Raw genomic sequence first — 72089 nt, 5'->3', positions numbered from 1 at the left:
GAAATACCAACATTTCTCATCAGTCTTCTGGGTTGAAAAGACCATTTAATTTATGCTCCCTTAGCAGTCTGCCTAAAGTGTACTGTGCAAACCTTAGGTCCGTGTTGGACCTTATGTATTTCTTTAGCACCAACTGAGGTGCAAACCTGGTATTAAACCCATCAGGCATCATAATTACTTAGAGTGACAGAACATCACTGTTCCAGCACAGTGAAGCTGTGTTTACTTGCTCCTGCAAGCCATTTCCACTGTGGAAATGAAGTCAGTGCCTTGCTCTCTAGATGTGTTAGTATTTTACACCTGTCCTGATAGACAGCAGGGAAACATATTTGTTTCTATGATACCATTCCATCGAAATGTTTGGTTGGAGAGCAAAAGGAAAATGTCAGTTTAAGCCATAATTTTTGCCTGGTTTTTAAACTGTTCTTTCAATAATAACAATAATTTCTCAGTACATGTTGATTTCAGCAAGCACCAGCAGAGTAAGTCAGATTCTCTTTTCTTGTTCTGGCCTTTCACATATCACTAAGGAAAGGAAAGGTGAGGCTGTGTTATTCTCCACTAGATTTTAAATTCTTCCAAAGTCAAAACTGAATTCAAGTCAGGTTCATTAACACTGTAACTTACATACTTCTAAAATCTCGTACATTTGCCTGGAGATTTGAGTTCGTTTCTTGACAAGAAGAAAAGACTCTATATGGGACTAATCCTGTTTTTGCTATGAAACAATTTTCAACAGAGAAAGGGAAAAGGCCTTTGAGCACATCTTTACTTTCAAGAAAGGTGGCTGCTGATAAGTACTTACCAAGACAAAGAGGCACGGGCTGTCATTTCTTCTATTATTGTGTGTGCATGAAATGCTGTCATTAAGCCTCTGTTTTCAAGACTATAAAAACACACAGTACAATGTGAATCTCAATTTAATCTTTACAATGCAACTTATGCTGGATTCTAAGAGCTCTGTTTATTTACCTTAAACCTTTGATCATTCCTGTGAATGTTCAAAAGCCATTAACCATAGCATTCAGTCTCTGGCAGATATTTGGTCTTGAAGGAAAACATTTTCCTAAATTTTTTCCTATCTCTTTAAAACTCACTGGGTTTAGTTAATATCAAGAGCTAGAAAGCTAAAGCACGTGGGAAAGGGCTATTTATTATAGCAAATCCATATGTTGTCAGAAAATGTCCTTTAGAAAGAATTAGAATTTCCAAGGACTAAATCCTCTCCCCTTTTCCCTTTCCCTTTCCCCGTTCTCTTTTTTTAACTTTTTCCTTCCCCTCTCCTCTTTCCTCTTTCCCATTCCCTCTTCACTCCTATTGTCAGAGAGAGGTTATTTTCAGAGAGAGGTTTTTATAATCTGTCCCCCTCAAAGTGATTGTCTTGGCTTGAAAGAGAGGTATTTGCTAAAAGAGAAAGGGCCTCTTTTTGGAAAGGAGACTATAAACCCCCCTCCCTTCACTTTACTATAATTTTGAAATTAAGGGGCTCTCAGGTGAAGATCTGGGGGGTAGGAATAACAGTTCTTAACTTATATATATATATATATGCAATTAAGGAAACAATCCACAACAACAATAACTGCGAGATCAGCAGTAGCAGAGCAGCAAACCCAGTGAACAGTTCTCCCGGCTGTGGACACCCTTCCTGTGCGGTGCAGTCTCCGTTCTGGCGCTGCCTGCCAGCTCTCGCTGAGCAGGGAGGAGATGCGGTGATCCCACGGGGCTGGAGGGCGCTGCGGTGAATGGCGTCTGTGTCCCTGATGGGAAGGGCGGAGGGGAGACGCTGCTCACGGATCCCGATGATCCAAAATGATGTCTGAAGTCGGCAGGAGATGCAGGAGAGAGAGAGAGAGAGAGCGTCTGAGCAGGGAGGTTGCGGGATGCCACAGCCAAGGAAGGCAGCTCTGTCGCGATGGGATGGCAGAGTGGAGTTTCTAGCGACCGTCCTTCTCCGAGCCAGACAAGGAGAGAGCGCAGCTGCCCCCCTGATCTCGTGCTGTTCCTCCTCTTTCCCCCCACCGCCCCCATCACCAGCCACCTGTGCCAGGGTATAGCCCGCAAACCTCTCAACATTGCAATGGGGAAAATTCCACTGAGAGACCCAACCCCCAACAGTGATTTACTACCCCTTCATTAACTGTGCCAGATGTGAAGGTGTTCTCTCCGTTTTCTGAGAGGCTTCTCCACACCATCCTGCCCCTGCAGATACTCCAGCTTGGAGGCAGAGGCTGTCACAGCACTGCCAACAAAAGCTGTGAAGCTAGAGCTGCAGGACTTGTCATTGCTGGCCTGAAAGTGCTACTCCTGGACTGGAAATATCAGTAGGAGCTCATGCTTTGCCTCCCCATGCTGACAAATCCCTGGAATCCCTCTGTGATAAATGTGATTCGTGCTAATTAAATTGTAACTATATTAGCAAAATTGTATTTAGATCAATAGAAGACTATTGTTACTGAGTGAAAGGGGGGGAGATGGGTGAAACAGGATAAAAGACATCTTCCAGATGTTGGGAGTCGAAGAAGGAGGTTAGAAGAAAGTCAGATAAGAATAGTAGAAGGACGAAGGTCTGATAAGCAGCATCTAGAAATACAGCTTCAACCTTGAAGCTGTCAAAAATGGAATAATTCCAAGCATGGGACTTAATTAGAGTCATGTTATGGAAAACATCTGCTCAGTCACACAGGGCGCCTGCGCTACCTGCAGGTCACACCTCGGTCACTGATGAAGCTGATGAGCCTTCACTGGAAATAAGACCCTCAAAAGGAGGAGAGACCCCCTAACCCATTAGTAGAGCATGCGCCGTGCAGTATAGTTACGTAGATTTTAGGAATAGAAACTAGGAGGAGCTTTCTAGAAACTTCTGTAGCCTACAGTATATAAGTGGGATTGTTAGCCTGGATATTTTGATACGTGAGGAATGGCGAGCCACTCCCCGTATCCCCGGTCGGAGGGGGCCCCTCCCCGGTCGGTTTTGCTTATGCTTTATACGAACCTCAATTATACTAAATTACTTACTGCCAAATTATGTATATTCTTAAATATATGCACTTTGATTGTTTCATCTCCAATACTTTAATTGTCATCTCCAATACTTTGATTGTATTCATTTTGTTACTATTAAAAACTTACTATTAAATTTAATCTTGTTACTTGATAAATTGGGAAAAATAGAACATCATTCATAACAATTTGGTGCCGAAACCCGGGAACTCCAGTCCAAGTGAAGAGTGGCTAGTTTTGGGAAGGAGCTCCCCACCAATTGTTAAGGTGGTCCCAAGGCTAGACCAGGCTCTCTTGGAAAAGGAGTTCCAAATTAAAATAAAGCATAAGCAAAAGAAGCTAGCTACAAGGAGGCGCGCCAGAAGAAGAAGGCTCCCGTGAGAACGCCGGCAGAAAGGGAAAGGTGCCCGTAAAACGTCTTGTGCACAAGAACCCTGTGCGAAAATGGGCTGTGTGAGTACCATGGGGTTGGGTAAAGGGGGCGGCTGTGTGCTTGTGTGTGAGTGAGGAATGTCTGAAAGGGGAGAGCGAGTGAATACCCCGGGAGGGACTGGGAGGGAAAGTCCCAGCCCGAGAACTCACGAGAAAAGTCTTTGAGAAGGGAGCTGATGCTCGAAAGAAGTGATTTAAGAAGGGAGTGAATGAGTCAGGTTCAACTATCTGTTGGGAGGATAATAGATGGAAGTTTCAGTACGTGATTAAGAAGGATTGTGGAGAATGGCCAGAAAGAGAGGTTGGGGAGAGAATAAAAAGAAAAGAAGGAATTAGGTGGGAAACAAGTGTTTGGCAAAAAAAGTGAGATAGTGCATATTAAAGGAAAGAGTTGAACCGCAGAACAAGTGAAGGAGAGCCAGGAAGCTGTTGCCGCCAGAGATAGGCCAGAAAAAAAGTAAAATCTCTGACCCAGGGGTTGTGAGTTATGAGAATAGTTCACGAGAACCCGGTGTGCCTGGGAACCGAGAGGGGGTTTCCCAGAAGGGGAGCGAGATTCCTCAGGACAGCCCCCTGGGGATAGTGTTACAATACTAAAGTGCAAGGGAATCCCAAAGAGAAAAAGTAAGCAGAAAATTATACAGTACTGTATGTTTGAGTGGACAAAAGAAAAGATTTGTGCAAATAATTTGTACTGGCCAGAGTTTAAATCATTTGAGGATTAGATTTGTCAGGTTTTAAATCTATATATGAGTTCAAAACAACGTTTTAATTAGGAAAAAAGTGAATATGCTGCTTTGTGGCTTCCAAAAAGTGGGGGGGGGGGGGGGTAAATTTATAGTTCAAAGGCAAGAAAAAGAAGGTTATTCGTTATACCCTTTGCAAACTAAAGGACAGGCAGCAAGAAGGGACTGGCTAAAGCCATGGGACCCGTTAGATCACCTCCCACCCCCATACAGCCAGCCTGTCCAGCCTGTCCAGCCCTTGGTCCCCGATGCACCCCCTATTCAAGACGAGCCAGTAGCACACAGAACTAGAGGCAGAAGGGAACAAGAGAAAGAAAGTGACAAAGAGGGTGAAGAAGCAGGAAGGGAAGATAGATTATACCCTCTTAGAGAAGTTCCAATGGCAAATCTGGCCCCAGGACAGGGACCTATTGGTTACGTGAGTGTTCCCCTGAATACTAGGAACTTTAGGAAATTTAAGAAAAAAATGGACAGGATGCCAGAAGATCATATTGAGGTAGCAAAGAAATTAGATCAGTTATTGGGACTGAATATTTACACCTGAGTGGAATTACAGTCTATTTTAGGAATCTTGTTTACAGTGGAAGAGAAAAATGATTAGATAGTCAGGAATACAGGCTTAGAATAGAGATCATTAAAAGCCAAACCAAAGAGATCAAAAATGGCCTATGGCAGATCCAAATTGTAATAATCAGGAGGTAGAACATAGGCAAAATATGAGAAATTTCAGGTAAATTATTATCCAAGGTATTCAGGAAGCAATGCCCAGAGGACAAAATATAGGGAAATCTCTGAGTGAGCACCAAGGGAAAGATGAATGCCTGGCAGAATGGTTAAAGAGACTAAAAAAAGGATTTGCAGTTATACTCAAGCATAGACCCCGATACACCAGCAGGGCAGGTCCTTTTGAAAACACAATTTGTAGCTAAGTCTTGGGGGGGGACATCAGGAAAAAGTTAGAAAAATTGGAAGATTAGCAGGATAGGAGCTTCAGGAGTTGTTAAAGGAAGCACAAGAAGTGTATGTTCGGAGAGATGAGGAAAAGAAAATTAAAGCCAAGATTCTAATAACAGCAATCCAAGAAATACAAACAGCCACAAACACAAAGAATTTATCAGGAAAAAAATATTAATTCAAGAAAACTAAGGGGGGGCCAGGAGCTCATTTATTTAATATGAACCAAAATACCAGAAGACCCCTTAATAAAGCTGAAAGTAGATTCTCAAAATGAAGAAATCATATTTTTAGTAGACACAAGGACTTTGTTTTAGTTTAAGGTAAATTTAGAAAGAAACTTTTGAATAGAATTTTTCTGGGAAACAAATCTAAGCAATCTTTTTTTAATTAGTTAGAGAAAAAAAATATTTCCTCAGAGAGAAGTGGGAAAAATAACTATTTATTTAACAGGCAAAACACTTTTCAGTATAAAAATGAACAATATTAAACAACAAAACTTCTTATTGTTTCAAAAAGATGACAGATTCAAAAGAAGGTTTTTTTGTAAGTTGCAGCTTAACTTACTTAGTCTGGTATCAGCTCCTTCAGTGCTGGGAAATGCCTTGGCCCAGGCCAGGCTAGGTGAGCTACAGTGTGAGCTTCCAGTGCTTTCTTGGGTTTTCAGTCCAGAGCAAAATTGAATAATTCAAGAAAAAAAGAAGAAAAACAGACTCCAGGGAATTTTTTTACTTTAATTGGTTAAGAAGAAAAAAAAAAACCTAACCAAAAAGCAAAAGAGAGTTCTCTCCCGCTGTCCACTGCAGACAACTAGGTCTGTGAGCAGGAATGCGGGGGAGTCAGTGTAGTTTCTGATAACTAATTCTGCACTTTTTCTCTCCTCTTTCACTCCTGGAATCAGTCTTAAAGCTGCAGAATTCAATATTCAACACCAACTGAACAGACTATTTAGGGATACAAGCATCATAAAATAAAAAGAAACAATTTGGCTGATAATGAAGCAGGGGGGAGCCCTAGGAGAAAACGGCAGTGTGAGTGTGGCTTTTCGGGAAGCAAAAGCACAGGGTGGGGCACCATGCTTTTCCTTGGCAGAAATGGAAGCTGTGAAGAAGCTGGGGGTAACCCTAAAAAAAGCATAAATTCTTCTGCCCAATAATAAAAGAGCGGTGCCAGGACTTTTGGCCCAACAGATCCCAGACAGCTCACATGGGGGGATTCACTGGGGCACAAGAGCACTTTGTGACCATTTTGTAAAATTTTATTAAAAAACAAATTACTCAAATTGTAATAAATCGAATGAAGCTAAGGAGGGTACTGGGTGCCAAAAGCTACAGTCCATATAGAGTTAGCATAGAACCACTGTACTTTGGGACCAAGGGAGAATGTGATTTTTGTATGTGCAGTGAAAAAAAATATTATTTTACTGCTGTTTGAAATACCAGTTTAAAGTTGTTTTAAAAGGTGCATTATCAAAGTCTGGACATCCTGAATTAGCTGCCAGCTGCAACCTCATTGAACCTGAAGGCAGAACAGCGCTGATGGGAAAGAATCAGACACCTCGTTGATCAATAAAAACAGCCCAGGAGGATTGAAAAATTTCTCCAAGAGCCTCCAACAGTCAACATGAACTGATTTATTTGAAGAACTACAACTCCAGAAAAAAAGACTGGTAACACCTGTTATTAAGAGGGTCAAAAACATAATTAACACACTGGGAAATTACTAACCATGGCTTAAAGTGTTGTCCATAACTTTGTGTTATTTGTACCTATTGTTTTAATTTGTAGTAAAAAGTAACTAGAGTGGAAAGAAAAAAAAAAAAAGATAATTGGTTTGTTTAAGTTGTGTATGTAAACAGCTAACTTTAAAAAAAAAAATTTTTAGTAATTAGTTTGGAATGCTATTGGGACAAGTTATGTGAAAACAAATCTTGTAGTTGGCATATCTCCGAAGCTTTAGTGGATTAGGAGAAATAGCTGATCAATCTAAGAAGAAAGATAAGGCAGTGCTGCAGAACTACGAATACTTTGTGCCATCTTTGGAACAACAAAAAAAAAAAGGTTAAAATAGTTCATACGAACCTTATGAGGCCAAGGGTATCAAAAAGAAACAAATTCCAGGATAAAAACTTTGCTACCAAGAAGATGGACATCTCGGCCCTTGGCTGCAACCCAAGGGGCCTTGAGACAGGTAGAAAGTTAAAATTCCTGAGAATTATTTTCATTGTGCTTACTATAATACCCCTGGCAACTGGCTAAAACCATAAGACAGCATGGAGCAAAAAAGAACAGACCATACAGGAACAAATTACAAGAAGACAAGCAATGCAAGAGCCAGCAGTAAAGAAACAAACTATTCCTGATCCCTGTGGGTCAAGGATAAGATGGAATCAGTTTTTGTGGCACATTCACATGTTACTGCTGCCTGTTATGACTGTACCAGCTTTTTAGAAAATTGTGTGAAAAGTCCAAAATTCTATTGAGTAAGAAGAAATTTAGGATTCAATAGGTGAACTCCTTATCCTAACAATAATCAACTTTGTCCTAGATATAAAATTTTCTTTTGTTTTGAAAAATATAATAATGGAAGTTGAAAAACAAAAAGAAACAAACAAAAAAAATAGATAGGAAAAGATCAAAAGGAAAGAGTTAAGGAAATTGAATGAGCTGTATAAACAATTAAAACAGCACTATAGCGACTGGGATTTGCCAACTTCAAACAAAAATTTGTTTGTAGATCTAATGCAAGAAATTGCCACAGAATTGGGATTATCTAAATGTTTTGTTTGTGGAAGACTTAGAATGGCTAAAAGATGGCCAAGGAGAGGTGAGGGTTTGGCTCCAGAACAATTTTTAAAATGGAATCATACACAAATTTCTAAGACCCTAAAACGGCCTGAAGGCTGGGTCCTGAGTCATCAAGTCATTGGAACAGTTTGTATAACTCGGGAAGGGAGAAAATACACTGAAGTGGTAGGATATACTCCTTGCCTATCTACTTTAGTAGTAAATTCAGACAATAACACAAAGACCTGGCGACCCAAGAGTCCTACTGGATATTGGGGAATAGCAAAAGAAATGAATTGCAAGTGGAATAATCAAACTAATTTGTGCTGGCATAACAGTTCTGGAGCTAACCCCTACCAATCCATAAAAGACTTAAAATCTTATTGGGAACAACCAAAAAAAAAATACAAAAGAAAGATGGAAAGCCCCTGATGGAATATATTGGATTTGTAGGCAACAAGCATACAGTGAACTACCCCGAAAATGGGAGAGAACTTGTACCTTAGGAATTATACGACCCTCCTTCTTTGTCATACCAAGGTCTAAGGGCGATGTACTAGGAACACCACTTTATGCAACCTTAGAAAGAAAAAAAAAGAATTAAATCTCGACTTTCTGATGGCGGGAGGAAACCAAAAATGGAAAGATGAAGAATGGCCTGCAGAAAGAATTATAGCATACTATGAACCTGCTACTTGGGCTCAGGATGGGTCTTGAGGATATAGAACTCCAATTTACCTATTAAACCGGTTGATAAGGCTCCAGGCCGTAGTAGAAGTTGTCTCAAACCACACAGCAGACGCTTTAAAGTTGCTGGCCAAACAGCATTCACAAATGCGAGCATTTGTATATCAAAACAGAATTGCCCTAGACTATCTGTTGGCAGAAGAAAGAGAAGTTTGTGGGAGGTTTAATGAATCTGAGTGTTGTGTGGAAATAGATGACCACGGGGAAGCCATCACCAAACTTTCTGGCGAAAAAGTGGCACATGTACCAGTTCAAAAATGGAATTCTATCCTGAAAGCTGACTGGTGGAATAATCTTTTTGAGGGTATGTGGTGGAAAAAATTAGGATTCATGCTATTGTGTTCTGTTTTAAGTCTATTGTTTCTGCCTTGCATGATATCCTATCTAATCAAACTAATCCACTCAGTAATTCAAGGAATGCAACTTACTGCCATGCCCATGGATCTAAAATCAACAGCAAAAAAAAAAAAAAACTTAAATTCCTTGATGGTACTGAAAGCACAATCCACCTGCACTCGAAGGAGAAAAATCGAGAAAATAGTGACTGAATGCAAAGAGAATACCCTGGCATGAGAAATGTTAACCAAATTTGAGAAAAAGTGTGAAGAGCTAGATGCCACATGAAAAAAGTTAAAAAAATTAGAAGCTAGTATAAAGAAACATAAACAATACGAAGTAGCAACTTTTTAGAGCACGAATCAATATAATCGAAAAGAGAAATGGGGGAATTGTGACAAATGTGATTCGTGCTAATTAAATTGTAACTATATTAGCAAAATTGTATTTAGATCAATAGAAGACTATTGTTACTGAGTGAAAGGGGGGGAGATGGGTGAAACAGGATAAAAGACATCTTCCAGATGTTGGGAGTCGAAGAAGGAGGTTAGAAGAAAGTCAGATAAGAATAGTCGAAGGACGAAGGTCTGATAAGCAGCATCTAGAAATACAGCTTCAACCTTGAAGCTGTCAAAAATGGAATAATTCCAAGCATGGGACTTAATTAGAGTCATGTTATGGAAAACATCTGCTCAGTCACACAGGGCGCCTGCGCTACCTGCAGGTCACACCTCGGTCACTGACGAAGATGATGAGCCTTCACTGGAAATAAGACCCTCAAAAGGAGGAGAGACCCCCTAACCCATTAGTAGAGCATGCGCCGTGCAGTATAGTTACGTAGATTTTAGGAATAGAAACTAGGAGGAGCTTTCTAGAAACTTCTGTAGCCTACAGTATATAAGTGGGATTGTTAGCCTGGATACTTTGATACGTGAGGAATGGCGAGCCACTCCCCGTATCCCCGGTCGGAGGGGGGCCCCTCCCCGGTCGGTTTTGCTTATGCTTTATACGAACCTCAATTATACTAAATTACTTACTGCCAAATTTTGTATATTCTTAAATATATGCACTTTGATTGTTTCATCTCCAATACTTTAATTGTCATCTCCAATACTTTGATTGTGTTCATTTTGTTACTATTAAAAACTTACTACTAAATTTAATCTTGTTACTTGATAAATTGGGAAAAATAGAACATCATTCATAACACCTCCTACTGCGCTCTATGGCAGCACTGCTGTAGAAATTTAGGTATTTTGGTTTGATAATTTGAGATTCCTGCCCAATGCACCTATTAGGTAGTGGGTTTAGTGCTGGCCAGACACCAGTGCAGCCACTAGAAATTATTTACTCATTTCCTGCTATGAGATATGGATTTGGAGGAAGAGGGCAAAACATGCTCAAAACTTTAAAGGGTATAAGGAAAAATTATATTAGCAAAATTAAAAGAGAAATGATAGGAAAATCTGAATCAACTTTCAAAACACTTCTCCTCCCTACTCTCTTTTCTTTTCCACTGATAACATAAAGAGACAAAACCTGGAACTTTCAGTCAACTTTCACTCTAAAATAATCTTTCTTCAGTCTTTTAGGGAGAGGAGTCTCACTTGCCATACTATGGAGACTTCTCCACAAGAAACAGTTCTCTTGTGGCTTTAGTGTCCCAGCAAATCAGCCACCCGGGAAAGGAAAAATCTCTTCACAGTGTGAAAGTCTCTCCCATGGCTTGCAGCTTTTCCACAGCTACTTTCATGGGCCATGTCAGCTTATTGGGGTGCAATTTTAAAGGATGAGCTATTCTAGTATGGAAACAAAAGGCAGCACCATTGTACCAATGCACAATCAATGACATTTTTAAACTGAAACAGGTGTTGATTTGTGGTATTTGAAGCAATTAGCAGACATTCACATAAAGCTCTAGGAGCATTTGGATCAGGAGTGCTGATGGGGGCAGGGGGAAAACATGCCCCACAACTTGCCCAGTTCCATAATGGCACAGGAAGGAACTGTAGGCTTTGCAGAGAGAGCAGAGTCAAACATTTAGGGAGAACTCACTGCAAGGGCCTGCTAAGGAAAGCTACAGTTGCCACTGAGAAATTGGGAAAAGACAAAACCCCATCCAATACCTCTCAGTTCTTTCAGGACAGCCAACCAAAACGCTTTCAAGCTTCCAGGCATTTCTCATGTGCCATTTGTCATTTTTGAGCATGAAGAAATGACAGGCCCCTCAAGAACCACCCTTGGTTTTTAGCCTTGTGTGAGCACTGTGAATGCAGAGAATCTGCTGCCTAGGAAGGTCAGCTATGAGCTCTGCAGCAATGGAGGGCAGAGCACAACCCTGTCTGATGGACATGTCCCATTGGCACTCTGAAGAGATGTGACATCCCAATGAAAACTGGCACACCTTGAAGAGTCTTGAGTAGGACTTGGAGGAATCCAAAAAAGCAGCACTGTATGGATCATGCCTGCCAGTGATGTGGCTTTTCCCCCTGACTTGCTGAGGCCTTGGTGAGTGGTTGCATGGCAGCAAGCTGCAGGCCTGCAGCCCCTGTGCTGTCCTCTGCAGGTGCTGTGGCCATGCAGCAATGGAGGAAATGGGCTGAGTGTCCCCTCAGACAGCAGGCAGAGGGCAGCCAGCTCGGGGGAGGCTCATGGCTGGGAGGGTGCTACTGCTGCCAAGCAGAGAGACCTGGAGGGGCTGGAGAAAGGGCAGGCAGGGAGCTCCTGCAGGTGAAGGTGCAGGGAAAGAGGCGAGTCCTGCAATCAGGGAGGAGGAAGAATCCCTTTCAGCCGTAGAGTCTAAGGAAGAGGCAGCTGAGAAAGCAGCTCAAGGTGGGGCCCAGACCGAGCAATTTGGAGGCACCAAAGAGCCCCTGGGGGGCAAAGGCAGCTGACAGCATGCAGGGCTGCAGGAACAAAGCCTTGTCATCAGGTGGAGGGAGATGGGCCCTGGCTGGGTGTGTCCAGCTCTGGGCTCCCCAGTGCAAAGCCAGCATTGGCCGTCCTGGCAGGAAGTCCCATCCCAGGGCCCCGCTCCAGCCCCCACCCATGTCCAGTCTAGGGTCCATTGGGCTTGGACCTTTGGTCACTGGGACCTAGCATCCATGAGCAGCAGCAGCAGCAGCAGCAGCAGCAGCAGCAGCAGCAGCAGCAGCAGAGAGTTGTTGTCTTTGCTGATCAATAGCAAGAGAAGGAAGATTCTTAAAAAGCAATTTCAGCCCAGTCCTGACATCCCGCTACCAATCCTCGCTCTCTCAGTGCCTGGCCCACGCCCATGTGACAAGGCCAGGGTCCTCGTGGGCCAGGAAGGATGGGCCAGGCCTGGAGCTGCTTTGGTCCAGGTGGGCTCCCCCACAGTGGGGGGACACGTGGCCATGGCTGTGTGCGCAGCAGAAGGGGCCGCCTTGCTCACAGCCGCCGCTCTCTGCTCTGCAGGAAGGTTCTCAGTGACCATGAGGCGCTGCTGAGCGCAGCTGTGGCTCTGAGCTGTGGCCCAAAGAGGAGTGAGAGGCACCTTCTCCTCCTCCAGGAGAAACTGGTGCTTGCCAAACTGCAGTAAGAGCCTGAGACCCCAGTTGCCTTTGCCCCATCCCTGGCCCTGGGCCAGGCCCCAGACAGCCTGGCCTAAGCCCCAGGCCCCAGACTCATGCCTAGGGGAGCTGCAACAGAGGCTACACAGAGAGTAAAGGGGAATAAAATGGGTGTTTATTGAGAGGCCTACAAAAGGCCACAACCTAGCAGTATCAGTACCACAGTCGTGGAACCTGCCTAGATGGCTCCAAGATGGAAGCAAAGGAGAGCTTGGTCACAAAATCTCACATTTTTATAGGTTTTGGTTCATTTGCATGAACCCGCCCCCCTCTTTGCACGTTGTTTATGCTTAAGGCCTGAAGTTTCAAGAAAGTGTGCTTGAGTTCTTAACTGGAATAGGACTGTTTTGTCTCTACCACCCTAGCACATCAGAAAAGCACATCCAATCAGAATAGAAAAACTTCAAACTTAAGGCATCAAGACCATTGCTGCTGGATGCACCAGTGTGTGTGCCAAGGTTGGTGGGGGAAAAATGGGGGACATGCCAGGGTTCTGCCCTGGGAGATGCCAGGGAGGCCACCTGCCCCTCACTGCCTGCCTCTGCTCTCTGCACCTCTCTGTGCCCAGGCTCTGCCTGGCCCAGGACCAACTGTGGCTGCTGAGCGCCGGGAAGGAGGTGGCCTGCAGACACAACAAGAACAACAGCAGGAAGACAGCAATGAGGATGCCACCTCCATCATCCTCATCTGGCCCAGCAGCTCCTGCGTTGACACATTTGGGTGAGTGGTGATGTCACATGCTGTGGCAGGACAGGAAAGGTTCCCAGCCATGGGAAGCAGGAGAGCTTTGCCACCCTTGCAATGGCCTCAGGCCTTCATGCAGAGCCTGGTCAGGGAGTGTCCTGTGTCCCCTGGTAACTTTTGGGTTTTGAGAAAGTAAGTGCAACAGCCATTGGTCTGGCAGCACAGAGGGAACCAGGGCTTGGGCATCAACTATGTCCTGCCCTTGTGTCCCTAGCCATGGGGCAGGGCTGTGAGGGCGAATGTGTCTGCCCAAGGGGCTGGGGGTCAGCGCGGCCTGACGCTGGTTCTCCTCTGTGTCAAAAGCTCCCAGGCACTGAAGGAGGTGAAGGTGGGCACACTACAGGAATAAGCTGATGCTGCTGCATGGGGATGGATGCTTCCACAGCAGCCCCACGGGGCAGCACAGCTCCTCAGCTGGGGGGAGTTGACCCTGTGGCTGCGGGCAGCTGTTGGGCAAAGCTGCCTGACAAGAGAGCACAGGTGGCTTGGGGCTCACCCAGCTCTCTGCCCGTCCAATTTGTCACTGCACAGAACCCAGGGAGCCCGAGTGACCCATGTGCCATCCATCAAACCCCGGGAGAAAAAGCTGAGCCGCCGCTTTGCAGTGAGTGTCTCTCTGCTCTGGGCTCTGTGCCTGAGCCCTGCTCTTCCAGATGAGCCACAGAGGCATCGCTGCTCACCTTCTTGCCCTCCTTTCTTGCTCAGGGCAGGACCCTGGGCACCATGAGGCTGGAGAGGCTGATTGAGGGCCTGAAAAAGGTGAGCAGGACTGCCTTTCATCCCAAGCCTTCTGGCTGGGCTGGGGTGCCAGGGAAACACAGACAGTGGAGGGAACTTGTGAGGGAGGCCACAAGGGTTCCTGGTGCCACTGGGGAAACAGAGGCATTGGAGAGCCACTGGCAGCACTGGCACTTCCTTGCTGCTTCCACTAGCCAGAAAGAAGAGTCCAGCAGAGCGGGGGCTCCCAGCTCAGCCATGCTCAGGCTAGGGGGAAGGAAAGGCGACCTCTTCTTCTGGCCAGGCTCTGCTCTCTTGTTCCCCAGGTGTGTGCAGCCTTGGCAGCCTGGGGAAGGGTATCCCCTGGGCTGGCACCTGCTGAACCGTGGGCACTGGAAGAGGCTGTGTGGAGACAGAGAGCCTGTGCTGCTGCCACAGCTTGGAGAAGGGCAAGGCCTGGGCTGGGGCAGCTTCTCCCGAGTGACACGTTAGCTCAGTGGAGCCCCTGAGCAGCAGCCACACTTCCTCCTGCTGAGTACCTGCCTGCGGTTCGGTGTGGCTCCACATGGCACTGAGGGCAGGGCAGGGCAGGGCAGGGCAGGGCAGGGCAGGACAGGCCAGGACAGGCTGCAGCAGTGCTGGCCCTTTGTTCTCCACTGACAGCCTTTGGTTCTCTTTCCCTCTGCAGCAGCAGGGACCGGCGGCAGCACGAGGAGGTGACTGCCCTGGCCCTTTGTTCTCCGGTGGAGCCCAGCTGGGGCTGTCCAGGCACCAGAGCAGGAAGGCTCCGGCTGCAGCAGGGCGCTCTTCGGGCAGCTCTCCAGGAGAGCTGCTCTGCATGGGAGGAAAGAGACGGAGGGAGAGGCTTTGAAGATGGAGCAGCTGGGATCCCTCTGCTTAGAACTCTCTTTCAAGATACATGGACTTGCACATAGACAGCGATAATTATATGGATATTCACATATGTAGCTATTTATTTGTATAGGTATATTTTTCTACATATGTTATATTATTTATGAATGTACTATGAATGTATGTGCATAGAGATGTAAACATACAGGTATGCAGTTATATATTTGTGTATAAGTATCTAGTTCTTTATGTATATTCTAATATCTGTGTTTAGTTCTATTTCCGTATGTGTCACAGCACAAGCTGGCTTTTAGCTAGGCAATTACATTGGCCATAGATAAGAAATTCAGTTTGATTAGCCTGGTCTGATCAACAGGCCCCCAGGTGAACAATGATAGGATACATTCAAACCTAAACAGAGATTTCAATGACGTTCCATCCTAAGCTGCAGACACCTCCCTGATCACAGAGCAGGGCAGTCCAAACTCCCAACCGATCAGCTGCCATGAGCCGAGGAATTCCAGCTTCTGTTCAAGAAGGGTCTGGAACAATAAAGAAGCTTTTGTCACATGAATCACAGAGGGTCGTGTTGTCTGTCTCCAACCACAACCCCAGTTAATGCTATACATATGTATACAGTTGTATAGGTATTTATTTCTGCTGATGTCGTTTAGGGTATATGGCTCTTTAAACAGGTATTTGTATCTGTATATATGTCTATTTTTATCTCTTTCTATGTATATAGATCTATTTCTATATTTAATTATATTTACTTATATATCCAGATGTATAGCTGTATGTTTGTATGGATGCAGTTGAAAAGATATTTAGATTGGTAGTGATATTTGTCTATTTATAGATAGGTTTGTTTTATGAATGTATTTCTTGCATGCAATTTGTAATATTTAATCTATATTCACATCTGTATATTGTGCTGGTTATAGATGTATTCAGTTCTATTTAAATATGTATGGAGTTGTATAGTGGTACAATTCTATTTATTGAGTTTTTGGGTATTAGAGAGAATCATATAATCTAATTAGAGAGAATAATAGAATAGAATTATAGGATAGTATAATTATATAATATAATTAGAGACAATATTTGTAATTTTTAGATGGGCTATATGGTTGTTGTAATATGTAATACATTTTTTAAAAAGCACAAGTTCCCTTCATCTAACTCTAAGATCATCTTCAGCTCTGGCTACAGAGGTCCTCTTCTTCCCTGGAGGCAAAGGGTCTTCATTACTCTTCTCTCTCTGATCAAATTTCTCATGGGATCACATTTACTTCAACATCTGCTTACTTCAGCACTGATGCCTCTGTTCGTGCTATTATTAGAAGGCTTCATCCTCGCAAAATGCATTCCACAAGTTACAGGGGAAAAAAGTCAGATTTATCAATCATATCTTCTCCATAGTTTAGAAGAGAATTTCAGCTTAAGGCTTCTCCTCATCCCCTCCCATCTGGGACCTGACTCTTCCTTCTTGTCTGACCTCAATGCCTCCATGTTGTTTCTCTGCATCTCTCACTCTGTCACTTTTCTCTCACTTGAAGGAGAATTGAAGCTCTGCAAGTCTCATCTGTGCACTGAAAGAATGAATATTTTTCCCGAGGCCTGCAGAGGGCCATGTGATCCCTGCGGGTCCCGGCCGGAGCTGTTTACGATGGAGGATTCTTCACTGGGGGCAGGCGAGGATCTCAGCAGCCAGGCCAGCACACTGCGGCAGCATCCGCGGGTCGATGGCCGCCCCTGCCCCTGCCCGGCGGCTTCTGCTGAAACTCAACAGCAGCAGCAGCAGCAGCAGCAGCAGCAGCAGCAGCAGCAGCAGCAGCAGCATCAGCAGCATTCCAGCCGAGCCACGGGCCCGGTGTGGCCGTGCTGAGGGGAGGGGGAGCCGGCTCTGGCGGGACGGGGCCCGGCGAGCTTCCCGAGAAGGGGCCCGGCCCCGCGGCAGAGCCCGCCCGGCCTGGCCCGACCCAGGCCCGCAGAGGGGCAGAGCCCGCCCGGCCGGCCTGGGACCTGTGCTCAGGCCCCAAGGGAAAGAGAGCTTCCCGGCCTTTGTTCGTGTTAAAATGTGTGTCCACAAAAGTGTGTTCAACTTTCCCAGTGGTTTAACAGGTTGTCAGTTCCCAAAACCAATCACCCATTGGTCTTTGTCAGACACAGTGGAAGCTCTCAGCAGCTCCTCTCAGAAAAAATCATTTCTGTGGGTGTCTTCTTCCCTCTGCACTAGATGTCTTATATACAAAACCAGCATAGTTGTTAGTCTTCAGTTAATCTTTGTGTATAGTGAGTGGTTGTAGAGTTTTGCAACAAATTCATTTTTGTTAATGGAAGTCGATAACAGTATGTTTTTACATACTGTGCTTGTAGCATTGAGAGGAATGTTGAATTTGTCTTTACAAAAGAGCTGTGGATCTGCTTGTAGATAAGGCTAGCACTGAGAGATAAAAGAAACACTGGGATGGATTTCACTGATGGATGAACGGAAAAAGATATTTGTCTTTACAAACAAACTGTAGGGCTGCTGATAAATGAAATTGGATATCGAAAGATGAAAGAAGGAAGGGGGGGAAAATGATGAATTCTATAAGTATTAAAAATTAAAAAGGAAGGTTTTACATTAGAGAGCAATTTCAGGTGTCAGGCATTCCAGTAAGTCTGTGCCTCTCAAGTACCTCAGCCAACGGGGAAAGAGAGAAGGAAATGCGGCCAGGAAAATAGGATAAAAAGGAGGGTGTGTCCTCCAAAAATTAGAGAGATCCCAGGGGAATGTCCCATGGCTTCTCCCTTTGTTTGAATAAAGGAAAAAGGACTCCTCTGTCTCCTTTTTGGACATAAACCTCTGGTGTTTCTGAATTAATTTTCCTGACATGATCATCAAACAAATAACTTTTTTAAAACTTTGATTGAGATCTGTATACTTATATGTTGTCAGAGCGGGTGTAGCAATTGGTAATAAATGGCATTTGTCAGCTGAGATGGGTGTTGTGTGATTTGTGCTATCCAGACCAATGAGCCGATGTACAGGTGATGATGCTGGAGGATTTTGGCCATGAAAATCTCCAGCCATGCCCAGCACATGCCCCACGTGCACTCAGGCTGGGCAAGGAAAGTGCAGATTTGGGATGGCAGCAGAGCCACATGTTCGCTAAGAACTCCCTGCAAAGCCTGCTGAGAAAAGTCCGGGACTCCACTGAGCGTAGAACTCCAGGAGCAACCCGAGGAGGACAAATCCAACCCCCATCCCACTGGCAGCTCTTCAGGAAGTGTGAAGTGCTCCAAGTGTCCCCCTGAAGGTCATCCAGGACACCAGAAGCCAACAGAGATCCTGAGCCAGCCCTGCTGCCTTTGGCAGCACTTTGGGAAACGAGCGGGAGCAAGGGGGAGACAACAATGACTGAAACTGCTGCAGGCTGGGGATGAAGGCAAGGCCATGGACACAAGGGCTGAGATGCTGCAAAGCCCAGAAGGATGGTGGAGAACTGGGAAGCAACAAGTTCTCACAAGCACTGAAATGATGGAAGCCTTTTTTGTGAAGTTCCCTAAAGGAACTCCCAGGCCAAGGGAGTTGATGCTATGGCGAATAGTAGCAGAAAAGAAGAAAGTACAAACAGTAGGAGAATATCTATATGCCCACAAGCAATGGCTTCAAAAATTATCAACTATATATCTTATGGTTTGTATGTATTATTTATCAAAATATATAAATATCAAAATATATATTATACACATTTCATACATATTATTATTTATAATTTGATAGGTTTTATTTTGTTATATATATATTTTCATTTCATATAGATTTGATCTATTCCTCCAACTTGGGAGAGTGAAGATGTACTGCTGTCCAAAACCTTCTGCACATTCACCCACTGCTCTTGCTCTTCTCAGCATCTCAGGGCTGCTGCTTGCACAGAATTAGGATGAATTTAACTCCACAGACCCATGAGTGGGGTGTCCAGTCTGTCATGAACATTCATGTGGCAAGGCACAACAGACAGCTCTCAAATCAATTCCATTATCACAAGTGCTTTCATTCCTGCTGAGGACTGAGGAACTCTGAAAAGCACCAAAGACATAGAAAAGAGCTGCAAAGAATTTGCATTGTGCTACTGGCTGTTATCCTCATGGAGGAAAATCTGTTGGGTTTTTTAAGGTCGTAACTTTCTAAAAATTAGGAAATGTTCTGTTTCAGTTCGAAAGACAGGTATGGTCTAAGGAAAGGCGAGAACCCCGCACTCTGAGATGCAGAGTGCAACCTCCTCCCTTCTAATTATTTTAGTTTCAAATGAGAGGCTGTCAGGCAGGAGATGTGGGGATGGGAATAACAGTTCTTTACTGACATCTAACAAAGCAAAATAGTAGAAACTACACCAGCTATAACAATTGGCAACAGAACAGAACAGTGTAGCTCAGTTCCAGTCCCTTTTGGCCACAGGCTCCCTCTCCCTGCGCTCAGTTCCCGGTGCTGGGGGCAGGGCAGGGCCCGCGCAGTCGCAGAGGGCTGGAGTGATGGCGGCGGCCCAGGGCTGAGAGGGATGGAGGAGAGACTCCCCCCTCACGGTGTCGGTCGTGGGGCTCGGCAGAGTGTCCGGAGGTAGCAGGATGAGGTGGGAGAGCAGCAGAGCGATGTCCAACGGCAGGGAGCGTGGATCTCGGCGCTGGGATGGCAGTGGAGTTGTTAGCTCGGAGCACGGGGCGTCCTCTCACTCCACGAGCCAAGCGAGAAAAGTCCCAGCCCGCTCCAGACCCCCGTCCCACCTTTCCTTTTCTAGTCTCCCCTCCCCTCCCTCCACCCACCCCTCTGTGAGAGAACATCATAGTTTTTTAAGGTGTAGCCATAACTACTTAGCATAACAATGGGAGAAATTCCACAGAAAGAAAAGAGAACAATTCAACCCCCAACAGCTCCTCAGCATCATTAGCCCAATTGCAAATGGTTTTCCTGACTTGGCAAAACTGAAGTGCTAACAGTGGCCTCTGTCCTCGGTTCAAATCACCTGCCCTGACCTGCAGACAAAAGCACCATCTCCAGCGAAGTTAAGTCAGTCACTTTTCTCAAAAAGCTGTCATAAATTTGTGAGAGGAAAGGAAAACGTGTCAGACACTGTGGATTAATGACAAACTCTGAGACACAGCTCCAAAGCAAAGGGCAGCAGCTTCTCTGGGACATTGCTGGTGCTCCAAGGCAGCCGGGCTGCCCTGGCTGCCCAGGGCCCTGCGCTCCATGGGCTCTGCAGAGCTGCACAGCGCCGGGGCAGCTTCGGGCACCTTGGCCCCTGGGCAGGAGTGGCCTTCTTGCTCTGGATGGCTGCCTGGGGGCAAATGCAGGTTGCTGGCCTTCTGCTCTTGGCCCCAACCCAGCCTTGCAGGCTAGGCTAATCCTGTTCCCTGTCTGAAATGTGCTAAAGAGGGACTTGTTTGATTCCAGGTCTCCAGGGCATTGATTTGCACCACAAAATACTGAAGGTCTGAGGCCTGAACAACAGGCCCTGAGCCAAAGCTGCCCTCCAGATGATCCTTCCAACCACATGTTCTATGGATCTGCTCCTTAACCAAATGTTACTATCAATAGGATCTGTGTGTCCATTCATTAGGGAAACAAGTCTTTACCTTTTGGCATGAGGAAACCGGACAAGGCCACACCTGGCCTTGGCTCCTCCTTGAGCCCTGGCCAGGCTCAGGGAGAAAACCAGGAGGAAAACGACATCAGATGTCCCGCACCAGAATTTCTGTCACATTGCTCGTTCAGCACTATAAAACCTGGGCTACTCTCACAGTGCAGTCGGAAGCCACGTGGCCAGCAAAGGTGGAGGATTTCCCAGCTCCTGGCCGTGGTTCTTCTGGGCTTGGCTGGCACAGCTTCCCCCAGCTGATGTGTGGATATGGATGAAGGGCAAAGAATTGGGGTATCAGGTGATGTATCTTTCTTCATCTCTAGAGACAAGCTCTCTTCTGTCAATGTATTCAAGGGTCGATGCTGTGGTACATTGCTTAGTTTATCCTTTTCTGACTCTTTTTTTTCAGTTTTGCATGATACTAAATTACACTATTCCTTCAGCTGATGTATCTGTCTGTGTCTGTGACCCTCTCCACCACCAAAACAAACTCGCAGCCAGTTTAGCACCAGACCTGCCTCTCTGCCAGCCCGTTTCTTGGAAAACAACCCTGTTCGCCATCTCTGCAAATGAAATTCCTCTTTGCAACTTCCTTTTCTGCAGGCAGGTGAGAAGTATCCGCTCCCAGCTTCAGACACCTCCAGAAGCCAACTGCTTTCAGCAGTCACAACCCTGAATTATCAACCTCCTTCCTTAACCTGCCCACTGGCAGCCCACACCAAGAGGCCCTTGGTCCAAGGATACCCACAGAGGAGCTTGAGGAGGGAGCAGAAACAAAACTCCTGCAGAATTTAAACCTCCCTTTGTCATATGAGCACACACCAACCTGTCCAAAGGGAAAGCAGGCAGGAAAGAGAAGCTCCTCTCCCACAACAGCAAGTTCTGTGCTTCCTTCAGTTCCAGCTGGAGAGCAGAGGCCATGGGCGACTCCTCCGTTTAGGAAGGAACCCTGGGAATTGGCTTGATCTGGGAGAGCAGCAGAGAGAAGTTCCCCAAAGAGAAGGAATAGATTCTCTGGGATCAAAAATTCAGAAAGGGAAAATTGGGTCTTCCTACACTGCAGGGAGATCTTACCTGCTAGCAGTAGGGCACACAGGAGAGTTTTAGCTGAAACACACACCCATGAATCGCAGATATGCTGAAAATATTAATAATTCCTTCTCAAAAATAAGAGTGTATAGACTGGTTTAACATTGCCCCTGTCATATGTAATTCCAGGAGACCAGTGAAAAAACTATATTCACATAAAGCATATTTCACTTTCAGAACTTTCTGTTCTTTCACTTGAACTGGTAAGTATTCACCAGTAGGAAAAACACTAGAATTGCATTTTCAAAGTGGTAGCAATTGTGATTCAAAAGCTACAATGCCGTGTAGGGAAAAAAGAAACATACGGAACAATAGTACTTCAAGTGATTAGGCCTGTACATTGAGTTATGGTCTTTAGAAATTCTTTTTAAAGGGGAAAGAAGTAATTTTTAGGAAAAAATCCTAATATAAAACCATATACCACAATTTAAAGGATCTTTCTTCCTGAAAATTAAATGAGCAACCGTTTCAGTTGTTAATTTTGAAATCAATTGTTGGCCCAAACACTGAAATGTAATATCCATTATTTACCTTCTGGTGCTTGTAACTGACATTAAATTTTACCAGTAGCGAAGAAAGTTGGGGAAGAGTCATGCTGCCAGATACAGGATAAGCAAATTTCTTTTTAAGTTTCACTATCCTTAAAACACAGCTAAGGGCAACTTCTCATTCTTAGCCACAGACTATTGTGGAAAAGTCAATGTAACCATAACTATAGCACAGGTGGGACTAAACATTCCGATGGACAATCCACTTTTCAACCACCTGCTTCCTCATCTCCAGCAGGCCACAGGGCCAGGATTCACACGTGGCTCATTTTAAGAAAGGGCCAGGAGACCAGCTCCTTTCTCGAGGCCTTTACAGCAAACAGCTTCAGGTGGGGAGCCCACAGAGTAACGCACACTGCTGCTGCTCCCGATGGATGGCTCTAAGGAGAAGCTGCACAGCTCTGACTCTGGGTACAGCTGGGGCTCTCATCCTCACTGGAACCCTCAGAAACATTCCTGTGGGTTTGTCATCTAAGGCTGTCATTTAGACTTAAATGCTGTTGAAGTTATGGTGACAGAACAGAACTCTGCTCTAGCTGATGGTATATGATTCTCTGTGATTGTGCTGGGCTAGATTTACAGTTTTTACTCTGTTGTTGTATGCTGGTTTGTTGTTTTGGGGTTCCAAACTGCACTAAAGACCCCTCATTTGCATACGGTTCATGCCCAAGTCCTTCTGGGAGCAGCGGGTGTGGCTCTCGACAGAAAGGGTCATGACACAGAGTAAGTGCTGAGAAGGAATACAAATACAGGATCAGCAGAACACAACTTATAAAGGGCTATTAACAATTACCACAAAAGGTAAGTTTTTGGATCTTAACATTTAATATTCAATAGCAAATTAATACTTTTAGTAAGAGCTTTTTAACTCTTAATATTCAATAGTAAACTAACACCTTAATCAAGAGTTTGTGGTTTTGGAGTTTTATTTTTTACAATATGACTCCCAGGGATTACAAAGGAGCACTTAAAAAAGAGGCTTTTCTTGATGAAGCAGCACATAGACAGACATGTGTGAAATAAGGGCCATGAAACATGAAGAAAGATGTCCCTTCTTTTCTGAACTCCTTTCTTCTCCTTTCCCCCTATTCATTAGAAATTTCGTTGTAATTCACTTGCTGGGATAGTTTTTGTGAGTTTTGTTACACTGTGTTTAAAGAAAGACAAACACCATCCTGCCAAGGTGGAGCATTCCAACTTCAAGTTCTGTTTTAAGCTATTTAAGATAAAATGGAAAGAGATTTTCTAGGTAGTGGGTTTCAATTTTTCTGAGAAAGCCAGTACACAGAGGCAAAGACGACAGGGCACCTTGACAACACTCACTCCAAAAGACTACTCCAGAATGTGATGAGACCAACAATCCTTGTGTCAACATGTCACCCACAGGGCAGTGACTGAAGTGACAGGGCTGGGCTCCTCACAAAGGGACCTGGAAGCGGGGCAAGAGAAGGCAGAGTCAGCCGGAACTCAAGACAAGCTGGAAAATATCCACTGTGTGTGTGGGATGAGCTTCTGCCATACCACCAAACACACTCGCATGAGCCCTCATGGTCAAAACATGTAAAGACATGAAAAAGGGGCAGGAACTAAAAGAGATGGAAGAAATAAGTCTATTTTTTCCTGCTCTGAAAACTGTTTCCAGATCAAGAGAGAATTTAAAATAAAAAGAACAAGTGACACTGGACAAAGCATTGCAAGATCACCTTTTTTGGTTTACATTGAAAAGACTTGGCTGTGGCAGGGGGATTTTACATTTTAACTCTCCCCTGACTGTGGAAAAAAGAGAATAACTTATTAGTGAGGAATGAAAAAATGCAAATCCTCTTGGTGAAGACACCAGCGTGAGTTCACGATCACTGTAAGCGATTAATCTCTTGGGTAAAGCAACATCCTTCCAGGCAGCAGGACTTTAGCTCTGATGACAATGCTGACCAAATTGCTGCCGCCTCCTGTTGCTGCTTCTGTCTCCAAAGAATGAGAAATGTGCCAAAGCTACTGAAGACCGGCAGAGACAGTGAGAAAGAACCAGCCAGTTGGCTGGAAAAGGGGCAAAACCAGTCTTCAATTCTGTCTGTTCATTTCCCCTTCTCCCATTTGACCTTGTCTGCTTTCAAGTGGGGAACTCTGCAACCCCAACCAAAGCAGTGAAGTTACTCAATCGAACATCTTTTTCCTCTCTTCAGCTATGCAGAAGACGGAGTGATTTTGCTTTCACCGGACAAAGAAGAGGAAGAGTTTCCCATGGGATTCCTCAATTCGGACCCGTTTCTGAAAGTTCCTGCGCTCGCCTTGAGGGTTTGCAAAGGCAGAAGGATGATTGCAGGCAGGGAAAGAAAGAGAGAAAGGGTTTGCAGCTGGCGCCGCAGTGCCGTGCGGTGCCCGGCCAGCCCCGGGAGCCGCCCCGCCCGCGCTGGGCCCGCAGCCCCGGCTCTGCCGCGCTCGGCCCCGCCAAGTCCGGCCCGCGCGGGGCCGCGAGCGGGGCCGAGCCCAGCGACCCCCTCAGGCCGCGCGCCGCCGGCGCAGCCGTGGCCGTTGAGCCGCGGCCGTTGTGGCGACACTCGGCGATCGGCGCGATGGCGGAGTGGTCGCTGCCCGCCGGCCTCAACGCCAGCACCTTCCCCGCCAAGCTCTGGCGCCTGGTGAACAGCCCTCGCGTCCGCTCCGTGCGCTGGGACAGCGGGGGCCAGGGGCTGCTCATCGACCGCTCCCTCTTCGAGCGGGAGCTGCTCAGCTCGGGCAGTGCCCAGGCTCCGGCCCCGCACACCTTCAGGGCCACACAGTTCGGCAGCTTCGTGCGGCAGCTCTACCGCTACGGCTTCCGCAAGGTGCCGGGCTGGCTTGGCTCAGCTGTGCCGGGCGATTGCGGGGGCTGGCTCCACTTCAGGAATCCCAACTTTCTCCGCAACCGTCCCGACCTCCTGCTCCACGTCCAGCGCCGGAGCACGGCCAACAGGCAGCGGCAGCAGCTCCCCAGGGCGCGGCCGCTGACGGACGGGCCGGACGGGCGCCGTCGTTTCACGGCGCTGCCCAGGGAGCGGCCGCCGCTGCCGGCCGGGCGCCCGCCCAGCGGCTTCCTCCTACTGCACAGGGAGCGGACGCTGCCGGACGGGCGGGAGCTGCGCAGCCCCCGGCCCGGCCGCTTCCAGCAGCCCGCCAAGGAGGGGCCGCTGCTCGTCCGGCGCCCGCCCTGCAGCTTCCACCTGCTGCACAGGGAGCGGCCGGTGCCGGCCCGGCGGGAGGGGCCGAGCCGCTTCCAGGAGCTCTACGGGGAGCGGCCGCTGCCCGCCGAGCTGGAGCTGCTCCGGGTGCCGTCCTGCCACTTCCTCGGGCTCCACGGGGAGCGGCCGCTGCCGCTCGGGCGGGAGGGGCCCCCCAGCCGTTTCCAGGAGCTCTACGGGGAGCAGCTGCCTCCGGCCGAGCGGGAGGTGCTCAGGATGCAGCCCTGCAGCTTGCAGCAGCTGCACAGGGAGCAGCAGCCCCCAGCCTCCGAGCCGCCAGGTAGGAAAGGAATTCTAGCTTTCCTTTCCCAAAGGTCACGAAAAGTGACCGCTTGAAGTATTTTTCCACAATGCTCTGTCATTGTGAGACAGAAATTATCAAGTCTCCTAGGAAGGGGGGGGGGCTAGAAGGCCACAAGATTCTCTGCTTCCTGAGTTTCCTATGTGCTTCCTGGGATGTTTCATCTCAGGCAACAATAGAGCTGTGTGTCCCAAAGCCACATTGTGGAGCCTGACCAATGCGTTTGGATTCGTGCAGCTACACCAGGCCCTTTAGCCCCCAGTGCTCCACCTGGTAGTGCTGGTTGTGCACCATCGACGGCCTCCAGCTCAGCATGGAATGCACCTGCGGAAGAGGAGTCACCAGCAGCAGATCTAGGGCTTGAACTAGAGAAAATGATTCGGGAGATCAGGAGATCCCTGCCTCAAAGGTCTCCCTGTGCTCAGGTAACCCCATTGGATGGGAATAGAAGAGGCTGGACTGAGAGCTTTTGAACGTTGTTACGTGGCTGAGAAGCAAAGGCTTCTTAAGTTAATTTGTTTCATTATTGTATAGTTGTCTAATTATTCTTGGTAAAGTTAAGATCTCTAAAAAAAGAGAGATGAAAAAGTCATCACTAAATCCTCACGTTAGCGAGGATGAGAGGTGTGAGCCTGTGTTGGCCAAGTTTGGTTGCTCCTTTTCCTGGGAAGAATGCCCTTTGCTGGGGAATTTAGGGTGATGCTTTGTAGGTTCTACCAGGCTTTGTCTGATGGGAAAGGAGAAAAGAATGTTTGGAGAATGCCACTGAAGGCAAAGTGTCCCGTGCAAGGAGGGGCATGTGAGAAGTGCCTCTGTTCCAGTAGCAGATGTGGGCTCTGCCTCTTTTGTGTATCAAGGCCAAGGCAAAGCAAGGTCTGGGCTGCAGCTGCTGCTGCTGTGTGAGCCCTGCCGTGCTCCCAGAGCTGTGTTTGGGGATGGGCTGGAGCTGCAGCTTTCTGTCCTTTTGTTTGACAGATTCAATCTTTGGATTAGGAGTCTCATTTCTCTTAACTTTCCCCTGACTTACCTGTAGTGCTGCAAAGGCCTTTTTGCAGTTCTTATACTTGTTGGCCAAAGAATGTCTCTCTTTCTCTTGATGTGCTGACCCCACAGGCTGCAGTACATTTATGATTGAGGAAGGGCAGCCTCAAGGGCGGGAGTGGGATTTCTTGGATTTAGTAATATCTTATTCTCAAATGAGATGTCTTTTGTCTTCTATAAACACACATAGTGGTTTTCAAAATCATTTTATTCCATACTGAAAGGAAACATTGCAGGCTCTGAACCTTCTTTAGAATATTTAGGATTGTGATGGACGGACTATTGTAGAGGAGATGGGTTGTTTTTTTTCTACCCTTCAGATTTGCAGACTTTTGCCACTTGAAAATCTGATCCTGGAAATACCCTGGTCCATAAATGTTTGCCTGGATCATAGATATGGGGCAGCAGCAGAGGGCTCCAAAAAGCACCACTGGGTGATGGATTGTGTGAGCGATTGGGTGGGGGTGGTGAGACTCCCAGCCAGAAATGAGGTGTGTGCTTTTCCTGTGTGTTTGCAGCACACAGCCCTGGGCAGTGCTCGGAACAAGCTCTGCCCTTGCTGACAGCCATGTTGACAACGAGGAGGGCCCCTGGCTTTCTGCTGGCTGATTTCTTACAGCTCGTGGGATGAGCCAGGGTCAGAACGTGAGGGCACAAGCCCTCACCTCACTTGGTGTCTTCTCTTTTTCTGCCTTCATGTTTTGCCTCAAAGGTCATTTTGTAAAAGCTTCAGCTTCCCCTTGGCCACCCAAATCCTGAGTTTAAAATGCTTCTCATGGCAACCGTGTGGGCAGTGTTCCCGCCCCCCCTGCCGTGTTCCATGTCGTGTGGGAGTGGAGGAGAGTCACTGTATCCCTGATAGGATTCCAAGAAAATAGCGAGTGATCTTTGTATTTCTTTCTTTCTGTTTCTCCTTCAAGGGGAATGTTAATGTTGCCCCTAAGTCCTCAGAGGAGGAAGCTCTGAACAGAGCTGCAGCAGAGGAAGCTTCATCTGGCACCAAGAGCTGCAGGAACAGTTCACCAGAGTGTGGGGAGCCTGGTAAGGAGAGAGCCCACATTGGTTTAGAGAGGTGTGAGATGGCTGCTCTGAGCCTGCCTGTGACAGGAAGGGAGATCAGAGGAGTTGAGTTCTTGTCTGCAGGGTTGGTGCTTCCCGGTGCCTTTAGTTCAAATCCTGCACAGACACAACCTCCCAGAGCCCTACCCTCCACACTTCTCCAGAGGCTCTGACACGGAGTCCTCTGCTGTGGCAAGAGAGCAGGGAATAAACCTGACCTTGTGGGAGTTGTGTCACCAAGCCGGGTGTCCCAGTTTGGTTTCACAACTCAGCTCACAGCACCCTTCAGCTTCAGCCATTTCAGTGGGGACTGAGATCTCTCTGTCAGCACAGAGAAAGAACAAAGCTGGGCTTCTTTGTGGGAGCTGGGACTGTCTGTGTTTCAAGCTGTCATGGGTGCCATTTGCACTGTGAATACTGAGACTGTATTGAGGTACTTCAGTGCTTTACACAGTTTTGAACATTTGGAAGGATCTGTGTTCTCTAAAGAGCAGGCTTCAAATTCCAAGTGAGAGTCTGCCTCTCAGACCATCTTGAACAGTGTCAGAGAAAAGGACAATTGGTGCCCAAGGGAACCGTGCACAAGGGCCAATACTGACTCAGGGTTCCCTTTGCTTCCCAGATCCCATCTGATCGACCTCTCCAGGAGGCCTGCCCCGTGTGGCAGGAAGAGACAGAGGGAAGACCTGTGGCCATTGGGCAGGTGAAATCCCTCTGGCATACTGATAGATATAGTCATATTTATAGATATGTATAGTTATATTTATATATCTATATAGTTATGTTTACAGATTTATATAGGTGCACTTCTAGGTGTAGATAGTTGTATTTATACATCTGTATAGTTTAATGTATATGTATAGTTGTAGATGTATATAGTTAGAATTTTATAAGGGAGGTTATAGTTAGAGATGCGCCTAGATTCATTTATACATGTATGTAGTTACATTTCCATATATAGTTATGTTTCTAAATAGGCATAGTTGTATTTCTATCTGGGATTTTAGTTACGTAGATTGATATGTGTATAGGTACAGGCCTTTTGTTAACATCTTTCCCCTCCTGGATGCCTTTTTCATCTCTTGTTTTTCCCCTGTGCCCCCTCTGTCCCCTCTCCCTGTGCTGTGTCCGAGCTGGCGGCCGGATTGGAGCAGCAGTTCCAGCCCCGGGTGTCCCTGGAGCGCTGGGAGCTGCCGGTGGCCCCAGGCACTGTCCCCTGAGGAGCTGCTGAGGGCCGGTGAGACTGAGGGGGCTGAGGAGGTGGTGACACTGAAGGGACGGTGACCTTGAGGTGCTGGTGGGGCTGGGGGTGTGGGGCAGCACAGGGCAATGGTGGCACTGAGGTGACAGGGAAGTGGCACAGGCTGAGGGGGGTGACGGGGTCTAAGGGGATGGGATGGGTCAGAAGGGACAGAGGGGGGTGAGACTGCGGGGCTCTGAAGAAACTGAAGGGGACTCGGGGTTGGCCGAGAGCATGGCGGGGCTGAGGGGATGGAGGGAGCCAGCAGGGAGCACAGAGGGGTGCAGGACTGCAGCTCTGCCAGGCCTTGGGACCTTGGAACCAATTCCTGAGCCTCCATTTTTGCCACAGCTGCAGTGAAGACTTTGAGGACAAGCAGGAGGACTGACAGGAGCCAGCAGGGAGAAGCTGAAGGCCACGAGCAAGAGCAGTGAGCAGGGAGCTGCTGCTGGCAGGCGAGAGCCGGGGTGAGGCCACAGGGCCGGTGAGGCAGGCTGGGGGTGAGGGTGCCGTGGGCTGTGGCCGTGGGCACTGCCCGGCGGGGCAGGAGCGGGCCCTGCCCGTGCTGGGGCTGCTCAGCGCAGCTGCCCCGGCCGGCACAGGGGCTGTCCTTGGGCAAGGCAGCTGTGCCGGCAGGGCCCGGGAGCTGTGCCGGCTGTGCCGGGCTGCCGGGGGCTGCGGGACGGTCCCGCCGCGGCTGCGCTCACCACACCCTGGCCCGCTCGGCCTGCTTTTCCTTTGCAGCCCTCCTGGGGAGGCGCTGAGATTTTCTCTTTCCTGATGCAAGTGCAGGTGCTGCCAAGGGAAAGGCCCTGATCCTAACTCAGTGTTCCCTTTGCTTCGCAGATGTCCCATCTGCTGTCCCTGTCCAGGAGAGCTGCTGTGCGTGGGAGGAAGAGACGGATGGAGAGGCTTTGAAGATGGCGCTGCTGGAATCCCTCTGCTCAGCGTTCTCTGTAAAGATACATGGACTTGCACAAGGAGAGGGATAATTCTATGGATATCTACATATGTGGCTTGCTGTTTGTATGGGTTTATTTCTAGATGTATTTTGTTATATTTGTGTATATTTATGTTGCTATATATGTATGATATGTATACATATATGTTTTTAATTATGTATATTTGTATATATGTATCTAAGTATACATCTATGTTATTATATCTTTGTTAAATTCTATTCTAATTTCCTATGTATAGAGTTTGTCGGTATCTATTTCTATTGATATAGTTGTCATTATCTGGCTTTTAAAATAGATATATTGATATTTGTATAGGTATATATGTCTATATTTATATTTTTATATGTATATTGATCTATTTCTGGATGTAATTCTATTTATATATGTATGGCGATATGTAAGTGTATATTTGTATTGCTGTATTTGGATGGATATTTAGATTGGTACAGTTGTCTATTTACAGATAGATTTGTTTCATGTATCTGTTTATGTATATTGTATGTAATACATAATATTTAATCTGTATTTACATCTGTATGTTGTGGTTATATATGTATTGCTTTCTATTTAGCTAGCTATGTAGTTGTATAGTTGTACAGTTGATACACAGTTATTTAGAGAGATATTGATAATTTTGTATTCCTATATCGGCTTTACCCTTATAGTAATATGTAATAAATTAAGTTGTTAAACACCTAATTGATATTTGTATATAGGCGGTTGTTGTAGAGGTTGGTAATAAATTAAGTTTTTGTTAACTGAATTGGTATTTGTATATATTTACATAGCATTATTGTAGTAATGTAATAAATTCCTTTTCTTAACCTTAACTGAGATTTGTATAGTTCTGTATTGTCAGCACGGGTGTAGCAATTTGTAATAAATGACATTTTTCAACTGAAATCGATTCTCGTGTATTTGTTGATCAGCAGTGTGGCTGTAGCAATCTGCAAGAAATGACATTTGTCAGCTGAGATGGGTGTTGTGTGATTGGTGCCATCCAAAGCAATGAAGAGATGTAAAGGTGATAATACTGGGGGAGGCTTTGCAGTTAAGAATGAAAAGGAAAAAGACATTTTTCTTGGAAGTATCTTGAAAGAGCTTTTTGTATCACCAGGAGCAGCTACACTGTTATTGACTTCCACCATTAAAAACTCACAACAACCATTCCCGTGTCTTAATCTGGCCACAATTCAGAGCTGCAATTCCAAATTCTCATCAAATATGTTACTATAATTTAAAGAAGGAGGGAGAGCAGAAATACCAACATTTCTCATCAGTCTTCTGGGTTGAAAAGACCATTTAATTTATGCTCCCTTAGCTGTCAGCCTAAAGTGTGCTGTGCAAACCTTAGGTCCACGTTGGACCTTATGTATTTCTTTAGCACCAACTGAGGTGCAAACCTGGTATTAAACCCATCAGGCATCATAATTACTTAGAGTGACAGAACATCACTGTTCCAGCACAGTGAAGCTGTGTTTACTTGCTCCTGCAAGCCATTCCCACAGTGGAAATGAAATCAGTGCCTTGCTCTCTAGATGTGTTAGTATTTTACACCTGTCCTGATAGACAGCAGGGAAACATATTTGTTTCTATGATACCATTCCATCTAAATGTTTGGTTGGAGAGCAAAAGGAAAATGTCAGTTTAAGACATAATTTTTGCCTGGTTTTTAAACTGTTCTTTCAATAATAACAATAATTTCTCAGTACATGTTGATTTCAGCAAGTACCAGCAGAGTAAGTCAGATTCTCTTTTCTTTTTTCTGGCCTTTCACATATCACTAAGGAAAGGAAAGGTGAGGCTGTGTTATTCTCCACTAGATTTTAAATTCTTCCAAAGTCAAAACTGAATTCAAGTCAGGTTCATTAACACTGTAACTTACATTCTTCTAAAATCTCATACATTTGCCTGGAGATTTGAGCTCGTTTCTTGACAAGAAGAAAAGACTATGTATGGGACTAATCCTGTTTTTGCTATGAAACAATTTTCAACAGAGAAAGGGAAAAGGCCTTTGAACACATCTTTACTTTCAAGAAAGGTGGCTGCTGATAAGTACTTACCAGGACAAAGAGGCACGGGCTGTCATTTCTTATGTTACTGTGTGTGCATGAAATGCTGTCATTAAGCCTCTGTTTTCAAGACTATAAAAACACACATTACAATGTGAATCTCAATTTAATCTTAACAATGCAACTTATACTGGATTCTAAGAGCTCTGTTTATTTACCTTAAAGCTTTGATCATTCCTGTGAATGTTCAAAAGCCATTAACCATAGCATTCAGTCTCTGGCAGATATTTGGTCTTGAAGGAAAACATTTTCCTAAATTTTTTCCTATCTCTTTAAAACTCACTGGGTTTAGTTAATATCAAGAGCTAGAAAGCTAAAGCACGTGGGAAAGGGCTATTTATTGTAGCAAATCCATATGTTGTCAGAAAATGTCCTTTAGAAAGAATTAGAATTTCCAAGGACTCAATCCTCTCCCCTTTTCCCTTTCCCCGTTCTCTTTTTTTAACTTTTTCCTTCCCCTCTCCTCTTTCCTCTTTCCCATTCCCTCTTCACTCCTATTGTCAGAGAGAGGTTATTTTCAGAGAGAGGTTTTTATAATCTGTCCCCCTCAAAGTGATTGTCTTGGCTTGAAAAAGAGGTATTTGCTAAAAGAGACAGGGGCCTCTTTTTGAAAAGGAGAATATAACCCCCCCCCCTTCACTTTACTATAATTTTGAAATTAAGGGGCTCTCAGGTGAAGATCTGGGGGGTAGGAATAACAGTTCTTTACTGGTATATATATATGGAATTAAGGAAACAAAGCACAACAACAATAACTGCGAGATCAGCAGTAGCAGAGCAGCAAACCCAGTGAACAGTTCTCCCGGCTGTGGACACCTTTCCTGTGCGGTGCAGTCTCCGTTCTGGCGCTGCCTGCCAGCTCTCGCTGAGCAGGGAGGAGATGCGGTGATCCCACGGGGCTGGAGGGCGCTGCGGTGAATGGCGTCTGTGTCCCTGATGGGAAGGGCGGAGGGGAGACGCTGCTCTCGGATCCAAATGATCGAAAATGATGTCTGAAGTCGGCAGGAGATGCAGGAGAGAGAGTCTTTTATGGACAGGAGTCTCACTTGCCATACTATGGAGACTTCTCCACAAGAAACAGTTCTCTTGTGGCTTTAGTGTCCCAACAAATCAGCCACCCGGGAAAGGAAAAATCTGTTCACAGTGTGAAAGTCTGTCCCATGGCTTGAAGCTTTTCCACAGCTACTTTCATGGGCCATGTCAACATACTGCGGTGCAATTTTAAAGGATGAGCTATTCTAGTATGGAAACAAAAGGCAGCACCATTGTACCAATGCACAATCAATGACATTTCTAAACTGAAACAGGTGTTGATTTGTGGTATTTGAAGCAATTAACAGACATTCACATAAGGCTCTAGGAGTACTTGGATCAGGAGTGATGATGGGGGCAGGGGGAAAACGTGCCCCACAAATTGCCCAGTTCCATAATGGCACAGGAAGGAACTGTAGGCTTTGCAGAGAGAGCAGAGTCAAACATTTAGGGAGAACTCACTGCAAGGGTCTGCTAAGGAAAGCTACAGTTGCCACTGAGAAATTGGGAAAAGACAAAAGCCCATCCAATACCTCTCAGTTCTTTCAGGACAGCCAACCAAAACGCTTTCAAGCTTCTAGGCATTTCTCATGTGCCATTTGTCATTTTTGAGCATGAAGAAATGACAGGCCCCTCAAGAACCACCCTTGGTTTTTAGCCTTGTGTGAGCACTGTGAATGCAGAGAATCTGCTGCCTAGGAAGGTCAGCTATGAGCTCTGCAGCAATGGAGGGCAGAGCACAACCCTGTCTGATGGACATGTCCCATTGGCACTCTGAAGAGATGTGACATCCCAATGAAAACTGGCACACCTTGAAGAGTCTTGAGTAGGACTTGGAGGAATCCAAAAAAGCAGCACTGTATGGATCATGCCAGCAAGTGATGTGGCTTTTGCCCCTGACTTGCTGAGGCCTTGGTGAGAGGTTGCATGGCAGCAAGCTGCAGGCCTGCAGCCCCTGTGCTGTCCTCTGCAGGTGCTGTGGCCGTGCAGCAATGGAGGAAATGGGCTGAGTGTCCCCTCAGACAGCAGGCAGAGGGCAGCCAGCTCGGGGGAGGCTCATGGCTGGGAGGGTGCTACTGCTGCCAAGCAGAGAGACCTGGAGGGGCTGGAGAAAGGGCAGGCAGGGAGCTCCTGCAGGTGAAGGTGCAGGGAAAGAGGCGAGTCCTGCAATCAGGGAGGAGGAAGAATCCCTTTCAGCCGTAGAGTCTAAGGAAGAGGCAGCTGAGAAAGCAGCTCAAGGTGGGGCCCAGACCGAGCAATTTGGAGGCACCAAAGAGCCCCTGGGGGGCAAAGGCAGCTGACAGCATGCAGGGCTGCAGGAACAAAGCCTTGGCAGCAGGTGCAGGGAGATGAGCCCTGGCTGGGTGTGTCCAGCTCTGGGCTCCCCAGTGCAAAGCCAGCATTGGCAGTCCTGGCAGGAAGTCCCATCCCAGGGCCCCGCTCCAGCCCCCCACCCATGTCCAGTCTAGGGTCCATTGGGCTTGGACCTTTGGTCACTGGGACCTAGCATCCAGCAGCAGCAGCAGCAGCAGCAGCAGCAGCAGCAGCAGCAGCAGCAGCAGCAGCAGCAGCAGCAGCGAGTTGTTGTCTTTGCTGATCGATAGCAAGAGAAGGAAGATTCTTAAAAAGCAATTTCAGCCCAGTCCTGACATCCCGCTACCAATCCTTGCTCTCTCAGTGACTGGCCCACGCCCATGTGACAAGACCAGGGTCCTCGTGGGCCAGGAAGGATGGGCCAGGCCTGGAGCTGCTTTGGTCCAGGTGGGCTCCCCCACAGCGGGGGGACACGTGGCCATGGCTGTGTGCGCAGCAGAAGGGGCCGCCTTGCTCACAGCCGCCGCTCTCTGCTCTGCAGGAAGGTTCTCAGTGACCATGAGGCGCTGCTGAGCGCAGCTGTGGCTCTGAGCTGTGGCCCAAAGAGGAGTGAGAGGCACCTTCTCCTCCTCCAGGAGAAACTGGTGCTTGCCAAACTGCAGTAAGAGCCTGAGACCCCAGTTGCCTTTGCCCCATCCCTGGCCCTGGGCCAGGCCCCAGACAGCCTGGCCTAAGCCCCAGGCCCCAGACTCATGCCTAGGGGAGCTGGAACAGAGGCTAAACACGGAGTAAAGGGGAATAAGATGGGTGTTTATTGAGAGGCCTACAAAAGGCCACAACCTAGCAGTATCAGTACCAAAGTCATGGAACCTGCCTAGATGGCTCCAAGATGGAAGCAAAGGAGAGCTTGGTCACAAAATCTCACATTTTTATAGGTTTTGGTTCATTTACATGAACCCGCCCCCCTCCTTCCATGTTTATGCTTAAGGCCTGAAGTTTGAAGAAACTGTCCTTGAGTTCTTAACTGGAATAGGACTTTTTTGTCTTCATCACCCTAGCACATCAGAAAAGCACATCCAATCAGAATAGAAAAACTTCAAACTTAAGGCATCAAGACCATTGCTGCTGGATGCACCAGTGTGTGTGCCAAGGTTGGCAGGGGAAAATGGGGGACATGCCAGGGCTGTGCCCTGGGAGATGCCAGGGAGGCCACCTGCCCCTCACTGCCTGCCTCTGCTCTCTGCACCTCTCTGTGCCCAGGCTCTGCCTGGCCCAGGACCAACTGTGGCTGCTGAGCGCTGGGAAGGAGGTGGCCTGCAGACACAACAAGAACAACAGCAGGAAGACAGCAATGAGGATGCCACCTCCATCATCCTCATCTGGCCCAGCAGCTCCTGCGTTGACACATTTGGGTGAGTGGTGATGTCACATGCCGTGGCAGGGCAGGAAAGGTTCCCAGCCATGTGAAGCAGGAGAGCTTTGCCACCCTTGCAATGGCCTCAGGCCTCCATGCAGAGCCTGGTCAGGGAGTGTCCTGTGTCCCCTGGTAACTTTTGGGTTTTGAGAAGGGAAGTGCAACAGCCATTGGTCTGGCAGCACAGAGGGAACCAGGGCTTGGGCATCAACTATGTCCTGCCCTTGTGTCCCTAGCCATGGGGCAGGGCTGTGAGGGCGAATGTGTCTGCCCAAGGGGCTGGGGGGCAGCGTGGCCTGACGCTGGTTCTCCTCTGTGTCAAAAGCTCCCAGGCACTGAAGGAGGTGAAGGTGGGCACACTACAGGAATAAGCTGATGCTGCTGCATGGGGATGGATGCTTCCACAGCAGCCCCACAGGGCAGCACAGCTCCTCAGCTGGGGGGAGTTGACCCTGCGGCTGCGGGCAGCTGTTGGGCAAAGCTGCCTGACAAGAGAGCACAGGTGGCTTGGGGCTCACCCAGCTCTCTGCCCGTCCAATTTGTCACTGCACAGAACCCAGGGATCCCGAGTGACCCATGTGCCATCCATCAAACCCCGGGAGAAAAAGCTGAGCCGCCGCTTTGCAGTGAGTGTCTCTCTGCTCTGGGCTCTGTGCCTGAGCCCTGCTCTTCCAGATGAGCCACAGAGGCATCGCTGCTCACCTTCTTGCCCTCCTTTCTTGCTCAGGGCAGGACCCTGGGCACCATGAGGCTGGAGAGGCTGATTGAGGGCCTGAAAAAGGTGAGCAGGACTGCCTTTCATCCCAAGCCTTCTGGCTGGGCTGGGGTGCCAGGGAAACACAGACAGTGGAGGGAACTTGTGAGGGAGGCCACAAGGGTTCCTGGTGCCACTGGGGAAACAGAGGCATTGGAGAGCCACTGGCAGCACTGGCACTTCCTTGCTGCTTCCACTAGCCAGAAAGAAGAGTCCAGCAGAGCGGGGGCTCCCAGCTCAGCCATGCTCAGGCTACTGGGAAGGAAAGGCGACCTCTTCTTCTGGCCAGGCTCTGCTCTCTTGTTCCCCAGGTGTGTGCAGCTGTGGCAGCCTGGGGAAGGGTATCCCCTGGGCTGGCACCTGCTGGACCGTGGGCACTGGAAGAGGCTGTGTGGAGACAGAGAGCCTGTGCCGCTGCCACAGCTTGGAGAAGGGCAAGGCCTGGGCTGGGGCAGCTTCTCCCGAGTGACACGTTAGCTCAGTGGAGCCCCTGAGCAGCAGCCACACTTCCTCCTGCTGAGTACCTGCCTGCGGTGCGGTGTGGCTCCACATGGCACTGAGGACAGGGCAGGGCAGGGCAGGGCAGGGCAGGGCAGGGCAGGGCAGGGCAGGACAGGACAGGCTGCAGCAGTGCTGGCACTTTGTTCTCCACTGACAGCCTTTGGTTCTCTTTCCCTCTGCAGCAGCAGGGACCGGCGGCAGCACGAGGAGGTGACTGCCCTGGCCCTTTGTTCTCCGGTGGAGCCCAGCTGGGGCTGTCCAGGCACCAGAGCAGGAAGGCTCCGGCTGCAGCAGGGCGCTCTTCGGGCAGCTCTCCAGGAGAGCTGCTCTGCATGGGAGGGAACAGACGGAGGGAGAGGCTTTGAAGATGGAGCAGCTGGGATCCCTCTGCTTAGAACTCTCTTTCAAGATACATGGACTTGCACATAGACAGCGATAATTATATGCATATTTACATATGTAGCTATTTATTTGTATAGGCATATTTTTCTACAGATGTTATTTTATTTATGAATGTACTATGTATATATGTGCATATAGATGTAAACATACAGGTATGCAGTTACATATTTGTGTATAAGTATCTAGTTCTTTATGTATATTCTAATATCTGTGTTTAGTTCTATTTCCGTATGTGCCACAGCACAAGCTGGCTTTTAGCTAGGCAATTACATTGGCCATAGATAAGAAATTCAGTTTGATTAGCCTGGTCTGATCAAAAGGCCCCCAGGTGAACAATGATAGGATACATTCAAGCCTAAACAGAGATTTCAATGACGTTCCACCCTAAGCTGCAGACACCCCCCTGATCACAGAGCAGGGCAGTCCAAACTCCCAACCGATCAGCTGCCATGAGCCGAGGAATTCTAGCTTCTATTCAAGAAGGGTCTGGAGCAATAAAGAAGCTTTTGTCACATGAATCACAGAGGGTCGTGTTGTCTGTCTCCAACCACAACCCCAGTTAATGCTATACATATGTATACAGTTGTATAGGTATTTATTTCTGTTGATGTAGTTTTGGGTATATGGCTCTTTAAACAGGTATTTGTATCTGTATACATGCCTATTTTTATCTCTTTATATATATATAGATCTATTTCTATATTTATTTATATTTACTTATATATCCAGATGTATAGCTGTATGTTTGTATGGATGCAGTTGAAAAGATATTTAGATAGGTAGTGATATTTGTCTATTTATAGATAGGTTTGTTTTATGAATGTATTTCTTGCATGCAATTTGTAATATTTAATCTATATTCACATCTGTATATTGTGCAGGTTATGGATGTATTCCGTTCTATTGAAATATGTATGGAGTTGTATTGTGGTACAAATCTATTTATTGAGTTCTTGGTATTAGAGAGAATAATATAATCGAATTAGAGAGAATAATATAATATAATTATATTATATTCTAATTATATAATATAATTAGAATATTTATATTTTTATATGGGCTATATGGTTGTTGTAATATGTAATACATTTTTTAAAAAGCACAAGTTCCCTTCATCTAATTCTAAGATCATCTTCAGCTCTGGGTACAGAGGTCCTCTTCTTCCCTGGAGGCAAAGTGTCTTCATTACTCTTCTCTCTTTGATCAAATTTCTCATCGGATCACATTTACTTCAACATCTGCTTACTTCAGCACTGATGCCTCTGTTCGTGACTATGATTAGAAGGCTTCATCCTCGCAAAATGCATTCCACAAGTTACAGGGGAAAAAAGTCAGATTTATCAATCATATCTTCTCCATAGTTTAGAAGAGAATTTCAGCTTAAGGCTTCTCCTCATCCCCTCCCATCTGGGATCTGACTCTTCCTTCTTGTCTGACCTCAATGCCTCCACGTTGTTTCTCTGCATCTCTCACTCTATCACTTTTCTCTCACTTGAAGGAGAATTGAAGCTCTGCAAGTCTCATCTGTGCACTGAAAGAATTGAATATTTTTCCCGAGGCCTGCAGAGGGCCATGTGATCCCTGCGGGTCCCGGCCGGAGCTGTTTACGATGGAGGATTCTTCACTGGGGGCAGGCGAGGATCTCAGCAGCCAGGCCAGCACACTGCGGCAGCATCCGCGGGTCGATGGCCGCCCCTGCCCCTGCCCGGCGGCTTCTGCTGAAACTCAACAGCAGCAGCAGCAGCAGCAGCAGCAGCAGCATCAGCAGCAGCAGCATCAGCAGCATCAGCAGCATTCCAGCCGAGCCACGGGCCCGGTGTGGCCGTGCTGAGGGGAGGGGGAGCCGGCTCTGGCGGGACGGGGCCCGGCGAGCTTCCCGAGAAGGGGCCCGGCCCCGCGGCAGAGCCCGCCCGGCCTGGCCCGACCCAGGCCCGCAGAGGGGCAGAGCCCGCCCGGCCGGCCTGGGACCTGTGCTCAGGCCCCAAGGGAAAGAGAGCTTCCCGGCCTTTGTTCGTGTTAAAATGTGTGTCCACAAAAGTGTGTTCAACTTTCCCAGTGGTTTAACAGGTTGTCAGTTCCCAAAAACAATCACCCATTGGTCTTTGTCAGACACAGTGGAAGCTCTCAGCAGCTCCTCTCAGAAATAATAATTTCTGTGGATGTCTTCTTCCGTCTGCACTAGATGTCTTATATACAAAATCAGCATAGTTGTTAGTCTTCAGTTAATCTTTGTGTATAGTGAGTGGTTGTAGAGTTTTGCAACAAATTCATTTTTGTTAATGGAAGTCGATAACAGTATGTTTTTACATACTGTGCTTGTAGCATTGAGAGGAATGTTGAATTTGTCTTTCCAAATGAGCTGTGGATCTGCTTGTAGATAAGGCTAGCACTGAGAGATAAAAGAAACACTGGGATGGATTTCACTGATTGATGAACGGAAAAAGATATTTGTCTTTACGAAAAAACTGTAGGGCTGCTGATAAATGAAATTGGATATCGAAAGATGAAAGAAGCAACGGGTGGAAAACGATGAATTTGTGTTGGTTTGAAAGTAAAACCAGGGCGAGACTCCAAGTCAGTAATACAATTTAATAGGAGAAAAGAGAAAAAATAAAATACATGCAATAATATAAAAGAAACCACCACCAACACAGTCAGAAATACAACCTGACACCCTGTCAGTCAGGGTGTTGGTAGCAGTCCATAAAAGTGGTGGCTGCAGTCCTCCTGGATGACAGATGTGGTTCTGTTGAAGCAGTGCTCCTGTAGAAGGTGCAGTTTTCCTCCAAAGATCCAGCGATGATGTGGAAAAGGTCCGACTTTCCCCTGGGATCCAGTAGAAAGGTCTGCCCTCGGGTCCCAAACCCCAGTTTTTTATCTAGGTAGGAAAGGCTTGGCTCCTGCCCCCGGTTGGGGCATCTCCCAATGGGATGATGTAATCTTATCAGTCACACAATAGGACTTAATGGCCCATTAACGGAATATATCTTCTGGAGGAAGGATGGGTTGTGAATAGATAACGATGATCATCCCCGATCTTATCAAATGGCACATCAGCAGAGGATATCTCCCACAGAGATAAGGATCACCACCCCTACCACATTTTAACAGATGGTGATAGAATACACATTTTTGCATTGTACCCCAGGACAGAATTCTATAAGTATTGAAAATTAAAAGGGAGGGTTATACATTAAAGGGGAATTTCAGGTATCAGGCGTTCCGGGAAGTCTGTGCCTTTCAAGTACCTCAGCCAATGGGGAAAGAGAGAAGGAAATGCGGCCGGGAAAATAGGATAAAAAGGAGGGTGTGTACTCCAAAAATCTGAGAGATCCCAATGGAATGTCCCATGGCCTCTCCCGTTATTCGAATAAAGCAAAAAGGACTCCTCTGTCTCCTTTTTGGACATAAAGCTCTGGTGTTTGTGGATTAATTTTCCTGACACGATCATCAAACAAATAACTTTTTAAAAACTTTGATTGAGATCTGTATACTTATATGTTGTCAGAGCGGGTGTAGCAATTGGTAATAAATGGTATTTGTCAGCTGAGATGGGTGTTGTGTGATTTGTGCTATCCAGACCAATGAGCTGATGTACAGGTGATGATGCTGGAGGATTTTGGCCTTGAAAATCTCCAGCCATGCCCAGCACATGCCCCACGTGCACTCAGGCTGGGCAAGGAAAGTGCAGATTTGGGATGGCAGCAGAGCCACATGTTCGCTAAGAACTCCCTGCAAAGCCTGCTGAGAAAAGTCCGGGACTCCACTGAGCGTAGAACTCCAGGAGCAACCCGAGGAGGACAAATCCAACCCCCATCCCACTGGCAGCTCTTCAGGAAGTGTGAAGTGCTCCAAGTGTCCCCCTGAAGGTCATCCAGGACACCAGAAGCCAACAGAGATCCTGAGCCAGCCCTGCTGCCATTGGCAGCACTTTGGGAAACGAGCAGGAGCAAGGGGGAGACAACAATGACTGAAACTGCTGCAGGCTGGGGATGAAGGCAAGGCCATGGACACAAGTGCTGAGATGCTGCAAAGCCCAGAAGGATGGTGGAGAACTGGGAAGCAACAAGTTCTCACAAGCACTGAAATGATGGAAGCCTTTTTTGTGAAGTTCCCTAAAGGAACTCCCAGGCCAGGGGAGTTGATGCCATGGGGAATAGTAGCAGAAAAGAAGAAAGTACAAACAGTAGGAGATTACCTATATGCCCACAAGAAATGGCTTCAAAAATGATCAACTATGTATCTTATGGGTTGTATGTATTATTTATCAAAATATATAAATATCAAAATATATTTCATACGTATTATTATTTATAATTTGATAGGTTTTATTTTTTTATATATATTTTCATTTCGTATAGATTTGATCTATTCCTCCAACTTGGGAGAGTGAAGATGTACTGCTGTCCAAAACCTTCTGCACATTCACCCACTGTTCTTGCTCTTCTCAACATCTCAGGGCTGCTGTTTGCACAGAATTAGGAAGAATTTAACTCAACAGACCCATGAGTGAGGTGTCCAGTCTGTCCTGAACATTCATGTGGCAAGGCACAACACACAGCTCTCAAATCACTTCCATTATCACAAGTGCTTTCATTCCTGCTGAGGATTGAGGAACTCTGAAAAGCACCAAAGACACAGAAAAGAGCTGCAAAGAATTTGCATTGTGCTACTGGCTGTTATCCTCATGGAGGAAAATCGGTTGGGTTTTTTAAGGTCGTAACTTTCTAAAAATTAGGAAAGCTTCTGTTTCGGTTTGAAAGACAGGTATGGTCTAAGGAAAGGCGAGAACCTCTTTCCTGAGATGCAGAGTGCAACCTCCTCCCTTCTAATTATTTTAGTTTCAAATCGGAGACTGTCAGGCAGGAGATGTGGGGATAGGAATAACGGTTCTTTACTGACATCTAACAAGGCAAAATAGTAGAAACTACACCAGCTATAACAATTGGCAACAGAACAGAACAGTGTAGCTCAGTTCCAGTCCCTTTTGGCCACAGGCTCCCTCTCCCTGCGCTCAGTTCCCGGTGCTGGGGGCAGGGCAGGGCCCGCGCAGTCGCAGAGGGCTGGAGTGATGGCGGCGGCCCAGGGCTGAGAGGGATGGAGGAGAGACTCCCCCCTCACGGTGTCGGTCGTGGGGCTCGGCAGAGAGTCCGGGGGTAGTAGGGTGAGGTGGGAGAGCAGCAGAGCGATGTCCAACGGCAGGGAGCGTGGATCTCGGCGCTGGGATGGCAGTGGAGTTGCTGCTCGGAGCACGGGGCATCCTCTCATTCCACGAGCAAGCGAGAAAAGTCCCAGCCCGCTCCAGACCCCCGTCCCACCTTTCCTTTTCTAGTCTCCCCTCCCCTCCCTCCACCACCCCCCTGTGAGAGAACATCATAGTTTTTTAAGGTGTAGCCACAACTACTTAGCATAACAATGGGAGAAATTCCACAGAAAGAAAAGACAACAATTCAACCCCCAACAGCTCCTCAGCATCATTAGCCCGGTTGCAAATGGTTTTCCTGACTTGGCAAAACTGAAGTGCTAACAGTGGCCTCTGTCCTCGGTTCAAATCATCTGCCCTGACCTGCAGACAAAAGCACCATCCCCAGCAGAAGTTAAGTCAGTCACTTTTCTCAAAAAGCTGTCATAAATTTGTGAGAGGAAAGGAAAACGTGTCAGACACTGTGGATTAATGACAAACTCTGAGACACAGCTCCAAAGCAAAGGGCAGCAGCTTCTCTGGGACATTGCTGGTGCTCCAAGGCAGCCGGGCTGCCCTGGCTGCCCAGGGCCCTGCGCTCCATGGGCTCTGCAGAGCTGCACAGCGCCGGGGCAGCTTCGGGCACCTTGGCCCCTGGGCAGGAGTGGCCTTCTTGCTCTGGATGGCTGCCTGTGGGCAAATGCAGGCTGCTGGCCTTCTGCTCTTGGCCCCAGCCCAGCCTTGCAGGCTAGGCTAATCCTGTTCCCTGTCTGAAATGTGCTAAAGAGGGACTTGTTTGATTCCAGGTCTCCAGGGCATTGATTTGCACCACAAAATACTGAAGGTCTGAGGCCTGAACAACAGGCCCTGAGCCAAAGCTGCCCTCCAGATGATCCTTCCAACCACATGTTCTATGGATCTGCTCCTTAACCAAATGTTGCTATCAATAGGATCTGTGTGTCCTTTCATTGGGGAAACACGTCTTTACCTTTTGGCATGAGGAAACCGGACAAGGCCACACCTGGCCTTGGCTCCTCCTTGAGCCCTGGCCAGGCTCAGGGAGAAAACCAGGAGGAGAATGAAATCAGATGTCCCACACCAGAAGTTCTGTCACATTGCTCGTTCAGCACTATCAAAGCTGGGCTACTGTCACAGTGCAGTCGGAAGCCACGTGGCCAGCAAAGGTGGAGGCACCGCAGGATTTCCCAGCTCCTGGCCGTGGCTCTTCAGGCCTTGGCTGGCACAGCTTCCCCCAGCTGATGTGTGGATATGGATGAAGGGCAAAGAATTGGGGTATCAGGTGATGTATCTTTCTTAATCTCTAGAGACAAGCTCTCATGTGTCAATGTATTCAAACGTTGAAGCTGTGGTACATTGCTTAGTTTATCCTTTTCTGACTCTTTTTTTTCAGTTTTGCATGATACTAAATTACACTATTCCTTCAGCTGATGTATCTGTCTGTGTCTGTGACCCTCTCCACCACCAAAACAAACTTGCAGCCAGTTTAGCACCAGACCTGCCTCTCTGCCAGCCCGTTTCTTGGAAAACAACCCTGATCACCATCTCTGCAAATGAAATTCCCACTTTGCAACTTCCTTTTCTGCAGGCAGGTGAGAAGTATCCGCTCCCAGCTTCAGACACCTCCAGAAGCCAACTGCTTTCAGCAGTCACAACCCTGAATTATCAACCTCCTTCCTTAACCTGCCCACTGGCAGCCCACAGCTAGAGGCCTTTGGTCCAAGGATACCCACAGAGGAGCTTGAGGAGGGAGCAGAAACAAAACTCCTGCAGAGTTGAAACCTCCCTTTGTCATATGAGCACACACCAACCTGTCCAAAGGGAAAGCAGGCAGGAAAGAGAAGCTCCTCTCCCACAACAGCAAGCTCTGTGCTTCCTTCAGTTCCAGCTGGAGAGCAGAGGCCATGGGCAACTCCTCCGTTTAGGAAGGAACCCTGGGAATTGGCCCGATCTGGGAGGGCAGCAGAGAGAAGTTCCCCAAAGAGAATGAATAGATTCTCTGGGATCAAAAGATTATGGCAATATTTCTGCAGAAAAAAGAAAAAAAGAGAAATTTTTGAAGCATTTGAAAAAGTTCCCAGATGGGAATGTCTACCCTGACACAATAACCCTTCAGTCTACTTGGTCTGTCAGGAAGCTTAGGAATGTGTCACAGTGCAATCTGGATTGTACTGGGCAGTTAATTTGGCCACATATGGGAGAAGCAGCCTGGCCTGTTAGACAGCCTCTAGGGAACAGAGATAGGACAGAATTGGAGATAGACAAGGATTTGATCCAGCTTCCCAGCCCAAGCTGCAGAGGCTATTGGTCAGAGAGCTGAGCAGCCTGAACTTTCAACCAAGCACAAGTGCTTACCTGGGAACATTACGAAAGGTATTTAAGATGAGGTCAGAACAATAAAAAGGCTTTTTGTCATATGGATCATAGAGTGCTGTGTCTCTGTCTCTGGAAAAAAGTTATTCAGCCACCTAATTTGGAGTTGGTCTATTGTTTCCAACAATATATATTCACTATAGATTCACTATCTCATCTGTGAAAATAACTAGTAATCAAGTTTCTGAACCATTCAAGGACCTAATATCTAAAGCTCATAAAGTGTGCACAGAGGTACATCCCTGATAGTTGGTAATACCATGATTACAGTGAAATTGCTATTTACAACTCACAGCTTCAGTCCCATCTCTCTTGCCACAGAGCAGATAAATAAAGAGCCTTATCTTTTGCTGTGAGGGGCAGGTCGTTAGTCTCAGATGCTCACAGTAACTCTGCTTGCTGCTCAACAGATGAAACTGGTAGCAAAAAACCAGCTCTGGCTCTGTAAATATTGTTCAGGTGCAACAGACTGGATTTTCATGATGAAACGACCTCCAGAGATGCCCCAGCAGCATTCTACACCATGAAAGGAAAGCAGAGACAGTAGTGTGCAAACCAAGAGCTATTTGCTTCCCTCATGATTACAAATTAGCTGAACAAAATTAGGTTTACCCATTTCTCTGTCTGCTTACATTCTGCTGTTCATTTCTCATGCACAGTTCTGATACCTGGAAGGATGCCAGGTGCAATTAAAGAAAACTCAGAGGATGGCGGCTGTTTTATACCAGAACAGGTGTTTCAAAAATTCCTCTCTTTAGATGAAAGATGCTACTGTAGAGAGAGTTTGAAAAATGATATTTCAACCAAAGCAAACCTAACTAATTCCTAGAAATCAAGGGAAGGCCTGGCTGAGAAATGAATTGGTTTCAGATTTTTTTTCAGTTCTGAAATGTTTTATTCCTTTCTTCTTATTTTCCTTAGTTCTATATAGAATTGGAAAAATATGGGGAATAAAACAGAAGGTACAATGGAACTATAAAGGGGCCTGATATCTTAGGCCTTATGGAACAGAAACCGTGGGAGTGACAGACACAGATAAATGCTCCCTGGGCAAGAAGTGACCAAGAAACATGCTGTGAAATTTTGTGATAAGATAATGTTATCAGGTAATGTGATGTCATGAGGAATGTGTAACCAATGGGAAATTGTTACCAAAATTAGAACCCTATATAAATCCCATACAAGTAAAACCCTATGTAAGCACCTTGTATACTCAATAAAATTGGCTTCTGATCCAAACTCAGATTGTCCCCGTCTCTCCAATCACTGATAGAAAATCCACCAAAAGCCAACAAAGACAAAAAACCACCCCTCCTTTTTCTTGGTTTGCTAAAGATAACCCCCTTCTCTTATCCGATTAAGTTAATAAATAATTTTACTAAAGCAGCAGTGCTGTTTTCTAAGAATTGTTTAATCAAAATTAATTGAGTTGGAAGGAACCTCCAAGCTCATCTTCTTCCAGGGACACTTTCCACTGTCCCAGATTGCTCCAAGCCCTGTCCAACCTGACCTTGAACACATCCAGCTTCTCTGGGCAACCTGTGCCAGAGCCTCACCACCCTTACAGGAAAGAATTTCTAACATCTAATCTCAACCTGCCCTCTTTCAGTTTAAAACCATTGCACCTTGTCCTGCCATTAGCTGCCCATATAAAAAAGTCTCTCTCTCTCCTTTTTAGGTCTGGACTTAAACCACACTCTGCTGTTGCTGTTGGATAAAAGGCTGGCAAATGTCTGAATATTGCAATGTGCTTCATGTCCCTTGTGCTAATGAGGGCTCTGGTCTAAATGCTCCAAACAGTATCTGCCCAGTTGAAGCAAGGGTTATTTTTAAGAATTCTTTCAATGATTACAGTTTTAGCCTTTTCCCAGGTTGCACTGAAGATTTAGGGGCAGTTTCTGTTATTAAGGGATAATGTTTCTCTTGAAATAAGTAGTGTTTTTTTTCCTAGAAAGTTACTGCATGCATTTTGCATTGTGAAAATGTTCACATGGAGCAGTAAAGCAGTAATTAATAGAACTGAGAATTAGGTAAAAATTTAAGTCCCTGAACTGGCAAAAAATGATGTGCTCACCAAAACATTTCTCTGCTCTGAGCTTGAGTGAATGATAGCTCAGTCTGATAGCTGAATATTTTTGCATCAGATATTCACTGAAATGTTCATACACTTAAGAAATATAGTTAATTTCCTTGCTATAAATAAAATATAATTCATAGATGTTGCCTGGCATAGGTAAGGTTATCAGTCATATATTTTGATGATAACTGCAGTTCCACTGGGATGTTTTTCTACATTTGTCTTTTTATCACATAATCTTTTATTCTTTGCCTCCACAGAGCAGAAACATCTCTGTGAACTTCAGCCTGTTACAAGTATGAAATGGTTTTGGTTCTCATCATCTAGTCATCCTCTGATTGTTTAATTACTTTAGACATCAGTACTGTGGACATAGCTTCTTAAATCTGCTACCCTACTAAATCTATTTTCTCAGCACTATGTTTGTATTTGTTCTTTGCTATTTCCATTAGGCATGGTGCTTGGAGATGTGATATTTGCACTTACTTGCACTTTTTTCTCATAAACCTGAGTATCTATTATGGTCCCAGTTTTGAACTGAAGCTGCATGAGTTATTATCTGAGAATATTCTCGAAAACTCCAAAGTGCCTCTATGCCTTTTTCTTCTGATTTCTGCCAAAGGGAACTCAGACATTCATATTTTTTGCCCCTTGAGGAGCCTTTATCGCATACCGTCCTGACAAGACATCCTTTTCTGTAGCAGAATTTTTCCCTTGGGACTGCCTGCTTTAAAACCTGTGTTGCAGAACAGCCTTTAGTTTATAAACCTGAAAACCTTCTAATAGACTGTTTCCTCCAGTCTGATGTGAAAATTCCTCGTCTGTTATGTGAAAGGTCTGATGCTTTCCCTTGCACTGGGATGGGAAGGCTAGCAGGTTCTTTCTCAGTGTATTTGGTTCAAGCAGCAGTTCTGTTTACAGAGTGCTATTTTTTACTGTCTCTCCCAAATGTGCTGCTCAAGCCAAAATAAGGTGGTTTTATCATGATTTGTAGAGGCAAAGATCATCTTCTTCAGACCAGTTATGTGTCTTGGGATGTGCAAGAGCTGCTCCATACTTGACCCCTAAGCACTGCCTAAAAATATCAGAATGGGCTTTTGTTAGATTACTCCTTCTATATCTGCCTGCTTAGACCAGGCCTTTGCAGAAGGACCTTTAGTAGTTCTGTACTGACTGATAAACCAAATCCTTCTTCTGTCAAATTAAGTTCATTCATAGGACCTGTACTTCCTTCTGGGAACTGTTAAGGCTCATCCACATCTTATGCCTTATGATTTCTGTGCTCTGCTGCCTGCACCTAAATCTCCCTGGACATCTGGCCCTTTCAAAGTGGCTGCTGTGAGCTCTTTACCACTAGATTGACCACTAACTTACCCAGCTTAATACAGACACCCAAGTTTCATTTTGCTGCCAGGGACAAATTAGATTCCTTCCCCTTTCCCTTCCAGATCGTGATGGATGTGCTGCTTGGACAAATCTTTGTCAGATGTATCTGTGTAACTCCATCAGTGCAGTTAGTCTTGTTTTGAGTTCAGTCACCCCTGGAAAATCCAGACAAGATTATTTCAATGACTGAAAACTGGTGGTGGTTTGCCAAAAAAACAAACAAACAAACAAACAGACATTACTGCCTATTCTATCTGGATAATCAGTCTTTCATTCTGATTTTTCCTTTAGTCTTCCTCACTTTAGTGGATGACCTGAAATGACATTGCATTATCACTTGGATTTTCCAAAACTGTGCTCAGTGTATGTGCTGAGCTGCTCTCTTTTGTTTTATCCATTTCAGAGACAGGCCATGAGCTTCTTCACTCCATATCTTGTGCAATTACCTCTGCAAAGCCTAAAATACAATCATAGAGGTGTACACATGCAAAGGTGGAATCTTTTCCCCATATTTTATGTAAGGTCTTCCCATTTATTCAGTGCTATTATCTCACTAACACTCACTGAAAGGTGTCCTACATTTGTAGCAAAAACGTGGATGTGCAATGTCCTCTATGACTTTATCTTCCCTACAAGGATTTTAAAGCAAAATCCCTTGCCTTATTCTGTGATGACATATGAGGTAACAAAATGCAAATTTTTCACTAAAATAAATAGGAGTTTTAAGAAACAGAATAAAACATATTTAATAATTTCCAAGAAAAGATCAGGAAATGGGTTTAAAAGTCAACATGGCAGTATCCAAAGCAACTTTTAGAAGTTCCTTTAATGCAGAATAGAAGTTTGCCTGGGCACATGGGAGAGTGAACACCCTTTTGTTAACCTCTTTTTGTTAAGTCTTGTTAAATCTGTTTGTTGACCTCTGACTCTCTTTAATCAAAGCATCTTTCTCTGCAGTGAAACATACAAACCTACTCAGGGACTTGCCCTGAAACATGATCACTTTTCCAATTAGAAAATTGATGATTTCTTAAAATTCCTGTGGGTTGGAGAAGCTAAGGACAATTTTCAGGCTGGAAAAGCTTCTATAAATCTTTAAGTTTTATTATCATCACCATGCACTGTCCAGCAAGAGCAGCTCGAGCTTGGACCTCATGAGCTTTCCAGTGCAGTTCTGCTCCATTTCTCCTATCGGAGCTTTGCAACTGTAGTAGATTTTTTCTTCCCAGTGTTTGGAAATAGTTCAGGAAATCAAGTAGAACCTGCAGTTTCATGATGATTTCAGGCTCTTATACTTTGTAGCCCTTGTGTAGTCAGAAATACACTCAGTGCTTTAGGTTGTGTGTGTATACACATGTGTATATATGTATATATCTATATATCTATATGTGTATATAGATATTCACAAGTTTTTTAAAGAATCTTTTAGAAATCTGCTCTGGATATTTATCACTTCAATTGCAGCTTCTGAAATTGAGATCTGCTGCATAGGAAATAAATTTCTGAACTAATAAAAATATAATAAAAGGAAGAAATATACATCCTGGAACTGCCAAGACTGTACTCTAACACCTTTAATGTTTGGGCCAGGATAGAAATTATCCATTATTCAGGATTATGAAATGACTCTTTCTGGACCTTTGCTACCTCTTAAATCAGTGTCATGAGCGCCTGCTCAGACCTTTGTTATGTTGTCTGTCTCCTTCTTAACTTGTAGCATAAATATGGAATGGCTTCCCAGGCAAGGGAAGTCAAGAGTAAATAAAGATAAGATTAAGAAAGCCACATAGCTTTGTTGAAAGTGCTGGGGTTTTTATCACTTAGATTCTTCTTCATTTGCCATATATTAACTCATTTACCATAAAGAGGAATGTGACAAAACCACAGCTCAGTTTTCCCAATAAATATATAAGGAAATGAAAGGATCTGTGCACTATATTTTATTGTCAGCCTATGTGGAATGACTGGCTATTGCCCAGAAGACAATTCCTTTGGAAGTTTTTATTTTTGTCCTGAATAATTTCCCACATCAAGAAAAGAAATCAAAACTTCTGATGGCAATTACTTTACATACATATCAATATGTCCTAGTACTTTATTTAATAAATTAGAACCTTTGAACTAGTAATTCAATGTCAGTAGTCTTGCATTTCTTGTGCATTAAAACAGGAATTTCTTCTATTATTCTCTAGATATTCAAGTGAATTAATATGTCATTGTGTTTATAATTAGTAATTATGGGTTGGTTTTGGATTTGTTTTTACACTAACAAGACTTATAAAGTATTTGTTTAATTCAGCTTATTTCCAAATTACTGAGTTCTTGTTCCATTTTGTAGTTAACATCTGAGTAATATCAAGTCTGTACCTCCAGTGGATTTATAAAGTATATAGCAGTTTTGTTCTGACTTGGCAATACATCTCTGGATCAGTCCAGTGTAAGACCTGGTCATAAGAACGATTTTTCATTAGGCTACGTCAGACATGACAGAGTTGCTACAAAGACAATGTTTTATTGCTACCAGTTTGAATATAGAGACCAAAAAAAAAGCCTTGAAATGAGCTGAATTTTGGAAGAACTTAGAGTAAATGAAAATTTGAAGAGCACTAGAGCATTATTACAGAGCTGGGAAACTGTGTTGTGTGCACGTGTATTGTTTTTAAACATTGCCAAGTGTCTGCCCAAAATAATGTCTCTGTGAAGAAAACCTCTTAATAAAATTAGTGTAGCTAATTACAAAATATCTTGCAGCCTTTTTGGTCACAAAAGGATGAATGCCTTTAAACTGAGGGAGGAGAAGGAGACACTTCTAAATTGTATTCCCTGCTCATTGCAGGGGGGTTGACTAGTCCCTTCCAACTAAAAATATTCTATGATTCTATAACGTACATTAAAAAAAAAAAAAAAATCCCGAGCAGTTTAATTTAGAGACTTACTTTCAATGAATTCTCTCACCATTTTCTGACACGTGGTATAAGCAGGAACAGATGCACCTGTTAGAGAATACACATCTTCTTTCCTCTTTTTTTTTCAAAATTTGGCTTTTTTTTGTGTGTGTTTTGAAGATGGATATATTTTTGTTAATGGTTTATGTAGAGAAAGCTATATGTTGCTACTGAAAATATATTCAAACATTGATACTGGCACTGGGTACTGTGATAGATGAAGGAAAGTTTGAACAGGTAAGAAACGAGAATTGTTAAAACTGAGACTCAGCCTTGTCCTTGCAGGGTGAAAACAGGTGAAGCCTTAAGTTTTAAGTTTTTCTGCTCTGCTTGGTGTGCTTTTCTGTTGTGCTTGGGTGGTGAAGACAAAACAGTCCTATTCCAGTTAAGAACTCAAGGATAATTTCTCCAAACTTCAGGCCCTAAGCATAAGCAACGTGAATGGAGGAGGGTGGGCAAGCAGGCAGGCAAGGAGGATGAAACTTCACTATTTGTGACTATTAGTTGGACAGTTGACTCCTGCATGCAAATGGACTAAAAACCTATAAAGACGTGAGATCTCGTGACCAACCCCTCTTTTGCTTCCATCTTGGAGTCATCCAGGCAGGGGCCACGACTGGTACTGCCAGGATGTGGCCTTTGAAAGACTCTCAATAAATACACATTTTATTCCCCTTAACTCTATGTAGCCTCTGTTCCGGATCCTCCAGGCATCACTGGTGTTTCACCTCTTGGTGTCACTGCAGCATTTGATATTTGCAGTTACTAGCTCATATTACTGTTGGATTGGCGTTTGCTTTTTTGTTTTTCCCCTTTGGTTTGTTGTCATTTTTCCTTTTTTTTTTTTTTTTTTTTTTTTTTTACTGTAGTCACTGCAGCTGTTTTTTAACAAGTCAGAATAAAAGGTAGCAATTAAACTGTGAGCTGCTAATAGCTCTCAGATCTGCTAATAGCTCTCAGATCTGCTAATGAATTTTGTCGAGCATTAAACCAGCAGTGTGAAGCCTCAGGCACCAAATCAGTTTGAAATGAACATGATTCGGAGATGGATAGGAATTACTCAATTCAGGGGTTAGAAATCTGTCAAATATATTGTAGTAATTTGTGAACTTGGTCAAGTCCACAATACTTTTCCCCTTACATCTATACCCTTTCCAATTCTTCTTAAAAAATGGGTGTCTTCTGACACTTCTAAATCAATATTCTCTCCATAATATAGACAGCATTTCACATAGGACACGTTTTCTTAAAAAAGCTATTCAGACTCTCTAAATTTATTTCAGGCAGTTATTTTCCCTGTGCTGTCTTGCCCAATACCTCTAGGCATTAGAGCTAAATTTTCTCTGAATTGAGGAAAGAAATAAAGGAAAAAAATAATTCTAGCAGAATTTTAATGTGTCATCTAGACCAAGACCATCCTGAAATAGAGGCTGATAGATGAACATGTGCTGTACCAGTGACAGAGCAAATACATTTCTTGGTGTCCTTACGTAGCTAGCCGTAACAGATTCTTTAATTTGCTTCTGCTCCTTTCCCTGCTATTTTTTCTCACCTACTTTGTCTCACTGGCCTCATCTTTTTCTTGAATGTATATATTTTTGTACTGTTTCCTCAGTGGCCTCAAAAGTTTAAAGTAAGAATGAAACCTTTAGCTGAAATGTAAGATTAATATTGCCTGGATCAGATTTTCTAACCAAGTGGTTTCTTTGCTCTTAGTTCAAGAAGACATTGTCACCCTGGGCTTTAAAGCTTTGCAGTGCTCTGGCAGACTGTCAGTGAAGTGTTTGAAAGCACTGATAGTGGAGAATTTCTGCCATCAGACACTGCATGGGAGGCTGAAGAGTGAGGCATTTAAAGCCCACTACAATGACCAGTGTGTGATGTAATGCAATTTCCAAATGAGAGGAAGGAGTCAATGTGGCACTGGCAAAGGTGCTGCGTCTGCAAAACTGGAAAACTAAATCACAAACAGAAATTATTCCTGCACATAATCACTCAATAGAAAGAAGCAAGAATAAGAAGGACAAGAAGCACCCTTTACATGGTAAAATGCCAACTTGTTTCTCTTTAGTCAACCAAATGGTTTTGACTGCTCTTCCTTTACAGCCTTGCAGCAATGCAAGTTATTGTGGCTTCAGAGTGTGTAAAGATAATGCCAAAAGGGAAAATTGGTCTGTTGGGTCTTTATTCTCACCTCTGCAATCCCCTTCCCACCAAAAGTCTGTGAGGAAAATTAAAATCAGTTGAAGATTCATTATCCCCCGCGTCTGTGTAGGCAAAATACACAAACACATGGATAGAATTATAGCAAGTGCTGCAGTACTCCACTGTCATGTATTGCTAAAAGTCACCCAATACTCAAAAACCTGTGATACTTACAAGAAGTTATACAAGCAATGAAGTCACAACTTGGTCATTTACAGCTTAAGAAATACATTTTCAGGTAATAAAATGGAAACATAAATTGATGTTTCGATTGAACAGAATTTCGTCCATGTTACAGAACCTGATTATCAAAGAGTATAGATTCTAACATTGCCTCCATATCAAGGCATGAGAGGCAAAACTAGAGCCATTCTGATCTTGAATAGCTTTAGTCAAAATTACCTTGAAACAATCTGAATGATTTAATGTGTCGTGAAACACATAAGTATAAAATTAGGCCCAGGTATTGTCCAACTCTCCTGCAAAGATAAATGAATGAGAGATGAATCTCCTGTGCTGGGACTGAGAGATGGGACTTTAATAGTGGAAGTGGTGTAGAAGCAATTCAAGTAAACAGCTAAAGCTTGAGAAAAAGAAGTCTGAGTCATTTCTTGAAGGCAAAGCATCCAAGCAGAGACGTATAGGGCATTGAAGTCTGAAGTTATGAAGTTATGAAGTCTGAGCAAAAGTAGTTTGTTGAAGTTATTGAAGTCATTATTGTTCTCACAGTTTAGCCTTATATACTATTACAGTTCTAAGCAGTTACAGCTCTAAGCAATCATAGCTCTAAGCAGAATTTTTCTCACTAGTACAGAATCAGCCTATTGTTTGCATTTCTTGGTAGCCTGTCAAAACTGCAAGGCTTTAAAACCCTCTCTAGTTGAATGTGCTGTACTTTTTTGTATCTATGAGTTCCTGTTCTAGGCCTTATATCTTGTTCTGCTGTGCTCTTTGTTCCATCTCTCATTTGTTTTCCTACACTCATGAGAGGATTAGATTATGACTATGAAAAAGGGCTCAAAAGCCTTAAAGCTTTTTTAAAATTGGAGGAAATGTGTCACCAGGAAAAATGAACATTAGGCAGCTACAAAATCTACATAAACATGTTGGCCGGTAATGATCTTAATTACTCTATTTTAGAAATTACCTTGTCACACTGCACTTTGAGAATCGGTTTTAAAAATATCTGACTAAAATTTTTCTGAAATTATTTAACACAGGAGATCATTATGAATGCTACAATTGACCTGTTAGCTTGTCTGAACTCCTGGAAAATGTAATTTAAAAGCCCAGATGCATTTTTGCTCTGTATATTTATACTGATCTTATCATGATGGTGTCATTGCTAAACCACTAAAATGAAATAATATACTGGGGTAAATATTTTTGTCTTCTTCTTCTTCTTTTTTTTTTTTTTTTTTTTTTTTTTTTTTTTTTTTTTTTTTTTTGTTAGGAAATTATATGGTTCTCAATGAAAAAATAAAGTCAATAAGCACTATGCAGTGCAATATCTTATTTCAGCAAATGTAATTATCATGAAAAGATAGCAATTTTTTTTTTGTGGATTAAGTAAATGGAGACAGCAATTGCTTTCCTAATTCATGATTGTTTATATTGTTCATGACACACACGCAGAAATACTTTTCAGGGTTGTTTTTCTTTCTCTTTCCCCCCCTTTCATATTTCATAGAAACATGAAATTTCTATCTGTAACTGTACATTTGGTACAGGTCCAAACTGTGCCAAAGATTTCATGTAGACTGAAGTGTTTCATTCTCTTAAGTCCTCTAAGTGACAGTTTTAACCCCAAACTATCAATTCATTTATTTCTGGCACACGTGCACACACAGATTCTTCCTCCTCCCCTTGAAAGTGTTGTGCAATGCCTGATCCAGCAGAAACTTTCTTAGGGGAATAAATGTGGATGAGTGTGTGTATATGTATCTATACACACCTAAAATATGAATATATTCAATATGCATATATTCATACACAAAAATATGTCTAGGTAGCTAAACAAAATACGGGGTTTTTTTCAGTCTTGAGAAAATTCAAAACCCCTGATACAGCCAACAGCATAAAAGTAATTTTCATTTCCTAAATTAGCCATGCACCTGGAGTGATCCCATTAACAAAGCCATCATGCCTCTTAAATTAAGTAATAATTTAACTTTAATTAGGTATTCATTTAAATCAACAGGGAACCACAGCACACATGAAACTTTGGAGGCTATTTTGCTGAAAGGAGCAGATTAAAAGTTGGAAATGGAAGTAAACAGACACAATTAACTGGACTTAGCAGAAGCCTCTGAGCCTCTCCATTTAAAGAGGTTTTTGAAGGACCAGATTCACTTGGGATGATTCCTTGCCTTTAGCTGGCTTTCTAGCAAGTCAGCAATAGCAATAATATAGAATATTATAAAGCACTGTAGGCATGGTAGGCTGTATTTAGTGATTAAATCATCATGCTGGTAACTCAGTTAAAGATCCAGGCCTAAGTACACAGAGCTTGAACTGTGGGTGTTCCTGCATGAGTTAAGATGCTGAGTGTGCTTTTGGGACACAGGTGGGATGTCACCTCATGCACACAGCCATGCATCTCTGGAGAGATAGGAGATAGGGATTGGGCCACTTTCTTTTTGGAGTTCAGGGAAACAAACCCACTATTTTCACGTTGTCTCAAAATCTCATTGGAATGTCTGGGAAAGGGCATCAGGACAGCCTTTCCCTGTAGCAGAGGACAGGCACTGTCAGGCATGTGGGGCTTTGAGGATCGGGGAAAATATTTACAAAATTGTAAGGTGGGAGGCTTGGCTGCCTGGTGCCTGATCTCCCAGCACACATAGCAGGGTGCACAGACATAATTTAGGACGAGGAACCTCTTCCAAGACTGTAATGCAGCCAGGCAGACTTTGTGGAAATGGAAAAAGTCGCAGCCCCTCGTTTCTGAGGAAGAAAACTATAGTAGAACTATAAACACCTCGAATATTCTGGCTGATGAAAATCTCTCTTTTACTTTGCAGACTACAGTTTAAGATTCCAAAAGGGGAGGAGTAACTTTACAAAGTGAAGCAAAATATATTTAAGTGATAAGGGACATGTCACTTAAGAGATTTGTGGAAGATTTCAAAATCAAGTTTAGTAAATACGTATTTCTTGCTGTCAGTGTATAACAGCTCTGAGACAAGAAAACATAAGGCTGCACATCCAAGAGGAGGAAATGTGTTTTAACACTAACGCTAGTGAAAGAGACATAAGGAAAAATGATTTTGCATATACCATACTCAGTCTTCCCTTTCAGCTCACAGCCCAGATGAAGACAGCATTTTCAGTAATGAAACAAACAAAACCCTCAGGTCTGTGTTCAGAAAAGCTCTAGAGGTGCTCAAGAGCAGGGAAACCCTTTCTCCTCTCACAGCCCAGCGCTGCAACTGCTGCCAAGGGATCTGTAGCCCAGTCAGAGCTGCCCAGGCAATAGAGGCCCCCTCCAGGCCCTTCAGCTGGAGGCTGATGTGCTCTAGGAAGTGTTGGCAGAACTGCCATTGGGACATAAATCTGAGGCTTGCCTTTCCAACAAAAGGGTTCAGTTTCAGTAAAATGTTTGATGTCCCCTTCTTTTGAAGAAGAACCATCATTTCATATATTTTGCCTCACCTTGGCAATCATAGTTGCCATCTGCAGGACTCATGAAAGGAAAGAGAAAAAGTAAGAGAGAGAGAAGAAAAGAAACGAGATAAAAAGTATTTTTTAATATTTACTGAATCTGGGTTCTTCTATTCAACAGCTTTTTTCCAAGTGCTGCACTGGCTCTTGTAGCCATATTGCCAATAGTTTTGTGTTTCCTGAGAGTGGCTGCTCTCTGTTGCCTAGAGGCGGAAAAGAAAAAGAAAAAAGAAGAGCAAAAAAGCCTATGCACTTTTCAGTAAAAAGACTTCCAAGCTTTTTAAGTGCAATTAGAACAGTGGGTGAAACATATGGCATATCCTCAGAGCTGAGTGGAAATGTAGCAGAGCAGACAATACTAAATGAGATATGAGAGCTTCAGACATTATTAGGAAATGAAGAGTGGATTTTTTTTTTCACCTTGAACCAGATGAAATGCATTTGTTTATCCGTCTGTGTAATCTTAAATTGTTTTCCAGCCAATCTGATCAGAATTTGTGTCTGGGCTATGTTACAGGAAGTCATGATTATTCACTTTGCCTAGACCTCATCAGGGCTTCTGATATGTGATATTATCCACAACAGAGTCAATTTTTTTTCCTGTTCTCCCAGAGAGTTGCAACAAATGTAGAATTTGCAGAAACCTAAATATAGATGATTCAACCTTTGTCAACCTAACAATGTAAATAAAAAAAAAGTTCTGTGGCCTAACAATATGTTTTTCAAAGGGATGTTTTTAATTTTCAGTTGATGACACTTGTCTTTCAGTGAAACCCTTTTTCTAACATGCTCTGAATGAGGGAGAAGGGACTTCATAGCTGATGTTGATGCTCCTGCTTTCACTGATATTTCACCAGCCATTGGCTGACTGAAATTACCTGTATTAGCCAGGGCCTTCAGTGCAGCTTCATATTGATGGCAAACATGAGTCATAATTTCATTGAATTTCTCATGGAAACATTAGCTAAATGAAGATAAATTTCCAATGGAACATTTTTAAGTGAAAATAATTTGAATAGCTGAAAAGCTGGAGCTGACATTTGGTTTAATTTAAAAAAAATTTAAAAGAAATCCTTCAGAGTACTTCACTTTAAACTTCCCTAAAATGAGCTGTTCGTTATTTCTTGATTTACACTTGGGCTTTACAAACTTTACCCTTCATTAACAAAGCAAAAAACCAAAACCCCCTACAATTACTCCAAAGCCAACAGTTTTAACAGTTCCTCTGCTAATTAGGCAGTAATTCAGTTCTGTTTACACAATTTGCTAAGGTCAATCAACCACTGTAGGAGATCTAGTGCAGTGTACAGGACAGAAAATGAAGATAGAAAAAATGTCTTAAACTACCTGAAGATTTAAAGGGCTTTCATCCACAGTGCTCAGAAATTCACTGATAGTAATAAAATAGCAAACAAATTTATTCATAGAAATTTAGGTACAACTCAGTTCCAGTTTAAAAAATAGTTTACTATCCACAGCCACAAATCAGATTTTTTTTTGTAGGCATGATACAATTTTTAAGCAAGGATTAAATAAATAGCTAAAAAATAGTCATTAACCTGTTCTTGTTCTTTTTTATTTGACATATGAAATGATTTAGAGAAAATCTCCTTGATGCCAGTAAGGTTTGTATGGGTACATTTTCAATTATAGTCAAATCTCTCTTTGCATCTTTTCAACATTTTATTTTATTGCACCACATAACCTGAAAAAATCCCATTATGCACTGCATTAATTTTTACAAGTTCAGTTTTCCATAATTATTATGGATGTCTTGTTGTCATGACCTTGCTCTTTATCTAAGCAAAATGCTGGAAAGAGATTGTTGCCCAGAAGACAACACAGCTGCCTGATTGAGAGGAATCCAGACTTTGCAGTCTGATGAATTCCTTTAATTAAGAGGAGCGAAATCCATACATTATTCCCTAACATAGCTGATTTAGCATGCTTAAACAGACCAAAATTTAACTCTGAACTCTTTTATCTATTGATTAATACACACCAATCCTCTTTATTTCCTTCAGCTTGGTGAGAGCATTTGTGGTTAATCACTGCAATTGTCATGATTCCAAATCCCATGACATTTCGAGCATAAGAACTCAGTGATCTAGAAATTCCAATATTATTTTCTTACCAAATTTCATTATCTCTACAGCCAAGCATAACTGAGCATGAAGGGTCAAGGCTGCTTTTTATTTAGAAAAGCAGAGACCTGCGAGGACCAAGTACAGACGAGCCTTCTCTGAGGACAAGCAAACAGTGCTGAGCAAGGAGCAGGGAAATAAAGGAAAGAGGGACTCTGTTTCTAAGTTGTTGAACCGGGCTGCAGCACTGCAGAATGCAGAAGTTTCTTTTATCTGTGATAAATCTCAGACTGTTTAGCAGCTTCTGAATTCCTAGGCTAAAGTGCTACTTCTGCAAGAACTTCTGCTGATGATTTTGGATTAGATAATAAAAAGGATTTATTACTTTGGGCAATCTGCAGGGCAAAAGACAAAAATGGCAAAGGTACAACTATTCAAATATAGGGTCGGTTCAAGGGGAATGTACAAATTCTTAGCAAATTGGAGAAATTCTGAGGAGGGATAAAGGGTAGGGTTTACAAAGGCATTGTCCAATGAGAGAGGTAGGGGGGAAAACTGGGTCACATGGACTAATGAGACATGGAGTTTTAAGAGATTTCCAAAGAGGAATTCCAAGAGGGAGGCTGGCACAAAGCAGGATTGACAGGTAGTTTAGGATAGATTGACAAGGTGGATGGGAGGGTATAATTTTGGACTAAACCATTAGCTTTGGAAATAACAGAACATACCATTAACAAGAAACGCACTGCAACATCAGACCAACATATTTTATAAACAATATCCACTTTCCATAAACAATTGCTGAATGCTTTTGTTTCCTATTCCTACAGTTTGGGGTCTGAAAAAATAAAAAAGCTGACATATTCTTTCTGAGCCTTACTTCATTATGTATTATTTATTTCTGTCCTGAATACACCTGAGGAGTTTAGACAAGAAGCCAAACATGCTATTGGTAACCTCATCACCAATTTTTAAGAAAGGGATCTGAATTGCAACACACAACAACAATGTCATAGGACATAACAGTAACCATTTCCATTAACCCCAAATTTAGCTGTTTGTGGCACTTTTGAAGTATGCGGCTAAGTGATTTATAGTATGTGGCTATTTCATTGAAGCGTCATGAATGGTTCTTAGACAGGATTAGACCAATGAGGACAGAAACTAAGACAAGTGATGTGGTATCTGGTTTAGCTAATAATGACTGTACATTCCTACATTTATAAAAAAACTCCCAGCTAGATTTCTTAGCCCGAGGCAGGGCAGAAAGAGGAACTGGGGCACTTGGGACAGGGTTTTATCTGGTATCTTATACTAAGAATCAACCATGCTTAGACTAAGTACTTCCAACTCCTTCTTTGCCCAGGCTAAGACCTGAAAAACAGCAGTGACCAGTAATCCATGTGTAATGCCATTCTGCAGTGACCACACTGGTAAGGTCTGAACACAAAAACTTGATGTTTTCAAAGTCCCTTCCCTTTCTTTTTCACTCTTCTTGTGGTTTAACCGCAGCCAGCAGCCCAGCCCCTCACTCACTTCCCCACCAGTGGGATCGGGGACAGAATCAGATGGGTAAAAGCTGGAAAACTTATGGGTTGGGGTAAAGTTTAATAGAGGAAGCAAAAGCTGCTCGCACAGCAAAGCATTTTTCATGATAAAATTAGTTTTTCTGTAATCTGCTAGAATGAAAGATCAGGTCATTCAATGGATTAGACACTGTTCCAGAGTACATTTCTTTCTGAGAGCAGTTAAGAGCAGTTGACAACAACAACAACAACAATTCTTGTCAAACAATCAACCCAGGAGACTGTCACTGATTAAACTTGATTGGAAGTGGTTCAGGACAGAAGCTGTGTTTCCATTTACAGGGCAGAAATCTGCTCTCAGTATAAAAGATCAGATGTGGAAAAGAAATATATGGTGGCATAAAATTATATTGCCCCAGAAAAACCTCTGTAGCTGTGCTCTCAATGTGCATCTCGTAGCAACATTATAGCTTTGGTTTCATGGGGGCACTAATTTATATTCTTGGGGGAAGGATGAAGCCAGAAACTCTAGCTACATATGTTGAACACAAGGCATAAATGGCACTATGAAAATGACCATTTCCTCCAGACTTAGACACTTTCTAATTCATGCTCTCCAGTTCACTGGGTTTTATGCGATGCTATTCTAGCTACTCTGTTTCTTTCTAGGATTATAGGCTTTGTTACTTCCTTATCTGGAAAAATAACATTTTAACCCCTTAGGTCCTACATGTATCTGTCCATATTAACTCCGATCCTTCTTTTTGTAGCCTGCTTGGTAGACTAATGAGCTAAACTCTACTAATGATGCAATATAAAGCCAGGGAAAGTGCCCTTGCAGTTGAAGCAGGAAGCACAGAACCAGATTTTCCAATTGCCTCAGCTGCTCCTTTTACTTTTTCACTGCTGTCAACTTTGCCATGTCATGAATCTGAAAAGAGAAGCATGGCATGAGTTTAAATAATGTCAGAATTTCTCTTCCTTTCTCTCCTCCTTTCCTGTGTTCCTCATCAGAGAGGATGAAATTAGGAACATGAAATGTGACTGGCAGGTATTAGTCATATCACTTGGTGTCTAATAAAAAACACAGGCAGGATTCACGTGCCTAATTTATTACCTAAGAAAGAGCAGATCAATCTGGTGCATACAGTTTCATTACAGGCACTGGAGAGCATCAGCTGAGGAACGGGTGGAACTTATTTCATCCTGAATTCTGCACATGATCATAAAAATCCTTTCCAGAGTTCGTTGTCCAGATTTGTGCTTAGCCTGACTAACTCAGATTTGGACTGAATGACTCCCACCTTCAGGCTCCATTGAAAGGAAGCGGTGTTGGAACCTGCCTGGAAAGCAGCAGGAGAAATGAGGAAAGTATCTCTTAACTGAAAAAATGAGTTGTTTTTTTAGGATCCTCATTTCCTATGCTGCTTGGGATTTCCACTGAGGAGGAATAGCCACTGACTATACAGGGAGTCAAAGAAGGTGGGCTAAGACAATTATTTGCAGGTAGATAACTAAATACAACTTAAATTACACTCTGATATTTCTTTCACTAGTATTTTACTCTCTTCAGAGACCTAGTACCATCACTTTGGTTTTGGAGCAAAACTCTCTTTAAAATCTCTTTATATGTGCACCACAGCACACAAAGATTAATAAGATTAATAATTTCTGTGATAGTAGTTCAGTGGCCATTGGGATGGGCACCTGCACCATACCTTTCAAATAAAAATAGAACAGTTTTTAAAGCAAACAGATATTTGAAATCATTCGGGGCCAAGTTCAGTTTTAAGAATGTCTTCTTCTTTGACAGTAAAAGTTTATTTTTCTTAGATTTTCTTTTCCTGGAAGTACAGTACAGAGAGAAACACATTAAAGAGGAGATAGACACATTTTGAGTCTTTAGTTCTACAGTAAAAATCTCAGTTGAAAATTCCAGGCAGATTTTCAAGCCAAACTTGGAGAAAACAGCCTGTATCCAACATCCAGTTGGGAGCTACACACAAAACTGAAACAAAGGAATGTCCAGACTTAAAATAATTTGGTGTTGCTGTTACTCTAGTTATGTTTCCTCTCCCAGGAAGGAGCATAAGGGAAACAAGACAATTTATAATGAGTCTTGTTAATATTCTGGTAGGATTTTAAGTAAAAAATTATGTGTTTTGTGTGTCAAAAAGGCACGATATCAAAGTTATTGACAGGGCTAAATGGTTTTGAGTGTGATGTATGCTGAATATCCATGTCCTGGATTAGTCCTGCAAGATAGCTGATGATATTTTATGCCTGCTAACAAAATACCAGATCTCTGACCCTCTGTGTGTTACTTCTGATATCAACATCCAGCTCTGAGGTCTCCAGCATGGGAGGACATGGATCTGTCTGAGCAGGACCAAAGGCCTGCCACCAAAGTGATGACAGTCATGGAATATCTCTTCCACAAGGAAAGGCTGAGACAGCTGGGATTGCCTAGCCTGTAAAAGGCAAGGCTCCAAGGAGACCTTATTGCCACTTTTCAAGACCTAAAGGGGGCTTATAAGAACTATGTGGAAAGCCTTTTTAATTGGGCAGGAACAATAGGAGAGGGGGTAATGATTTTACATTAAAGAGGGGTAGATTCAGACTAGATAGAAGGAAGAAATTATGAGGCTAGTGATGGAATTCTGGCACAGGTTGCCCAAGGAGCTGGTAAATGCCCCAGCCTGAACACAGTTAGTGTTGAACTGTGCAACCTAGTCTGGTAGAAGATGCCCCTGCTTGTTGCAAGGATTTAGGACCAGATGAACTTTGCAGATGTTTTTGAGCCCAAACCATTCTTTGATTCTATGAATGTCCTGTCTGATTTGAGGTGGTGATTTGGGATCAGCCCACAGTAGGCAGCAATCCCTTTTCTTTCTGTCTGGCATGAGCCTGTAATTACAGAGGGATATTATGATATCTGAAGCATGAAGGAATACTGCAGCTTGTTTCCAAAGCTTTGGAACACCATTGCACTTCATAAAAACACTGAATGAAGTGTAAGTCAAGGCTTGTCACTTTGAGGATATTTGGCTCTTGGCTTTAGTAGATATAATTAATAAATTTTATGGGTTTTGGTAGGTTTTACTCAGGACTTTGTCTAGACCTTTTACTACTCTGTGTAATATAGCAAACCTTTTGTCCTCATGGTTGGTTTTCCCATCTTCCATGTTGTTTCAGATCAGCAAACCTTGGCCATTGCCAAGTGATTATTCCGTGTCTCTGTGACTCCATGATGTCTTCTTACTGCAGAATAACCAACACAGCTACATGAAGTCTGTGTAGCGATTAGGATTGTATGGCCCTTGTGCAAGTGAACAAAATACCCTTTAGAATCAACCAAACATGAGATTTGAGTTTTAATGATTATTCCAATTGAAGAGCAAAGCCATAATGAGCTGCATTCAACTAGTAGACTTTGGCACCAGTTCAAAGTAATTTCATCCAATTATATTTAGATTAAGTTTTCCATTTGAAATACAGTGTTTAATCTAAACGAAAATTAGATTTCTTATTTAAATAGCTATTAGGAGCAACACAGTTCAGTTGGCTGATTTTTTAATAGGCTTTTATGGTAATGGAATTAGTTCTTCACTGTTAAAGAATTTGCATTGAGATACATCTTTCAGCATCATGATGGTGGTGATGGCAATTTCTAAATAAACTATTTGAGTGTTGTTGGGGGGGGCTGAATTGCTCCCTTTTCTTTCTGTGGAATTTTTCCCATTGTTATGCTAAGTAGTTGTGGCTACACCTTAGCAGCAATAGTTTTCTCTCACAGAGGGGTGGGAATAGGGGGAGACTGGAAAAGGAAAGGTGGGACAGGGGCCTGGGCTCTCTGGCTCTCATTCTCTCGCTCACTGGTGGAGTTGGATGAAGACGGCCACGGCTCCTGCCCAGCGTCCTCCCCGCCATCCCAACACCGGGAGCCACATTCCCTGCTGTCAGACATCGCTCTGCTGCTCTCCCACCTCACCCTACTACCCCCGGACTCTCTGCCGAGCCCCACGACCGACACCGTGAGGGGGGAGTCTCTCCTCCATCCCTCTCAGCCCTGGGCCGCCGCCATCACTCCAGCCCTCTGCGACTGCGCGGGCCCTGCCCTGCCCCCAGCACCGGGAACTGAGCGCAGGGAGAGGGAGCCTGTGGCCAAAAGGGACTGGAACTGAGCTACACTGCTCTGTTCTGGTGTCAGTTTTTATAGCTGGTGTTGTTTCTATTGTTTGCTTTGTTAGATATATTAGTAAAGAACTGTTATTCCTATCCCCACATCTCCTGCCTGACAGCCTCTGATTTCAGACTATAATAATTAGAAGGGAGGGGGTTGCACTCTGCATCTCAGGAAAGGGGTTCTCGCCTTTCCTTAGACCATACCTGTCTTTCAAACCAAGAGAAATGTTTATGCAGGAATGGCATCTAAATAAATAAGGCAAAACAGTAATTTCAAAATACCTTCTCATCTGAATATTCTATGAGCTTCTGTTAGAAATATTGTGACCATGAGGTCCTGTAGCTGTAGACAAGCTTTATGAAATTTAGGTGCAGATCATCTAGGATTTTTTTTTAAGAACAATTTCAGGCAGGCATGGGTTTAGAGTTCAAGCTGGGATCAATCCCATAGAATAAGTTGAATAGGCTATTTTATCAATGGATAATTTCTGTAGAATTAACGACCACAGTAATATGATATGTGGGTGTCAGGATTAATCTGCTAAATTTGGATCTGTGAGGACAGAGGAATACTGTATCCTAAAAGTAAGACACCTTCTGTTGCTCAAAATGCTATTAGCAAGCTGAAAAGGCTGCTTTGCATTAAAACAAAACTTCCAATTGCACTGATTAGGTGGCAGGAGAAGATGATGAAAAATGTTTTGAGAACACTGAAGGATAAGCATTATTGATGTTTATTTTCCAGGAGACACAAGTAAGTTGGCGTGTTTTTATAGATATCCCTTTCCAGAATATCATTCTTATTCTTAGTTGAGCTAGCATATAGGAGCAGCAAATCCTTCCAGGAACTGTTCTTTTGCCTCCTGTAACACATTTCAAGTCTTGGGCATCTGGCTAATATTGGTCTGTAATTCAGAAAATGATTTTGCAAAGGACTGTTGATTAATTTATTTTAAAAGTGCTTTGAAGAAAATGTTATGTAGTAATACTTTAGAACAACACCCCCACTGAGAACTGAAGTAGAATACTAGTGACTGAAGTCAGTGCATGTCTTAAGAATAATTCTCTTAGGCCCTGGGTGAGTGGTTTATCCTGTTGAGCAGGATTTAATCAGCTGGGGAGCTGCAGACAGACACCTATACCCTGCTGAATTTGATGGCCATAAGCAGCCATATGGAAGCTGAGTGTATGGTTAAGTGCTTTTCTCATCAGGGGCTCTGGCTGAGTTTTGAATGTCACTGTTATATGTCTTCATAATATAAGAAAAATATGTTCTCTGGATCTCTTTATTACAGAATCTGATCATTCTTTTGACAGTCTTATTTGCCCTTTTCCCATAAGAAATTAAATTGTCTTTTCCACAACATTCTTTTCTTCTACAGCCAGTAATTCCATCTTTGAAAAGAGTCTCAGGGATGGAACACAAAAGAAGAACAGATGAACTGTTTAAAAACTTTCATTCGTATGTCCTTAGTAATAAAGTGCAAGGGGAAAGAAATTTAAAGCATGTGTAATGCATAACTATAATTATTTCTAAATAGGATTGTTTCCACATTTTCTATGAGTCATCAATAGCTCTTTAATCGTCCATCCCCAAATCCTGAGAGATGGTAGAATGTGCAATGATGTCCATCTGGTGTTGTGATGGGGTCTGATGATAGAGAGAAGCATTTTTATTTACTTTATTTTCTACAAGACTGTATTCTTTTTCTTTCAGCATAAAACACTGCTTGTAAAAAAATTAATTCTCAAAAAATATGGAAAGTACCTTAATAACTTTCACTTTCCTTTCAATCCAATTCCAGGTGAACTTCTTCATAAAGGGAATGTGGACGTGCACAATTCAGATGACAGATCTTGCAAAACTGAAGAAAATTGTGTTTTAAATTTGCTTGTAGAAGCTTTAGGCTGTGAGTGATCAAACAAGGTCAGTGTCTGTCAGTCAACTGGCACAGTCTGAATTCTAACCTGACTCTGTGTATCAACACAGATGCAAACTCATCTCAGAAAAAAATACATGACGCATGTTTGTTTCGACCTGAGAGAGTAGGTGCAGGTCACCTGTGAACACAGATTATAATTTTCTTAATTTCCCAAAGTGGGAGTTAAACATAATTCTATATTTAATAATTTGCATTACAAGTTCACATAAGTGGCCTTTTAAAATTAAGAAATTTTTGCCTTTGAAGCAGAATGATGAATTTTGTAGCACTATCTGTAATTTTGCAATATATCCTGTTTCTCTGGGTATGAATACCAAAGGTTTGGCACTTTGTTTTTCTCAGGTGAGAGGGATGCTTCTGTATGTCTAATGTCCAGGTTATTTGGTATTCTATGATCCCAGTTCCGATGTTTTAGTCATCTCACAACTCTTGCTGGGATCCTGGCTTTTGTGTTTTGTGTGTGCTTGTCAGGGATTGGTGGAAAAATGTTCTGGTCACTGCTTAGACCCTTATGGGCTGCTGCAGACACTTTGGATGGAAGGAGGAATAACAGGTAGTTTTGACATAGAAATTACAGCTTCGTGATTTGATGCTGTTTTGTCCCCACGCCCCATTTCCAACCTTGGATATTCTTGCTATTAATGAGGTTATTATTGCATCTTTTAAAGGATTTTCTCCCAAGGTATCTCATAGCAGAACTTCAGGCTTAAATCCAATCAAGTGATTTATGTGAATTGCACAGCAACAGAAAGAGCTCAAGCTGGGTACCTCTGGAGAGGCACCCTAACAAAAAAAAATCCAATTATACCCCTACAGTGCGAGTTTCCAAACACTTATGTGGCAGTTCAGACCAATAATTTTGGAGTCTGAGGTGTTCCTGTTGCTTATTATGTCTCTTTGTTGTCTCTGGATGGTCAATTTTTGTATCTTATCTCTGAGGCGGTGTTTTCTGCTGACACCTGGTACTTTATCTTCCAGCTCCAACCACCTCTGGAGTCCCTCTTACAGGGAAGTAGATTAAAGCTCAAAAGTTCAAGATAACTGCATGAAAGTTCACAGTTTACAGTCTAAGGCTTCAGCAGATTTAGTAACTAGTGATAAACAGTTAACTGCAGACAGCTTCAGACCTTTATCCAATATTTCCTAACAGCATCCATCACAATCTTGCTCTTCACCCATTTTGCTGGTCATCTGGCTGGAACTCCCCTCTTAATGGCTTGCCATACTGTGGGAGACACAAGGTGTCAGAATAAAACCTTCAAGACTTATATGAGAGTCAGGGAACTAAATATTTCTTTACCGTTAACAAATATGCTGGAGAGAGGACAAAATTAATTATATTCCCACCTGGCAATGCTCTGCAGCAAAATTCTGCTAACACCCTGTGAAAATGCGAGTATGTACTTTGATATAGATGCTGGCCCAATGATCCTTTATCTCATAGAATGAATGAATGCCCAAGACTCGTGGCTGAGGTCTGTTCTGATTCTTACTTTTGTTGTCTTGTATATGTGTTTTTGTGGGTTGTTTGTTTGTTTGTTTGTTTTTTTGTTTTTTAAACATTTTATGGTGGGTTATACACATGTCTGAAGGAAGACAAAAGTTTCGGTCCTTCTCTGCTGTGCTCTGCAGGTTTTATCTTCCCCATAATGGATAGCCCATGCATGGAGATGGCTGGAGACAAAGATTAACCAGCACAGATTCAGCTGTGTGGAGAAAATACTCAGCTAATAGTAATAAAATAAGTTCCATTCTAAGAGGACTTCATGGTCTACTTCTCTGTGGAAAGCTTCCTGTCAGCATTTGTTCTGCTGAAAAAAACCCCGAACTTTCACCAGAAGGGATCCTATGGGCAAACAGGAAGACAAGACCTGTAACCTCCTCAGGGATCTGTTTGCTGTACTGATCCAGCCACCAGAAAACAGAGTTCATATGACCTCTGTACAGAAAGAAATGTTGGAAAAGGCCTGCCCTATCATGGCTTCAGCTGATCTCCTGTGCTAGGTCCTGTAGTTGAAACCATTCCAGGAGCTAAACCTGAGTGTTAGCAAAAGGAACCCCCTCCCCAGCAATGACTTTTTGCCAGCCTTCACTCATTAGCAACTTGTTATTCATTCTAAGGAACAAATCGTGCCCCGCTGAGTCTGTGTTATGAGATTTAAGAGCCAAACAAAATTAGGTCTAACACCTCCAGAATCCTGAGCTCCTACATTTGGAGACTGTATGCCAAGGCAGAGAGCCAGCCAAATTGTTCCTCTGAAGGATTTTTTGAGTCTTTAGGGTATTAAGTATAAGTTAAAACACCTGGGGGGTTTACCTTCTTCCTTTCTTTTCCTCTCTTCTTCTCTGATTCATCTAGTTAAATCAATCTCTGTATTAGGAAAATATGTTCCAGCCCACAAGACACTACTCAAGTGAGGTTTTTTCATCTCATTCACCCTGTAAAACTTCTGGATTTCATCTCGTAGTAGGAACCCCATCTCCCTGTCTCTGTTTGCTTTTACACTCAGGATGCCTCTTCTTCATCTTAAACTTTTTGTGTATTAGCTAAAGCCATAATTCTTATGCAGGTGTCTATAGGAATGAAAATGCTACAAGGCAAACACATCCTTAATTTAAGAATATCATGTCAGGGGAACAGGAAGGTTATAAGCCCCAGATGGGATTTCTGACTCTGCAGACTAGGAGAACAGGCTATGGGAGCAATAAGCACTCTTTGCATGCAGCTGTGGCCTCTGAAAGCAACCTGCTGGATCCTGCAGAACTCCTGCTGCGACGAGGTTTCCCTGTAAGGAAGCACAAGCTGCTTAAGTTCATCCTGGGTTTCTAATCATCACTTAGGAATAATTCCAAAATAGTGTCTGAAAGGATGTTTAGAGTGTTGGAGTATCTTTCTTCTTCTGACCCCTATTGAAGACAGATTTTATGGTTGAAAATACGTCACTGAAAATAATGAGCATATTTGGGACTTCTCTTGAAGAAACATGATGCCGATTCATTAATTGCTATGTGGCAAAGCATGTTTGTTGTTGTGTGTGTATGCTCACTGTTATCTCACACACCACAGTGAAGGTATGTGTTTATTTATTTCTAGATCAAGTTTTTGTGCATGACCTCTCCTAGGCTAATTGCTTTGTGTCCCTCTGATCTGGAAAAGATAGCTGGCATGATCTTTTTTAGGTTCAGACTTGGCTTTCTGAACGTAAAACCCTTTTCCTTTTTTTATCTTCTGTGAAAAAAAATTTCCTTGCTTGGTTTTTCAGTGTACTGGTGCACCATAAACAGTAATAACTGGAGAACAGGCAGGATTTACTTTTAAGTTTAATTTGCTCCTTTCAGGGTATGAAGCACCATCCATTGTTGTGGCCCTCATGTCCTTCTAGACCAGGAGCAAATGACACTGTGAACTCACACTCAAATGTGTTTTTTGGCAGCAGCAGACTTGCAAACAGGAATGTGTGCTGCAGCTGAGTTTGAGGCCTTATTCTCTGACCTCATGCAGAGGAAATTTGGTTGTGACTGATGCTCAGTGAGGGGGAAGTAGAGGAAAAATGGCATTCAGATGTGAATTCCTTTGAGGTGGATAATAAATTAGGATATTGGAATTTGTGTGAAAACTGGAAACACACAAATGTAATTATGTTATATCCACAAAACAGTGTATTCCATTTATAGAAATAAATAGAATGAATAGAAATAGAATAGAATAGAAATGAATAGAAGATACAAAGTATTCTAGCTAAAAGAAGAAGTGTTAAAGTCATATTATGCTTTATACTGGACTCCTGTTCACCCACCTCTGCCTACACACACACACAGAGCTTGGCATCAAGAGAAAAAATTTTGGATTCCTAATTAAACTTTAAAATCTCAGCTTGATATGCAGAAATCCTTGAAGATATATGGTATGTGCTCTGCTTTGATGAAGACTGTGATTCTGTGAAATGTTTGTTGAAACTACTGGGCCAAACCAACTCTCAAACCAACCAGGTACCCAGCAGTGAGCCACAGAATAACAGAAACTTTCTGCTTCTGAACAGGAAATCGGGAATTTGATATAGCTTAATGAGACTAAAGGGTGTGCTAGTTTTGCATATATGACATTTAGTGACGAAGGAAAAAGACACCCATGGAAGTGACTTTTTTAGAGGAGGTGCTGAGAGTTTCCTCTATGTCTGACAAAAACCAAGAACATGCCTCTGTGAACACACATTTTAAACCGAACAAATCCTCAGAAATCCTCTTCTTTTTTCTGCTTGAGTACAGGTCCCAGCCCCAGCTGGGCAGGAGGTGGCTGCAGGGTCTGGGAGGGGCTGGGCTTTCCCCACAGAGTGGCTGAAACGCTGCTGGTGTTGACATCCTGCCGGAATTAAACCCTGCCCTGCTGCCCTGGGCCAAGCCAGGGGTCTGCGGGGCCCTGGGAGCAGCTCTGGAACCTGCTGGGCCCCCTGGAATGGAATGTGTGATAATTGATAAAAAATTCGTGTTAATCACAAAAGCATTGGGGTTTGTATAAACCAGAATACTAAGCTCTGAAGTGAAACATGGACACTAGATAAAGGAAATTATATGATAAAATAGTTCTGTTTAGAATCACCTTGTTATATTATGTTGTATTATGTTACATTATAATATGTTATGTTATGTTTTCCAAATAAGTTGTATCAGCTACCAGCTTGCAAAATCAGACTTCCCAAAAAGCCCTTCCTGCCTTTGTCTAATCAATACTGCCTATCCCAAAAACCCGACTCCCAGAACTTCTCTGGTGGTCATCTACAAGGACCAGATGGCAATCTGTGACTGATTATCACCCAAAGGCTTTGTGTAAGGATGTTTATTCAACCACGACTGCTTATGACAACAAAAAAACCAAAAAGTTGTTGACTACAATGAGAACCCACAGCATAAGAAGAGGCTGCAAACCAAGGTTGGGTAGAGCGTGGAGTGGGCGGTGACCCCTCACGTTCCCCAGTGCTCTGCTTGCTCCTTCTGTATCAAATAAAACGACCTAAATTTTGCTGAAT

At 43.9% G+C, this 72089-nt stretch overlaps 1 protein-coding gene across 1 annotated transcript; it reads left to right on the top strand.

Moving 5' to 3' along the window:
• The first annotated feature begins 24741 nt into the window (after positions 1-24741).
• LOC148219670 (uncharacterized) lies at positions 24742-30684 on the top strand. Its single transcript, XM_088157134.1, has 6 exons — positions 24742-25666; positions 25925-26112; positions 27649-27769; positions 28410-29024; positions 29379-29494; positions 29874-30684. Exons 1-4 carry the CDS (start codon positions 24742-24744, stop codon positions 28418-28420), a joined length of 1245 nt encoding a protein of 414 aa, XP_088013260.1. The 3' UTR covers positions 28421-29024; positions 29379-29494; positions 29874-30684.
• Positions 30685-72089: the final 41405 nt, after the last annotated feature.

The sequence above is a fragment of the Sturnus vulgaris genome, chromosome Z, assembly GCF_052056855.1.
Source record: "Sturnus vulgaris isolate bStuVul1 chromosome Z, bStuVul1.hap1, whole genome shotgun sequence".
Lineage (NCBI taxonomy): Eukaryota > Metazoa > Chordata > Aves > Passeriformes > Sturnidae > Sturnus > Sturnus vulgaris.
The sequence above is the reverse complement of the archived record's forward strand: the minus strand, read 5'-3'. Positions and strand labels throughout refer to the sequence as shown.

Coding starts and splice junctions, on each gene's coding strand:
- LOC148219670 (XM_088157134.1), top strand. CDS start 24,742: ATGGCGGAGTGGTCGCTGCCCGCCGGCCTCAACGCCAGCACCTTCCCC. Junction 25,667..25,924: donor CCCAGCCTCCGAGCCGCCAG/GTAGGAAAGGAA, acceptor GGATTCGTGCAG/CTACACCAGGCCCTTTAGCC. Junction 26,113..27,648: donor AAAGGTCTCCCTGTGCTCAG/GTAACCCCATTG, acceptor TTCTCCTTCAAG/GGGAATGTTAATGTTGCCCC.